At 50.1% G+C, this 61315-nt stretch overlaps 1 protein-coding gene across 1 annotated transcript; it reads left to right on the top strand.

Moving 5' to 3' along the window:
• Nucleotides 1-4006: 4006 nt before the first annotated feature.
• LOC114669230 (transcriptional activator MN1-like) lies at nucleotides 4007-23815 on the top strand. Its single transcript, XM_028825427.2, has 2 exons — nucleotides 4007-9342; nucleotides 22928-23815. The coding sequence occupies exons 1-2, from the start codon at nucleotides 5790-5792 to the stop codon at nucleotides 23107-23109; spliced, it is 3735 nt and encodes a 1244-aa protein (XP_028681260.2). The 5' UTR covers nucleotides 4007-5789; the 3' UTR covers nucleotides 23110-23815.
• Nucleotides 23816-61315: the final 37500 nt, after the last annotated feature.

The raw sequence follows: 61315 nt of genomic DNA, 5'->3' as shown, positions 1-61315 counted from the left end.
GATGGATGGCTGCTTTATGTTTAATTAGGCAATCAAGAAATGATGAAGGCCTATCAAAGGCTGCACTGTCACTTGGTGGACTGGTGGCTTCTCACCATTTCGAGAAAACCTCTGCCACTCTGAAGGCTGATCAACAGCCTAACATGCAAATGGAATGTGGCAAGCCGGGATGATAAAAAAGGACACCGTTATCATCATAAATCCTCATAGTAATGCAGCCGTGCCCCTCATGCTGATTAAACTGCTTTGTCGTGAATGGCCTACATGCAAGGGTGCCTCCCCAGCACTCAACGCCTTTGTGTTCTTCACGGCGCCTCTTCTGCTCCAGTGATTCCCCCATTATTATAAAATGATGGAGCATGAAGCGGCTCGAGTGAAGGGGATTTGTGTTCAACGGCAGGCTCAAGTGACCATCGAGCGAGGTCCGCCCATGCCCAGTGGTCAGTCATGTATTATATATACAGTGTAAATATATTTATATAATACTCCCAAGCACATATCATATCATTGTATGCTGCGTATGCTTTCATTGATTTTTGAATTGTATTGTTAGCTGTTGTGAGGAGACATGTAAGTAGGTCTGAGGACAACTGGTGAGAAAAATGACTTGGAAAAGCACCCTGATGGGCCTCATGGACAGATGGGGTCCAAGATGGTGACAGAAAATGTGGCCCAGTCAGCCTGCCCCACTTACTTTAAGAGTTTGGCATGAAGGTTCAAAGTGTAGCACACGTTGAGGTGCGGCCTGCTGTCTGTGTGGAGCGCTACTTGCCCTACTGGTGTCTTGGATATCTCCTTCAATATGAAGACTGTCATCGAGTCACATTTCACTCCAGTGCTGGATAACACACTTGTGTAACACTCGTGTCAAGAGCGCCGTGCTCTTGGGCTGTCAGCTTATTCACATTTGGTTTTACACAGATGACAGACATGAAAGGCACTATATAATGATATATACCCCATTTAACAGGTGAAAGTCGAGGCGAGCACAATGGCGTCGCGTGCACAGCAGCCGAGGTCCGTCTTGGTGGACGGTAATCTGTCAGGTGACACCTACTTCTGATCACCGTTGTCTTTATATGTCATCTGATTTGAAGGGGTGAGGTTAGCGGTCATCATAGGGGGGCACCAGCAGTTTGATCTTCCATGGTGGGCAGCGTAAAGTGACTTAGTGGCCATCTCTGTTTCTGCTTCCCCAACAAGGCACTCACCAGGCCCTTCTGTCTGACATCAGATATTTGAATTTTGATGCATTCCTCATCATGTGGCCATGTTGCATGCTGGTGCATTTCATTACATGCGACAATATGAATACTGCTATAGGGGTCACAGGGTCCTTATAGTTCAGATACCCAGAGTTAAGAGAGGCTGCTGCACCCCCTCATTTATGGACTTTTGTAAAACTAGCAGCGGGGAGGTTAGGATTGCCTCAGTAGAGGGTGCAGTTGACACAAACACTGGCTGTGTGTACAAAGGACCTGAAGGGTCACACTGCTGCCCACCTTGGGCACTCCTTTCACTGACTCTGGCATGAAGTCAGTTCATTCAGTATATATTCCCTTATAAAGAGCTTCACCATACACTGGTGTCTGTGCCATTCCACTTGGGTTCACCTTAGTGTTTTGGAATACAATAAGCAGCTCCAGCCCTGAGACCCCCAAAAGAGGTCACATGACCTTAGCTGAACTGTCAGATGGGTGGGGACTCTTGGGTCAAAAGGGCACCAGATCAGAACAGTCAGCGAGTGAATAGCCAGAAGGGCAGGAGTGGCCAAGCGTGAAGTGGACAGGCTGATTGGGGAACTGGACGAGCTGTCCGCCTCAATGACTTTCTTGGAAAAAGTAGGAGCTGAGGCTGGGGAAGGAGCAGCCATGGAATTTCCTCCAGCAGTGGGCTGGGGTCAAATTGTGGGAGTGAAAGATGAACCAGCTTTGGTATCACCAGGAGAAAGTCCTGTCAGCTGGCTGTGCGGTGCTGTTGTTGAGTTGATCTGCCGCTGGAAAAGACTTTGCTTGGGCCTCATTCACTTTAAAAGGCACTATATGGTTTAAATAGTGCATACTTAGATTGAAGAGAACTAATGGTTATGTGTGTACTGGGCAACAAGGGGAGCACCACCAACATTCTGTATGTCATGTCGGCTATGGATCAGCTGTGGATAAGGTTTTCTTCAAGGACATCTCTGTATTTGGCTGCATTCATCCTTCCATCAGTCCTGACCAGTCTCCCTGTCCCCATAGCGTGATGCTGCCACTACCAGACTTCACCATTGGGATGGTATTAGGTGGGTGATGAGCCGTGCCCAGTCTTTGCCAGGCATAGTGCTTGGAGTTCGGCCAAAGAGTTTAATTTTGGCCTCATCAGACCAGAGAATCTTCTTTGTAGGCTCTCAGAGTCCTTAAATTAAAGTTTGGGAAACTCAAGTGGGCTGCCCTATGTCTTCTACTCAAGAGTGACTTCTGTCCAGCCACTCAACCATAGACACCTGATTGATGCAATGCTGCTGAGATGGTCGTCCTTCCAACAGGTTCACCTATCTTAATGGAGGACTTCTGAATCTCTATTATAATGACCATTAGTTTCTTGGTCGCCTCTCCGCCCAAGGCCCTTCTTGCTCAGTTATTCACTTTGGCCAGATGGTCAACTCTAGGAAGAGTCCTGGTGGTTCCAAACTTCTTCGGTGTCATAGTTCTTGGCTCCTGGGGACACTCAAAGCTTTAGAAATGGTTTGATCCTTTTGCTCTGATCTCTGCCTCACCACGGTTTGATTGTTTGATTTTGGTCCTGATGTGAATTGTGAGACCTTCTAAACACAGCTAACCCTAAGCCTACCCCTAATCCTATACCCCATCAGCATACTTCATTTATGATTGGCCTTTGACATCCTCTCGAGACTCCCTGTTATCTTCGGGGGTCTGGTTGCACAGGCCCAGCAGGTGTTGATCCGGCACGGACGCGTCTGACGATGTGGGCGCCAGCTTGGAGTCACCTTCGCCTGCCATCGTTCGTCTCTCTCGCGTTCCCAGCCGCCTCGCGCTTGCTGATTGCGCCTTTAGTGTATTTTAGGCTCGGATAAAAAAAAAACGCAATTGCTTAAATGTGTTTAGACTGCCGCAAGTATAGTTAACAATTGGTTTTCTCAAGAGATCAATTACGTTCTGCAGATTGTGCTTTTGCCACACCGTGAAAGAAAAGCTGTTAAAAGGCGACTGTGAGCTTTTGTGCGTGGCCCCTAGGTGGCACTGTGTCCGTTTGGTAAAATCTCGAAGCCCGTCTGCCGGCCGTCAGAAGCGCAAGTTCCTCCGACAACCGGCACCACAAGCGGAAGGGGGGCCCGGGAGTGACAAGAGAGACGCCAGTTGACTCCCACGTCCCTAAACGGACAGCCAGTGGACGATGCGAGATGGACACGGACGGATGGACCGGACGTGATATAGACACTGATGGACTGCGGCACCTGAGTCAGGCGCATTCTGACAGGAGCAGAATTCAGCAATCCGTCAAAGAAAGTCGGCCCGTAAGCCTGTCACTTTACTAAGTAATAATTTCCATCTCCAATCCCATTTCTTTTCTGCTTCTGAAATCTCTGAGCCATCAGCAAGGAGGATAGTTCACTTGAAAACTAATTACATAAAATCAATATTTAATCACAGCCCGGCATCCTGATCCTGGAGGACAAAAAAAAATCCTTTTAAAAAAGAAGTCAGAGCGCTGCAATATACAAATGACCGATTTCTTGCCAGTGTTCACGTGCTCTGTGTGCCAGTGGCTGCGCGGGTGCCCCCGTGCCTCCCACCCTTGCCCATTTTCAGTAACCCACCCGTCGGCTTTTTTTTCCTAAGTAACATTCAAGTGGATGGTCGTCCACGGCGAAGTCCACCTACGCGCACGGGCACCTGGTGAAGTTTTGCGCCGCCGAACTTGCGAGAAATGCATCCTTGACGGAGCCGAGTTCAAGCGTAGGTCAATTGGTAAAATCTAAGAAGGGGATCAATAGCTGGACTTCTTGCAGCTTTAAAGCACGTTACTTGGATTATTCTTCAAGTATATTATTTTTCCCGATCGCACATACAAAGAACCAATCAGACTATATCATTTCAAAGACTCGTCTCTTTTACGCCTAATTGCAGGATAGATTTCATCCCCAGCGGAGATCAGAAAGGTCTAAACATTTTAACTAAGATTATTGGAATAAATATTTCATAAAGACGAGAGCACATATTAAATTACACCTATTGATTTAGGAAGCAGGGCGCAGTTGCACTTCATAATTGGTGCGTTAAGGAGGCGCTGGCTGAGCGGGTTTCACGCGGAAACGAGGCGGAGATAACGGGGGCTTCTTTTTGTGCCCCGTCCTCATGGTTTTCTAGTTCTTGGGGTGACCACTCACGTGCTTTGGGCCACTCACGCGGCGATGGATTCCCGGCCGGCAGGCGGCGCCCTCGTCACAGTCGCGCTCGCTTTTGCGCGAGAGCGATCGATCAGTCGGGCAGGCGACACCCAAAGAGACCCCCTCGCAGAGTAAACACAATTATGTAAATTAGGCCATTAGAGGAAAAAAAGAGAGGCGCTAATCTATTTTCAAAAGCGAGCCGGTCTGGCGCTGTAAGGAAGTCAAGTGTGAAAGCAAGCAGGGATTAGCGCAGTTTGGCATCCCGGGAAGAGCAAGCCGTCATTTGGTTTATCTAAGTGGGCATGTTTATTTTGGATAATCCTAATGCGAAGATCTTGAATGAATTCAGCGCGAACATGAGCGGTCAAACGTGGTCACTGGCCAAGAAGAGCTCTTCTCGGCGACAGTGGCGCGCGCGATCGAGCCACCTTAAGAGCTGGTCCCGCCTCCGGAGGCGAATGCATATCTCTGATTGGTGAGAATCTAATGGCTGAAATTGATTGCCGAAATGCAAAACTTGTTGCTGATCTCAGAGAGAGAGAGAGAGAGAGCGCGAGTGAGCGAGGCCCCCCGAGCTCACACACTCCATTCCTCCTCAGAAAGAGTCAAGAGGGGGAAAGAGCAAACGGAAGAGAAGCGCGGAATACGAGAGTGCTGCCTGAACGCGTGATGTGAGCCAGTGTCGCTCCGGAATGGCCATCTAAGTCGTCTGTCCCTCCGCTGGCGTTTCACAGGGGCTTTTCTGTTTCTTTTGTTCTATTTTCTTTTCTTTTTTGGTGGTGATTACTGGATCAACAGAAGCAGAGCCGATACCATAGACTACAGCATAGCATTGCACGCATGAGCTGGACGATGGACACCTCGAGCACCGCGTTCACATAAGAGCAGAAGCGCTGATCTCACCGCTCATTCGGAATACTAAAGTTGATTTTTTGACCTTCTGGGCATTTGGGCATCCAGCAGGCACAAGGGAAGCTACTCGGGACAATTTTGCAGAGAGCGCGTGACAGCACGGAGCCCCTCAACTTTACCGAGCTCGGCTCCGCATCGGACCGCGGCGACTCCTTCACTTTCCATATGGGAATTTAAAACTGGCCTCGGATATCTGAGCTCCTCGATCTGCAGCTTTGTGCTTTTTTTTTTTTTGCTTTTTTTTTCCTTGTGGCATTCTCTGGGATTTGCACCTCTTACGGACCCTCAACTCATCCCCATCGGACGAACCCTTTACCCCGGGCTGGCAACTTTTAAATCCGGCGCCGCACTATGTGAGCGGCATGGTGAGTCGGCTACAAGAGTTTTGCGTGTGGGATTTTTAAGGGCGCATTTCGGGACACACGGACAGGACAGGACAGAACGAGTGCCGGCGGCTGTCATGCGGTGTTGATGGTGGCCGAGGATGTTTGGGCTGGAGCAGTTTGAGCCTCAGATCGGCAGCCGGAACGTCGCACAGGGGGAACGCAGCTTTAGCCAGCCAGGACTGAACATGAGCGCTCACTACAAGAGCCCGGCTTTCCACCCCGCCGGCCCTTCCGTGGCAGCCGTGGAGGCGGGCATGGGCGGCCTGAACGAGCCCCCGATGTTGGGACTCGGCATGAACCTCAACGGAGATCAGTACTCCTTTCACGCCCGGGGCCACTCGGACATGCACACTGGTGGACTACAGCAGCCCCCGCCGCCGCAGCAGCAGCCGCCGCCAATGCACGGCTTCTTCAACGGTCAGCAGCCTCACCACGGGCATCAGCACGGCCACCACCCGCATGCCCACCAGCACCACCCGCACTTCGGCGGCTCCTTCAACGGCGCCGATTCCGGGGGCACGTCCTGCCTGCACGGGGGTCGCCTGATGGGCTACAATAACGGAGGCCTGGGGCCCCAGCAGAACTTTGCAGAAGGCTTTGAGCCCATGGCTGACAACCCAGGGGCTGGTGAAGGCTTTGGGCAGCCTAGGCCTAACAACATGTCCGAGTTCCAGCATCACAACCCCCAAGCCAGCGGGCACAGTGTGCCGGCTCCGTGCCTCCCACTGGACCAGTCGCCAAACCGGGCCGCCTCCTTCCACGGGCTTCCTTCTAATTCGTCCTCGGAGGCCCATGGCCTGGAACAGAGGAGGATGCCAGCCCAAGCTGGCGTGGACTCGTTGGAATACAGTTACCCTGCTGACAACCCCTCTGGGCATTTTGACATGCCCGTGTTTTCCCCGTCAGATTCGGATACCCAGCTCCCTCACTATGGTGCCGGCAGGCAGGTGCCTAGCAACTTTTCTGGCAGCCCGGTTATGCCAAGGGCCCCGGGCATGGCAGGCATCTCTAAAGTCCACACTCCGCAGCACGGCATGTTCTTCGAACGGTATGGAAACGGCAGAAAGATGTCTGTCGGCATGGAGCCCGGCGTCAACAGTAGGCACCCATTAATGCAGCAGCAGCAGCCACCGCCGCCGCCGCCGCCTCAGCAGGCCAGCCTCCTTGCCAGACAAAACTCCTGCCCGCCGGCCATCCCCAGACAGCCCCAAGTGGAGCCCGCTGCTGCCAACCCAAACCTGCAGGAGAACGGGGTGATCATGCCAGGTCAGCACAATCAGTTTGAGTACCCCATTCACAGACTGGAGAACAGAAGCATGCACCCCTACAGTGACCCCATGTTCAATATGCAGCAGCAACAGCAGCAGCCGCCACCGCCGTCCCCTCAGCAGCCCCCCAACCAGAGACTGCAACACTTTGATGGCCCTTATTTGAATATGGCCAAGAGGCCGCGCTTTGACTTTCCAAGCAACCACAATGCTGACAATTGTTCTACCTGGAATAACATGCACAACCCGGCGGGCATGGAAAATCACTTGTCTCCGTCTGCATACTCGGGGCTTCCAGGAGAGTTCACCCCCCCTGTGCCGGAGAGTTTCTCACAAGGTCCCCCTCTGCAGCACACCGGCTCCGAGCAGCAGTCTTTGCAGCAACGCCAAAACGCGGCCATGATGATTAAACAAATGGCTTCAAGGAATCAACAGCAAAGAATGAGGCAGCCCAGTCTCCAGCAGCTGGGTCACCATGGCGATGTCACTCAAAGCAGCATGGTGCACGGAGGCCAAGTGGGCAGCCTGCCTCAGCCAAACTTCGACAGGGAAGGCGGGGGAAGGATGGCCGCTTTTGACTCCCAGAACCCTCACATGCCCCCAGAGAACACCTGGTTCCCAGGCCCACACCCTCCGGGGGAGATGCTGCCACGCCGGATGGGCAGCTCTGGCGTGCCGGGGGAGGCGAGCCCGCACGAGATGGGCATACAGCAGAATGGCTCCAATATGCTCTTCCGCTCTGCCGTGAACGGGATGGGCATGCAGGAGCCGATGAGGATGCCGGGGGACGGACACGTTCAAGGCCTGCACTCTCCGGGCATGCACTCGCAGTTTGGGCCCAACATGGGTGGCCTTTCGCAGATGCAGTCTCCGGGGACGGGGGTAGGACTGCCAGGTGCGGCCTCGGACCGCAGGCCGTCCGACTTCCCCGCACCGCCCGCGGGCTTCTCCTTCGGAGGGGCGAACCGGCCGGCGGCAGCACCCCACAGCAACCCGTCCGGGGTGAGCGCCTCTCCGGGCAACTACCCTCCGCAGTCGGACTTTCAGCCAGGGCAGCGCCCCTCTGTCAGCAAGCTGGGCGCCCTCTCACTGGGCTCCTTCAGCAAGACCACCGCCAAGGACAATGTGTTTGGGCAAAGTTGCCTGGCCGCCCTTTCCACCGCTTGCCAAAATATGATTGCCAGCCTAGGAGCCCCAAACCTCAACGTTACGTTCAACAAGAAAAGCCAAAATGAGGGCAAGCGAAAACTGAGTCAGACGGAGCCGGACGGGAGCAGTGCCAGTGCACCAGGGGGTGCTAATGGTGGCGCAGGGCCCGAGTATTTCCAGCCCAGCGCGCCCCCAAACAGCCAGATGGCAGGTACTGGTAGCGGCGCTAAGCCAGCCGGTCCGGGTGGTCCAAGTCAGCCTGCCCCCGGGGAAGCCAACCTCTCCCCAAACTACACTATGGATGCTGCTACGGGGAATGATGGGAAGCCCCCCACGGGGAGCGGGCGAGGCAGGGGGCGGAGAAAAAGGGACAGCGGCCATGTGAGCCCCGGAATTTTTTTTGACAAATTTTCTGCGGATAGTGGGAACCCGGGAGTGAGTCCCGGTCAGCAGGGCCCATCGGCGAGCGTGGGGGAACGGGGCCGGAGCACCCCCCACGACAAGCCCCTGACATCCCCCTCGTGGGGCAAAGGAAGCGACCTGTTGATGGGTGACCAGCAGGACCTCATGTCCTCTTTGGACAGTGGCATCCAGAGCGTGACGAAATCGGACACGAGCTCGCCTCATGTGGACTTCCCGGATGACGTGAGCACCCATTATGGAAACGAGGACGAGGTGTCTTCAAGTTCGGACAATGTCACGTCTAAGCCGAGCAGGAGCCCCCTGGTCACCGGCTCCCCAAAGATGCAGAGGGGGGACCACGGACTAATCGGCGGACAAAAACCCATGGGGCTTGGCATGCTCAATAACTCTACCTCTACGGCGGACAGCTATGGCCTCAGCAGCACTGGGGCCGGCCATCCGGGCACACCGGGCATGGAGCAAGTCCGTACCCCATCAAGCACATCAACACAGGACGAGATTCACCCGCTGGAGATCCTCCAAGCACAGATTCAACTTCAGAGGCAGCAATTTAGCATATCGGAGGACCAGCCGCTCGCCATGAAAAACAAGAAGGCCGAATGTCCTGCTCAGAATGGCGACAACGAGCTGGGCAACTGTGGCACGGATGGCGGCAAAAATGCCATGAGCACCATCGACCTCGACTCTCTGATGGCAGAGCAACACGCTACCTGGTATATACCCAACGATAAGGCACTGATGGAAGGCCAAGAGGAGGAGAAGGCCATGGCACCATGGGAAAAGACCAAGCCTCCGAATAACAGCAAAGAAGGTAACTCGGGTGGGCATTACATGGGCATAGTAAGCAGGGCTAGTGACACTATGGACACAGGCCAAAGGAGCCAGCTTAAAGGTGCTGTCAGGGCACGCTTGAGCAGTCCCTCTGGGTGCAGTGTCACCTTCTCCAGAAAGGTGACAGGGAGCTAATGGAGCAATCAGAGGGGCATGAAGGCCTTGCAGGCTGCCTTTGGCAAGAGTGGCGTTAGATGCCATCTGTATGGCACCCTGTATGTCCCCAGGTGCCATGTGCTTCTTTCAGAAGTTCAATGAGAATGGCTGTGCACATGAGAGAAGTGGGGGAGTGAACACCATAATTGGTATGTGGGTACCTGTAAGAGTTTTTGAGTGTGTGATGGGGTGTGCTAGACTGTATGGACAAGTGGAAAGGACAGTGTGTGTGTGTGTGTGTTTCGTGTCATGTGCCAGAGAGAGTGAGTCCAAAGATTTACAGAAGCACAACAATGGTGGGCTGACTGCACATCTGCCTTTGGCTGTTCATAGTACACTTAATATACAGACACATACAGAATACACGAGCGTGCTGGAGGTTCACACCTGTGCCCATACGTGTGGGTTTGTCTCTCATTGTTTATGGCGCTTGGAAAGGTAAACTGAACTCTGTGGTTTACTGTACATTGAGAATGATATCTGATTCATATACAGTGTACAGATGGGGGTGCGCATAGACTTGATAGATGGGTGCGCATCTTTATAATACAGAAAAGGTGTGTGTATTATATAATATAGATATATGTATATACTGTAATATATATATATATATATATAATATGTATATATATGTGTACTGTACATATGTATGTAGATATTTCTAGATAATGATAAATATGAGTGAAATAAAATGTATGTGTGAATATATATACAGTATATATATATATAATATATATATATATATAACATATATAGTGTATATATATATATATAATGTATATGTAATGTAGATTTTTAGATAGATAAGTATGTCTGTGTGTGAATATTCCATATGTAATAATATGAAGTACACATGTTAAACTGCGTGTGTGTATATATACATATATATATATATATATATATATATATATATATATATATATATATATATATATATATACTGTATGTATGTATGTGTATATATATATATATATATAATATTTTTTTATTTTTTTTTTATATTAAATATTTCTGCAGCTCTGTCAAGAGGTCAGAGGCGACCATTTATATGCAGCATGTTTTCTGTGTGTGTATGCATGCAGTGGACACGACACAGGAATAAGCATATTTGCAGTGTATGATAACTGTACATATACAATGTGTAACGCTGGTGTTTGTGTAATTGTTGTAGTCATATTTCACATCTCTACGTGTATTTGCTTTCTTCAGTCCGCCCCCTGTACAGTGCCGCTCTGCAGATCGCGCTCCGATCCCTCCTTGTATGCCAGTCTAATATTCGCTCTTTGTGTTTCTCCCCTTCCCTCCGATGCACTCCTCTATCGGCACATCCTCACTTGCTTATATTTTACCCTAATTTTGCGGGGCTCCTGTGTTTTTCTCGGCTGTTATTTGCCGGCCCCTTCGGCCCGTGCGTGTTCTTTTCCCTGCGATCGCGCACACAGACACGCGGCGGGTCCTCCATTCCCAGTCGGCTGGAACCCCGGCGTCTCTCCGGCGCAGTCGCTCGTGTTTTGCCAAAGTGATTTCTTCAGGTTTTCGTGTTTTTTTCCCCCGATAGTTTGCCAGTGGACGTGTAACTCGATCCAAAACGCCGTTCCGTTTGCTGCAGACAAGAGGGCTGTGTAATCGGCAGGAGGTGATCGGGGGGCTTATCAGAGGGTCCGAGAGGCTAATCATTGTTTAGAGCGCTGGTGGGAAACAAACACGCGGTGAAGTCGGCGGGGAGAGGGAAGTGGGGGCTGAAACATTTTACCATTTTGACTCCTTAACTTCTCTTCCCTTGTGCCCAGTGTCACACAGACCCGTAATGAGTGACAAGGGGTCACAGGCGGCCATGCGCGTTTTTTTAAGTAAAAACTAAGTAAATAGGAGGGGGTCGTAAGGAGGGACACCTAAAACAAGAAGTGTGAGCTGACCAGAGCCGACGGAGCTTCTTCTTTGTCTTTTATTTTACAAAAAAAAAACATTGTTTTTGTTCTTTATTATTATTATTATTCGTACATATATTTGTTTCTACTACCATTATTGTCATTCCTTTTATTGTTCTTATTATAATTGTTACTTTTGTTATCATTATTATTATTATTATTCCCGTAGTTTTTGCTGATTTTACGATTGTTGTTGTTACCATTATTATTATGGCCCATTTTTCAGTTATTATTATTATTATTATTATGGTGAAGGTGGTGTGACGGCTCCCGTTTTGACGTTTTGCGGCCCGTTTCTGTGCTGCTCTTTTCTCTTTGCTTTGTTATTTTGCTGATTTTATTGCTCATTTTTTCTCTTTGCATTGTACTCGCCCTCTTTTATTTAAGTGCTTGCTCTTTTTATGACAGACTTAATTATATTTTCTTTTTTTCCCCGTATTTCTCTCGACTCACAAAGTCCCGTGTATTTCGGGTTTAGACCGCCCGACCGGAGTGCTGGTCGTGTCCACGCCGCCGCCGCAGTATTTCATTTTAGTATTTTTGACATTTTTTATTTAATAATAATACATTTTATATATACAGCGCCTTCATTTTGTTTTCTGGCCAGACCCGGGCGGCCGGCCGGCCATGTTCCACGTGCCCGTTCTTCCGATTATACCATACCCCCAATTCTGTCCGGTCCTGCGGGCCTGGCACGGATCGTGAGATGGCCGAGGGTGAAGTTCATGTCGGGACGGTGCCTGGCGGTCTTCCTCGAACTTGTGTCTCTTAAGCCAAATTCGCAGGGAGTCCCAACAGGACAAGTCGCCCGTCCGTCCGGCCGGCTGGCATTAGTGGTAAACAATCGTGTAAATTACCTGAACATAATGGGATTAAAGTGCTAAGCAGGCTTAGCGAGGACGACTCTTTGGGGCGTTTTGTTCACTGAGGAAATTCCAATACGTGTGTTAGCGCGACGAAGAAGAAGAGGAAGATGAAGAGGAGGACGGGTGGGACCGACAAGCCTGCCAGGCGCGCACCTCTTGCGGTTGCTCTGAGGAGATCGAAGGGTGGGTTTGGGGGGTGCGCGCCTCATTTGCCGTGCACGCTTTGGTGGGCTCCAAAGCCGCCTGTCGGAGCGCCTAGGTAGCCCTTTGTTCTGCTCTGGGCTCGGGGAGGGGGGCGGCGGCGGTGGCCCGAGTGTTTAACATGCAGAGCGGGCCGCGGGGGCGCATCAGTATTCCCGGCGCCTTGTCTGCTGCAAGGACACAAATTGGTTTGTTCGGGCCTTTCTCCATTTTCAAATGGGAGTCGCGCTCGAGCATCTTTCGTGGCCCGCACTGCCCGGGCCGGCCTGCAGCCCCCTGGACGTACACAATCCCGTACGCCCCCTATAGCCCCCCCCCCAGCTCCGGCCGCACACAATCCCGTCCTTATTCTTGCCTCGCAGACGCAGCCGGCCGATCGATAGCTAGTTAGCACAAATCACAGGCGCTGTCAGGCCGGCCTCTAAGTGCTGCCGACAGCGGAGAACGGCAACGGGGGGGGGGGGGGCACATGGGGGCAGGGATGGCTGGAACGGGCGTGGGGTGGTCCGCTTGACAGCCTCCTACACGCAGGTCACCTTATTGGGGTCATCATGCGAACTATAAAGCGCCATGCACCAGCTCGCAAGTAACGGCGCAGACATCGTGACTACAATGACCAAGAGTGGACAGCAGAGTCGGGCACCGAGGGGCTTGAAACCGCGGCCCATCTCGTGTATCTCACTCGCAGTGTACGGGGTGGGCAACGCCTGCAAGGACCTGAAATGGAGGAATGAAGGCACGAAAATGGACAAGTCGGAGTGAGTGAATAACAAACCCCCGGACACCCTTCACATTAAAACACGAGGCGCAGAACAAGGGAATGGAAGTCACACAATCGATATTTGAGACTGGCAGTCGCTGACCTGCCTGCGGCGCTCATGGTCGAGTGGCGAGTACCCAGGTGTGAATCAAAGCAGCCCCCGCGGCTCTTTGCTGCCCCCATTGTTCAAACTGTACAGTAAGGCGTCCCGTCCGGGCGAGAGAATGACGAATATTACGGAAAGGCCGAGCGGATGGGCCTGCACGGGCTCTCCGGATTTAACGGGCACTCGGCGAGGACGCGCAGCATCTCCGGGTGGTCTGTGGCCGCCTGCGACTGGGGGTCCGGGACAAAGCAGGGGGTGCGGGTTTAAGACGAATTAAAAAAAAAAACAACTCAAAGCAGGAGAGGAGCAAACAGGAATAGAGGAATAGCGACCGAGAGAAAGATGGCGTCGGTACGTGCGAGTATATATGTGCGCATACAGAGGGAAACATTACTGTGTGTGGATATATCCTGTAAAACAGAGGAATAGTAATTCTGTACATATATACAGTAATTATACAGAAATAGTAATGTGTGTGTGTGTGTATAGACAAACTGTAAATATATAGATATGTGTACTGACTATATGCATGTGTATTTATATACGTGCATATTTGAAATAAAACATACACAGATGTATAAAGAATTATACTGGTATATGTGTGCCTATGTACACAAAATTTGTTACATGCATATATTAGTTATACACTGAAGCGATATATAAACATATCATGTAAAACATACAGTGTATATACACACACATACATATAGGCAAAGAAATTCTATATATTTATATACACTGTATTTAAGTATACAGTTAAATGTATTTCTAAGTATACATATGCATACTTAGAAATCTAGATTTGTGTGTGTATGTTCTACACATATAATAATGTAATATACCATATGTGTGTGTATATAAATATTACACAATTATTTGTGTACAATGCATATGTCGTGCGTGTATACTTTGTACACATATATACATATTACACTTGTGTGTATATATATATATATATATAAATTATAATAAGTCTATATTTGTATTGTGTGTAGTTTGCATCCTCTATACACACAGGCCCACACCTCCTGATATGCACATATATTTTTATATATATAATTAATTCCATATATCTATGCACACCACTTTAAATCTTTTTCCATATGTGCAGGTTTTGCACCCCCGCTAAGGTTCAGAGTCCCCGTTTATTTCGTTTTATTTCTCTTTCAGTCGACTCTGCGCAGTTCGGTTTTGCTGATGTCCAATCAGCCCGTGTTTGCGTTTCGGTTAGAATTAAAAAAATAATAAAATAAAAGAAGAAGCCGAGCCGAGCCGAGCATCCCCCCCCCCCCCCCCCCCCCCCCCCCCCCGTCTCTCAGACGATCCCGCCGTGCCTTCCTCCGGCCTTGCAAGCCGCCACTGGCCCCGCAGTCCCTCGCCGCGAATTCCGCGCATTGCTGAGGCCCGCGAGTGGCGCTGAAATGTAAACACCTGCATGCCACGCTTCACTTCCCGGGGGTTTGGGGTTGCTGGGGGAGGGGGCAGTGCCCGCGGCCGGAAGGCGCGGCTCTAACGGTGCCAGGTGCGCGGCACGCAGGCAGAGCGGAAGAAGGGAGCGGGGGCCACGGCGCACCTCCACACGCACCTGAGGAGAGCAGACGGCCGCCTCGGGCAGCACAGGTCACTGCTGTGGCTACGGCTCTGGGTGCGCAGGTGCGCCATCGCGGTGACGGAATGAAACTCAACACCTCCCAGGTGTCGGCGCGCTCTTTTTGTTTTCGTTTTTTTCTTTCTTTAGTTTTTGCAGGTACAGGATGTGACTTCCGATGAGTAACGTTTTATTTATGGAATGCATCCTGATTGCACGTCTACTTGTCAAATCGTCAACCTGAAAGACAACCTGTCAGCAAAGACAAGCAAAGGAGCGCGCACACACACACACACACACACCTGACGGGGCTGTTTTATAGCGCCTTCTACTCGAGTGGCACGAGACTCACGAGACCTCGTCGGGAAATACGCCTGAGTCGTCCATGTCGGGGTCTCCTCCGCCCTGTTACACCTCCTGTCGCTTCATGGAGCAGCCCATTTTATTTTATTTTATTTGACTTTGCCTTGTTTTATCTTGCTTTACTCTATTTAATTAAATTTTATCCACTGACGCGGGTTTTTGTCAAAATTGCGAATCAAATAAATGACCGCTAAAGCGACCTCCTTCTACCTGCCGCTTCTCGTCACGTCCCTTCCCAAATTTTCAGCCTCGGCCGTCCTCTGCTATCTCCTTTTCCCCTCTCAGGTCGAGCGCAGCTTCGTGTCCAAAACCGGCTCACTTTCAACGTCTGGCATGGCAAGGACACCAAAAAAGGAGAGGAGCGCGATTTGAATGGAAAAATGGGGGATTCAGCCTCGGCGAGACCCTCCAGCGATCGGCCGGCTGTGTTTGCCTGCCGTCCGGTGAAAGTCAACTAAAGCGGAGCGCCGAGAGGACAGGGCGCTAAAACTGACACCGTGCGGGACTTTAAAGTCGCCTTAGCTCATTTATAACGCTAGTAATGACACAATAAAATACGGAGCGGAATAAGTGATGATAGTAACGAATAATAACGGAAAACAAACTGGACTGGAAGAAATCATAATAATAATAATAATAATAATAATAATACCATTGACATTCTCATACCCACTTAATCCAAGGCAGGGTCGTCGGTGTGTTGTCGCGCTTGTCCTCCTACTTGCCTGCAGTGCAGTGCCGCCCAGTCCAGGGCTTATACTTTTAGCTGGACCAGTGCTGCCAACTGGGCTCCGGCATCCCCCGTGTTTTATATTAAAAATCAAAATAGACAACAATAATACTGGTAATAATCACGATGCTCCCGCCATTAATATTATTACTTCAGTAGCAGCGCTATTGCGGCTAAGAAGAACAACGAGGAGAACAACCGTAATAATCCTCCCAATCACACTAGTCTACTAAAGTAGCACCAGTAACAATAATATTAATAATAACAACGAGAAGATAAGAAAACTACAAATCCTATTACACCACCAATAATATTAATCATCATCATAATCATCATACCGACTACAGTTTGAAATTGACTGAGAGGCTTTGCTTTTTTACTTGCTGTTCTTAGTGGTAATAATAACAAAAGGTGTTGTTATTAATAATAATAATAATTAATAATGCTACCATGTACAGCCATGATGTCAACAGATGTTTATTATTATTATTATGACTGCTACTTTAAACTGTAGCATTATTTTTATTATTAAGAACATTCTGAAAACAACCCAATCCAGTTCAGAAGCTCAGTTCTGTTATTTTTATGATTATATGTAATATTAGTACACTGGGGTGATGATGATGATGGTGGTGGTGATGATTCTAGCAGCCTGCTCTTCTACAATTGTAACTGCACTCCTCACCCAATCCATTTCAGACTTCCAGTACCATTATTATTATTATTATTTATTTAATCATTAATAGTATTAGAATGAATTGTATTAGTAGTACTGGGATTATTATTATTATTATTATTGTTATTGTGCTCTTCTTCAATTCTAACTGCCCCTCACATGAGTATCTGCAATTCAGACTCCCGTGATATTATTCAGATTTTTATTTTATTATTATGATGATGATGATGATTACTATGACAGGAACATTTTATTCTGCTCCTACACCGCCATTGCCTTTATTTTTGGTGTGATGATGATGATGATGATGATTCTTCTGATTTCTTCACCCCTCTGTAAGCTCCGATCCCCCACCCCACCGTCTTTCATGCCCGTCTTTCAGCTCCTTCTCCATGTCCTAAGCCCTGTTTTTCCTCTTTGTGTGCCCTGGTGCCGAGCAGTGATGGTATCTCTGGTGGGCCACTGCCCTGCTTCACGTGTCACCTCCGATGATGGACACTGTCCCTTCTGTCCCCTGATGCACGTCCTGCGTGTCAATTTCCTTCCTTTAAACAATGCAGAGTATGTAAGATGGCGCTGGCTTTGTTAAGTCGTCATTGCTGATGGCCTGCCATGTTGAATTCTCGATGTCCTCCGTGCTCGCTTGTCGTCTTCTGTGGGGGCTGTGATGACCGCAGGCTGGTCCGGCTTTATTCTGTGCCAGATGCGTGTCCCTCTGCTTTTCATGATCCCCATTTAGGGCTCGGCTGAGCCAAAGTGCAGGTGGGTGCTGTGGGCCAGTTGGATTAAATGTGGCCTTGGCATCTCAGGCTTGGCTGGCGTTGTCCCTGTCTGTGTGGATTTTGGATGTCCTCCCCATCTCCTGGACCCTAAAGCTATGACGCCGAATGTGTGCCCTGCAGTGGACTGGCATCTCATCCAGGGGGTTGTTGTTTCCCACTCTGGATTGGAGTGCCCCTTCATGCTGCAGAGGTGAGGACTGGTGGTTTGTTTTGGATGGCTTGACGCTCCTGTGATCCTGACAGGTGGCAGTGCCCACTGGCATGTATCAGGTCATTGGTGTGCCTTCCTCTGTTTTTTTTGTTTATTTTTTTTTTGCCAGTGTCAAAAGCCAAATAATTGAAACTAAATTTGTAATTTAATCAAATTTGAATGAGGACCCCAATCCCTGCGTGTCCCCACCTGCCGCGGTCCTGCCCGCTGCTGCCCGTGCTTCATGTTGTCACTTCAGCCAGTTAATTTGTCCTGTCAGCTTTGTTCACACCTACAAACAAACACGCGGCACACCGGTGGGCAGACTGGCCGCCTTAGGCACCCTCCACACTCCCCCAACGGTGACCCATGACTGTCCACCCACCTGTCACACCCTCTCCGTGTCCCTCCTTTGGAGGTCCTCAGTGTTGGCTTCTGGGACCTGAGGATGCTCTCCAGCGCCCCTCGTGGTCCATCAAATGGTCATGTTATGTGGGCAGACATTTGGGAGACGGCGGGCAGGAGGAGACAGAAAGGAGCCAGAATAAGTGTCGCCACGCAGTCGACGGGACTGTGCAGAGCCAGCGGGCACTTGGGGGTCAGCGCTGACCTGTGACGTGACCCTCGGACAGCAAATGACTGTACTGACCGTTAGAAAGGCACTATATAAAGTAAAAGTGAACTACACGCTGGAGTGTTTAAAGGAAAAAAAATGAAGGTGGCAGAACGGCAAGAGGGGAGCCACGGTGTGTGCCCAGTAGGAGTCAGGCCAAGCCCACTGGTGTAGAGATGTAACTGGCGAGAGTGGCGCAGTGGGTGACCCACCTCCTGAGGTGATTGTGTGCTTTGATGACCTGTCGTGAGGTGACGCCCACTGCGACTGTCCTGAACTTTTTGACCCCTCGTCATTTGGAGGTGGATGAGCCCCCCCCCCCCCATTGTGCACTCCCTGTGAAGTGAGTGAGGTGGGCAATGATAGACCCCTGTGAGTTTGCTGCTGGGACTCTGAACTGCTCAGGCTGGTTAGGAACACGATGGCTGGCAGTGGCTGGACCCATGACAAAGTGCCATCTTTGACATTCACTGGCAGCTGCTGCTGCTCCTGATGCTGGCACTCCACCTGGCTGGCCCACCCTTAGTTTAGGTCCGAGGGGCTAAGCCACATAAAGGTGTGCAAACAGGTCAGAGTTAGAAATATCGAAAGCCAAACTGGTCAGGAAATAAGAGTAATGGGTATGAATAATGATCCTGTACTGGTGCAGCAGGCTGGCACCACTTTGTCGAAACGCTGGTAACTTCGAGGGGGGCTCACGTGGCGGGTGGGCAGCTCCTCTTTTTGATTTTCACCTCCACCTGGTCTTTACTTTTATTCATTTTGGGTGGTGTTGCAGCTTTGGCCATGGGCACTGATTTCAGCTGCCGCTGCCCCCGCCCAGCCCCCCACCTCCCCACCATGGTCACTGCGGGTTGCCAACGCTCAGCTCGTCCGCTTCCAGCTGTCAAGGAGTTGCCAGGAATGACAGGCGAGTCGCCGGAGCGTTGCAGTGCTGCTTATGAAAGCCCTGAGGAGACCCCCAGAGAGGCCGAGGTGCGCCTGCGCGATGGGGGCTGGGGGGGGTTTAGAGGCGCCGTCCAGGAACTGACATGTGACGCGTCTGACAAAGGCGCTACATGGGCTTAGACGGTACACATCAGTGCTGAATGGGGTCCAGTGGGTTCAAAGATTTGGCATCTGCTGCTAGTGGGGGTGCCAGCCTGGTCACCACACCTGTCGATGGAGAGTTCAGCTTCACCACGTTAAGGCACTATATACTGACTTGTGCCAGGGCACCAAGCGGGTCATTTTGTTTGTGCCACAAATGCGTGACCTGAATGAGGCCGATGCCCATTTATGCCATATGTCGGATGGAGTCGGGCGCTCTATGCCCTGTAGGCCATCCTGCAGAGTGCTGATGATTGAAATGGTTCATGTTGTCTCCTTTGTCATGGCCTGGCACTGTCTTTGCCAGGCTGCTTGGCAGGAGCGTCCAGGACGCCCATGCACCTGATCACTGTGAAGAGTTAACGAGTTGAGATTAAAACGCCTCGTTATGTCATCCCCAGGAGCGATGGCTGCACATGATTACGATTTATTAGGGCGGCCGTAAATCACGTTAAGCATTTTAATGTGTAAACGACGGCGCGCTTATGTTTAACATTCGCCGTGTCTGCCTTGGCGAGGAGCGCTGCGAAGCTGACACCTCACCCTCATGAGGCGCCTGTGGAGGGGGTGCCCACCTTGGCCATTCTGCGCCAACTCTCCAGACCTGGGAGAACAGGAGCATCGTGTTCTCCACTTTTTCACTGGTGACCTTCCATTGGTGCCATGGAATGCCACTCTGCTTCTTTGTGATGCTCTCACGATGCCCGAGGGTCTCCCCTTCATAGACTGAGGGCTATTGAGTGGGCCGCCTGACGGTGCTTTTGGGCCTCTCACCATAGATGTCTTGGCACACACAGAGTTGTGGACATTGGTGTGGGTGTCTCTAATGCCATCTACTATCTGCTTGGGGTGGGTGGCACTGGTGTCAGACTTCTGGGTCCCCAGATGCTGTGTGTAGTGTACCAGACTGCTGGGTGTCCCTGAAATTTGCCTTGGTGGCTGCGATTGCTGGGCTTAAGGGGAGCAGTAAGATCACCTGGCCTGGGCACTATGTTTGATATGTGCCATTTAATGCCCATTGGTTCTCTGGCACCATTTGTTTTTATTCTGAATAAGTTGGGACCCATTTCAAAAGCACAAAGGGGAAGGTGACATTTGATACGGGGACAGCCTTTGGAAGGTCTCCTGCACACCCTCATGGCATGCATGGCGCCTTGGGTAGAAAATGTCCAGAAATGGGGGCAGCCACGGTGAACTGGTGACACCAGGGGCACCTGACTTGTTTGATGGCCGCCAGCTATGTCAGTCCATTTAGAGCCCGGGCCCCTCGGAGCAGATGTCACTGTCTGAGACGACTGACAGTCGGGGGGCCGCACGCCACCCTCCCTCCCATTGGCCGCTGTTTCTTTCCTTCCTTTTTCCTGTGAGATCTTCCAGTTTCAGAGAAATGAATCTGGAGAGGCAGTGACTGCAAGTTGAGGCCAGCGGGGATGACGTCTGCCAAAGAATGGCACTGTGTGGTGACACGGGCATGGCACTGCGTGGTGTGGTGACACGGGCACGGCACTGAGTGTGTGTGTGGTTAGCGTATTCTTTTATCATTCTGTGTGCTGTCATTCATTTACTGACGTGTCAAGTTGTTAAATCAGACGGGCAGGTGGGCACAGGCCAGGCAGACGGACAGACAGACACAGAGCCGAGCTCAGGGACTGTAAAAGAGGCGGATTAATTAGATAAAGGAAAATAAATCAATAAATCAGAGCAGAGCAATGTCACTGTGTGTGTGACAGTGTGTGTGTGTAAGTGACTAAAGAGGAGCACACGTAGGACCCTGGCCGTGTGACCCGCTGTTGTAATATGTGTGTGTGTGTCACCTGGAGTGATAAATGTGTGTGTCTATATATCCAGCATGTCGGCATGTGACACCCGGACTGCTGCATGCATTTCTGCGTACACACGTTCACGTCGGATGTCCATACGTGTGCTGCTAGGCGTGTATGTCACCGATGACATATAATGCAGTGTGTGTGTGCGCGTCCGTGTCCACGTTTGTATGATAAGTAAGCTTCAGGGGTGGCCAGTCATAGCATCATACACACACATGGACGGCTGAGGCCAGCGCCAGGGACATCTCCAGACCCGCTAGACAGACACACACGCATCGGGGCCCCCGTTGACTGGCGTTTCTGAATGTCTGCACTGAGTGCCCGTCACGTCTCCTTGATGCCATTTGTCTTGTCTTTAGTGATTCTGTGAATTGACTTGCGGAGGAGAGCAGGGTGCCCAGGAGACGATTTGCCGTTCTGTTGCGTTAGCCCCCATGGCGTCCAGGCGAGTGCTCACTGACTTGTCGTCCCACCACCCAAAGATGTGCAGGTCAGGTTGACTGGCATCCCATTCAGGGGGGTCCAGACTGCTTGTTTGGAGTTGGGGAGCTCCGCCCCAGCCCTCCTTTGGCCTCTTTGAGCTCCACCCCCTAGCCACACCCTCTCCCATCACCTCTCTACAGCATGATTAAGCAACAATGTAGCAATGCCTTCTGGGAAAATGCAGGCAAAAGGAAGGATGATGGGTGGAGCCAAAACACTGAGGGGGGGGTTAGGGGCGGTGCTTCCACCAGGTGATAACACATAGTGGACAGGCTGAGGAATGAAAAGATCAGCCTTGAAGGGGGTGGCCATGCCCCCCAGGTTCTTGTCTGTCTCAGTGCCATGCACCTGCCAAGAAGCCACTTAAAGGGCATTAGGGGCGAGTTGGCACCACACTTCTACAGAAGTACAGCTGCTAGATGGGTCAGCGTCCAGCCCAGTCTACTGCAGTCACTCAGGGGCCTGGAGTGCTGCTAAACCCTAAAGTGGTCCATTGGAATATTCTAGAACACTCCTGGGGTCTCGGCCATGCAAGGCTCCCACACGAGTTACGTCATCCAATCGAGATGCCCACTCCCGATGTCCCTGGCTTCTCTTTTTAAGGCCAGACCTCGTGGACAGGTGCCAAACAAATGCAAGGACCTCGTCTTTCTCCACGTCGTCCATGTCAGCCTCAGAGCTTGGCGATGTTGCCACTGGCCCCTTGGACTGTCAGCTGATGCCATAAACCTAAAACGTCACCTGAGGTCCGCAACATAAAATGTGGCAGATTGTCAATGCTATCAGGTGATAGTCGGCGTCAGCGTTGGCCACCACTACTTTGGGCACGTGAGGGCAGAAGTCAGAGACTTGGCACTTGTCCCGTCATCTCACCCTACACCTGCAGTTCCACTGGCACACAAAGTACTGTGTTGAGGTCAAACATCAGCCATAGTGGAGTCCCGCGGTCACCAGACGGTGGCTGGCAGAGAGCTGTGTGCACCACATGACACATGAACACCAAGCCGTGCCACCCAGGTTGTACATGATGCATTTGGGAATGGGGCACTGGTGGGCGCCGGGCAGACTTGGCATGCTGGGTTTGTTTGTAGGGCTGGGCTGGTCGGTCGGAGGTCGAGTGGCCCCTCCAGGTGGACTCGTCCTGTGCAGCTCCCCATTTTCTAACCTCCTCTCTTTGTCTTCTTCTTCTTCTTCCTCTCATTTCACAGTCCCAGAGCACCAGAACAAAACGCCCGCCGCTGGCCAGAACGGCAGCCACCTGCAGTGCCTCTCGGTCCACTGTACGGACGACATCGGCGAGGCCAAGGCCAGGACGCCAGTGCCAACGTGGAGGTCGCTGCACTCGGACATCTCCAACCGGTTTGGGACCTTTGTGGCCGCGCTCACCTGATTGAATGAATCTCGTCTTTAAAAAAAAAAGGAAAAAAAAAGACGGCGAATGGAAAAGAGAGACGAGCGAGTGACAAGGGACGGGGGGCCGGCCGGCTCTGGCGTGGCGTGGCGTCTGGACCGGCCACCTCCACGGCCTTTTGTCATGTTCTTCTCTGATTTTACTTGGGCGGCGTGCGTCACCAGTGTTGGGGCTCCCCCTTACCGCCCGCCTCATCTGACGGACACGTGGCGCCTTCCTCCTGCTCATCGTGGAAGGAGCAGACCGCGCCACTCGACGTCGTCACCGAAGCCCCTTTTCTGTCTTTTGTCTTTGTGGGCCTTGTCTCATCGCATCGAGGAGGGTGGCGGGGGGTCCACGAGAGCTCAGGCCGGCGCCCTCCCCGCCCCCCAACGCTGGTGCCCACTACTGTCTCACCGACTCTTTTCTAAGAAGCGACAAACGACGATCTCGGTATTGCACATGTAAGATAAGAGAAACTTTGCTGTGTGTTAGGCAATCTTGTACTCTTTGAAGCCCCTTTTGTTGAACTTGCTTTGAAATGACGGGATGGAAGGCCGAGGGGGACGTCTGGCTGACCGCCATTCTTTTTTGTTTTCTTTTTTAAATAATCTGTAAAGTGCAGTCTTCTGTATTCATGCATATTGTATATATCTGTATATGTTTTATTGAGCAACTAAATAACAATAAATATGATGTCAATGGTGCCTGCCGCCCGCGTGGCTCACTGCCCCTAATGTAGCGCCTTGCAGGGGCCATCTGGGCTGAAGCTGGGCTCCTCTTAGGGTCAGATTTAGCACAACACCCCAGCTGGTCCCTGTTCCACAACGACGTGGCATTGAGTTTTGAGGTCCGACCGCCCACCGCACTGTTTGGGCACTCGTGTCTCTGCTGCTCTGTGCAAAGAAGATCTTTGTAACGTTTGGTGTGACGTTTACTCCTGAGCAGCCTCCATGTGTCCTCGTCTTCTCGTGGAAGAACGGCTCTGATTGCCTTCATCATTTCAAACATTTTGGTCAGATCAGCTCTTCAGACCTTCGTCGTCCTCCTCGTCCTTCTCATCTGGACTTCCTCTAGTGCTGCTCTGTCTGTTTTAAACATGGAGGCCAAAAGAGCGGACGGTGACGCCTCTGCAGTGCAGGGGTTAAGGTCTGACCTCCCAGGACTCGGGACTCCAGCGTCATTACCTCTTGGTCTCCGTCCAGTCCTTCAGGCCTTCCTCCTCGCTCGCTCTCCGTGGTCCTGAAGGAGCCCCCTCACTGGCCCTTCTCTGGTGCTGCTATGTCTTTAATGGAGCACCAAGCTGCACATGGCACGCCAGATGAGACCCCCCTGGACTTGTCATGCGTATGTTGGGGGCCACTGCACAGCCCAGCATCTCCATTTTGTTCAGCTCCTTCAGTCTTTCCTCCTCCTCCTCCTCCTCCTCCTCCTCCTCCATGGTGCTGAATCCTCCAAGCTGCTCTGCCCAGGACTCTCTCTGGTGCTGCGGTGTCTTTTTGGTAATCTGGAGAGCAAAGCCACCCTTCAGGTGGGGCCTCCTTTGACGTGAGCTCCACCCATCAGGGTGCCTGCTGTACCCCATACTCTTACTGACCCACTTCAATCATGCCACACGTGCACACACACCCAAAAACACGCACAGACATGTCATTCCATCTTCATAGACCCCTTCACGATCAGGGGCACTGCCAAGGACTAATACCTCACCTGCCCCATCCTCTTCACATTCCAGTGGGCAGTAAGTCGGGCACCAGCCCATCACCCTCTCCCACTTTTCGGCTCCTTTTCTCCTCCCACTTTGCTGTCCATTGGCATTGCCCAGTATTTCGGCCCAGTAGATCCAGGATTCTCCAGCAGTTTTTGAGCTGGCAGTTGGGGTCTTCATGATGGCCCATTCTGAGTTGGTTTAGGATTTCTTCGCCCACCAGTCCCAGTGCTCTTGTGCAAAGTTCTGCCTTTCATATTCATTTGTCTGTTTGGCCAAGTGTGCGCCACCCAAGCAATTGCTCAGTGAGTGGTAGACGTATCCTCAACGTAATTCCACACTGCCCAGTGCCCACTGCAGTGCCCCTGAAGATGAATTGTGTGGGCAGAGAAAATATGTGATGGGTTAATGGGTGTGGCCTAACCAGTACTGCCGCCTCTGTGCTGGTGACCGCTCCGATGCCACACCTGCCCGGCTGGTGACTCCTAGACTGAGCCAGAGTCATTGTGCCCTGGTGGCACTGTGTCTGCTCGTTTTGTCTCTCCAGCTACTGGAGCTGTCTCAGGTTGGTGAACGTGGCACTGAGCCTCTCATGCCAGCAGAGCCATCTAATAAAGTGACAAACAAACGTCATCTGTTTTCAATTTCCGACACAATCTGATTTTTATAGCGTCTTTCATTGTGAGCTCAGCACAGAATTAACGGAGTAGTGGCGCTGCCCAAACACTGCAATGGCTTTGGCATGCATGTGACCAACATGGCCAAGGTGGGCCTGCAGACGATGGAGGGGAAACAACTGGAAATGGGCAGTATCACCCTGTACAGGCATTCGTAGGGTTTGGGCAGCAGCGGGTAAGGGGATGGGCATCACCTACTGAGGCTTGGGCAGGAACCCGAGGGCAGTGCCCACTTGTGAAGGAGGCACTACTGATGGGGCTGGTGCTTGTTAGCATTGGCACAGAGTGCCAAATGGGGCTGATGTTGGGGCACATGCAGATCAGCCAGTGCCCTGGACCCTGGCTCTGCTCCAGACAGCACAAGGGGTCAAGGAGAACAAAGGTGGAGGTGCCAGTCAATCTAGTCGACCTTGCGAATGGCCGTGCCAGTCTCTGGAGTTCAGTTCTGTTGTCTTTGTGCTGCTGGGGTGCCCTGGCACATTACATTGATGCCCCACGTGCCAAGGCTGGAGCACTGATTAAACTCACAGGCCTCTGCCCGCTCCTTGGGCCGCATTTGTAGCTCTGCACGGCAATGAATTCAGTACAACGGGAAGCTGTCAGCTCACACGGCAATTAGTGCCAGTATCCTGCCCACACACTGGCAGCCTGGCTGTGGGCTTCACTCCGGCAGGACGCTAATAAACTCGACTCGCCGAGCTTCTATAAATAATAGAGCGTCAGAGCTCCTCGGTGGCTTTGTCAATAACTCAGCCAACGACACGCGCCCGCCGATGAAGCTCCTCGCGGCGCCCGGCTGCTGCTTGGTTACTCGGACAACGGGCCTGGGGGCATGAAGCCGGGTCCATCCTCGGCAAACTCGCTGGCGACCAGCGATGGTGGGCACGCTCCACAAAAACTCGGTGGCACACTGAGGCTTTAGAAGAACAAAATCAGGACCCCTGGGCAACTGTCACATTAGAGTTTGGGCCAGCGGAGGAGAACAGGCGCCTGCCAGGCCCTTCATGGCATGTTGATGCCTTTCACCTCAGCTGGCTGGGGCCACGATGGATGACATCATCAACGGTGAGTGAGCACAATGTGACCAACAGCAGAAAGTGCCACATGGCATCAGGATGGGTTGTGTGTTGGCCACCAGAGTGTAGCACGGGGCCCTCTACCACCCAGAGCGGTGCCAGCAAAGTGGAGGGGATTGGGACACAGTTCAGCATGTGGGCGCCACAGCCCGACCTGGAATCAGAACTCTGATACTGCAGTGGATCTGGCGGGTTCAATGAATGGTGGCTCTGAGTCGGGGACGGCACCTCCGCTCATCGGGCTGTGACAGAGCTGTCACCATCTGGGTTTAGACTTACAAAAGCAGCTCCATGCTGTTCTTCATCCCCGAGAAGGTCAGCATAGGACAGGAGCCATCTCTGCAATGGACACTGGGCCACAGGGGCCATACAGACGCATCCACTTGGGCCTCCTGCCTTCAGTAAATCCAACCTTCTACTATGCCCAAAGCGTATAGTGCCAGTCTTTGAAACCCCCTTGCCACCCACATGGGTTAACTTAGGCAGCAAGAACTCTGCCTTCTAGCAGTGCCAATCACTTGGGCACCATGATGAGTGTCCCCAAAGGTCCTCTGACATAGTGGTGCCTGGGTAAGATGGAGAATGCCAATGAATCTCAGGGATGAATGTCCTGCCCATCAGTGCCCATTGCAACTCTTAGCTGGCACCCAGTTATTGACCCCACATATAGAAGTCATGCAGTGATGTCCCCATATAGCTCCTTTCACATAATCAGTGCCAGACCACCTTTATGGCACCCTTTGTCATCTACAGCTACCGATGGCTTCAGTGTGTATAGCGCCTTTCCTTACAACATTCAGGTCAGCTGATCGCTTCCCTGTGGTGAGGCCCTCCAGTTGGCACGACCGTGGGAGCCTGTGGACGCCACTTAGTGGGCATGTGCATGCCAACCTCGCAGCTCCCCAAGCTCAGACAGACAAAGAGGCTTTGACATGGATGGAGGTCCCGAAGACCACCTCCCCCACCCCCGCCACGCCCCCCCACGGCCCGCTGGAGCAGGTGTTCTGCCTATTCAGAAAGGCGGCCATTGTCTCACGTAGGAAATGCCTTCTCCGCCGCGCTCTTTAAGACCCCGCTAGCTTCCCATTCAGCCTGGCGGGCGGCGGGGGGGCCGGGCTGGGAGGGGCCGCTCTGAAAAGAACCCCCAGGCGCTGGCTGCTCCGGCTGGACACTGGCCCAGGTGCTGAGGCCGGGATGGGCTGGCAGGGGGGCAGCCCCGGGCCCATTCACATTCACAGGCAGAGCATTGTGGGATTAAGCCCCAGGGGCTGGGGGTGGAGGGGGGGGGGCTGGGGGGCCTCCTTTGTAAAACAAAACAAAACAAGAAAAAATGTGTCTCAGCTGGCGCAGCCAAATAGGAAATCAGTAGCGGGGTAAAGAGAATGTGCCGCTCCGGCTGGAACGAGTGCCAAGTGGCTACCCGGTGCCAACAGGGACCCAGCAGAGCAGGCGCCAAGAGACGCCGGGAGGGGAAAATGTGGCCCAGGTGACTGGCGGCCACTCTGTGGAGCACAGAGCGTGGGAAAGGCGCTATATGCATAAAAGCGATGGTTGTCTTCTTAAGTGACCAGATGTACCCCGCTGGAGCATATCAGAGGGGTCTACTTCTCGAAACTGATGGGGGGGGGGGGCACAGTCCAGCACTGGGGCTACCAGTCAGATGCTAGTGAGCCCCGAGCTTGTGCAGGAAGGGTGCCAGCCTCCATACTGAAAAAGGAGAATGTAGGCAGAATACGGAAAACGTGGCACGGTGAGGTAGACCCCGTCGTCAGCATGTCCAGTGGTGTGACGATGACCAGTGCCAGCGTGAATGAAATGTTAGGAGAAGCTGAGCACGGGCATGGGCACCTCTGTTTAGCGTCAGGTGCCTGCCAGCGGTGGGATACTTACATTGTGCTTAGGGCGGCTGATTTCACACCCTGGCCTGAGCGCTGTCCTCTTGGCGTCTTTGTTGGTGTCTGTGTCTGGGCACTCCACGTCCCGAGGCTGCACGTTTGGTTTATTTGTAGCTCTAAATTCGCCCAGCGTGCGTGACCGTGCCCACGGTGGACTGGCTCTTTGACGTCCCTTCGATGGATACATGGGGTGGCAGAAGAACACTGTGACGTTGGTATGGCGCTGCCCGCCTCACAACCACTCTCTGGAATTTAGCCTGTGACCTCTGAGTTCTAGCCACCCCCCCAACCCCCCGATGGTGCATTGTGGTCCGCATGAAACGAGGGCCCCTCAAGTCAGGCAGAGCTGCCCAGAACAACAACGGGGTTGGGCTGGTAGGTGGGCAAGGGTCTGCCGTCTGTCTCTGTGTCAGCCTGGGCACGGGTGTGGGAAGAGGGGGCTCACTCCCGAGTATCCCACCTGAACACGTGCGCCCGCACACACCCTCCAAATTCCCAGCTGTCTGCCGTTCGGACATTCAGAAGCTCAGCTGTTTCTTTATATAGCGCCTTTCGGCAGCGCTGCAAATTGAGATGACTATAGCGTGCCTCCTGAGACTGTCCCAGAATTCTGCAGCCTTTCCATGGCCACGCCCATCACGCTCGTGCCGCCCACTCAGGGTTCCAGATGCGTCACTCGCTGATTTTGACCAGTCGCTGGCCAGTTGACCTCGCTTCGCGTTGCCGTGCGCGCGTCCTCGCCTCCTCTCGAGCCCAGCTCTGTTCACGGCGTGCCCGACGTGCGCGAGCCCGGCACGGGAGGCGCGAGAGCGGCTTAATGATTCAGAACAGATTTGTGTCGCCGCATTAAGCGGCACGGCTGGCTTTAATGTCTTATTGTGACACGAGAGGAGCGCCGCTGGGCGCTCTGGGCAGTCGGGCCCCGCGTGATTAGACAAGCTACATTAGGATAAGCCGCTGAACCGGCCGGGCCGCCTCGCCACACCAAGCCCCCCCCAACCCTAACCCTACGATCACCGCGGCACTTCCGATCCCGCGTCAGTTTGTGTGAGCAAAGCCGGCGTGCGGTCCTATTACAAAAGACACTCTACAGAAAGGGCGCTATATTGGACCAGTCGTAAGAGGGGTCTGTTGCATGGACCTCTGGAGGACTCCGGTGCCCCACGGAGTCTACAGACTAAGAGGGCATCGGCCAGGCAAAGGCTGACAAAGATGCCAATGCAGCAGTCGGCTGAGAATCGGAACTGAAGGGAACGTGTGAAGAAGCCTTTGGCACGACTCCCTGCTGACATGAAGGCATCTGTTAGCTGCTGCGAAAGGTGCTATAAAGCCTAACAGCTGACTTGGCACAGCTGGTACAGCAACAGAGGATGGCAGTGTGTGGGCACTGGCACCACCCATCATCAAATGTTCTTCAACCTTCTTCATCCTCTACAAAACTGGGAGTCCACCCCAGCTGCATTAGATACCAAGCAGGAGTCACCCAAATGCCCGGGCCTGGGCTTTGAACTCACGACTCGGGAAAAGTAGGACATCAGCTTGAACCACCGGGCCACCCTGTAAGGGCTTCACTAGAATAAATGTTAAGGTGGCGATGGAGTGTGTGTGTCCATATCAGCCCGTGTGTGAGAGGCGCTATACAGCTCAATGCTGATAGGGGCATTGAGGGGGCACTCATAGATGGGACATGGCGTCCACGTGAAAGACCCTTTTGAGGGCAATGCTTGATTTGATACTGAGGTTAGGCAGTCGCCACATATGTGCCCCCCATTCTGCCCAGTTTGTGCCTTTGCTACCCCAGCCCTCGGACTTCCTTACAGGAATCTCAGCCGAGGGGCTGTCACTTAGAGCGCGTTAACAATTCATCAGCTGACGTCCCCCTGCGCCCCGCTGGTCAATACTCCTTGTCCGCTACCTGTGTTCACTGCTTGGCCTGTTGTGTTTTATCGATCGTTGCCTTTCAGATGTCCCAGCCAAGCGGGTCCCCAGCACTTGCATGTCGACCAACAGAGACGTGTGACAAGCAGGCCGCTCTCGCTAAGTGGCAGCCTGGCATTGCCGGCCAGTCCTCACTCACATGACGAGGAGAAGCCCGAGGTGCCCTGCCTGAGCCACAGAATACACCTGGAATCACCTGGCACCATTGGGTTGGCTCAAGTTATGCCAATCATTTGATCTCCCAGGAAATTCACAAAAGGCACGAAAGGCGCCATATAACGATGCTGAAATGAGCGGGGAGAGTGAGGATTACCCACAGCCAGCGCCGCCCAGCAATGGTGCCTCTGCCTAGGAGGCCCCGAGTGCCAAGGCGAGCCGCCCGATCGCTTTAACGGGGCGGGCAATGAGGGGCCAGCCTGAGTTTGCATTTCATGCCCAAATCCTGGGAAGAAAGAGCAGGCAATTGGTGTGCAAATGGCCCCCTTAGAGCGGTGTGAGCGGCCCACCCCTCTCCTTAGGCCCGTCGGAGATGTCAGCGAGGGCCCTGCCTAATGCTCTTTGAAAGTTTCATGGGTCACGGCAGACAATGGCCACTTTGATAGCTGCCTCTTCAAATGGAAATGCGCAAACAGAAGCCGAGCGGGCTGTTGTGGTGGCCGTGGGGGGGCCTCAGTTAATCCCGTTAAAGGGGGTGGCGACTCAGGACCTTCACACATCGGTCTGTGTGGTGACAGCTGGCTCTTTGCATGCAGGAGGTGACAGTCACTTTGAAGGAAGTGTCGGGTGTATAGCGCCTTTCATAGTGTCCTAGCAGCTAATGATGGCAGAAAAGCCTGAGGGGCAAACTGAGAACGAGCAGCAGGGAAGGGCATCTTATATAGTGCCCTTTAAGGTGTCCTGCCATACATAAAGAAGGCCTTGGAAATGAGCAGCATGCCCGCTATATCTGGTAGGTTCTGGTGATGCCACTGATGGGGGCCCTGGGAGGGCACAGAATGACTCGACTACATCTTCCTGCCCACACAGAGGTGGTTCTCCTCCTTGCTTGTGGGTTTCTTGGTGCCCTCACCCCAGTACTGGCATCTCTAAGAGGGGTAAACATGAACACCGTGCGTGAGGTGGCAGAACAGCCAGCCAGTCCCTGGTAGTTTCCACTGAAAATGCCCATGGAGTGGAGACCCTTTTGTTTGTCAAGATAACAAATGTGCCCCCAATAGAGCCAAGTGCCAAGGCCAGCTGAGTGGGAGGAAGGCCGTGCCTTGCATTTTCACAACAGTATGGACATTTGTGTGGTCGGGCATCATGGCAGGCCACGTCAGAGTGCCCACTTTGGGGCTCTGGGCAATATGGTGGCCCAAGATGGCCCTCACCTTACAGCTGTAAACTGGAGGGCTGCTCAGTGCTTCACAGCCTCCTGGGATTTTCTGACGGCTGACCGACCCTCTCGGAAGATGGCCATTCCTTCTCCAGTCCACCCAGGCATACCCAGGCTTCCATCCAAATGGCACTTTCTACTTAAACGACCCCCACGTGTGACGTGAACGTTGACCCGTGATGAGGACTGGGGGCCGTTGGCCAGGCGTGGGTTGTTGTCCACCTGTGGGTTTTCTCCCAAGGTTAATGGACCCTTTGCTCTTTCTGTTTGTGTCCGTCGATGCCCTGACCACTTGTGGCACAGAGGCACTCATTTGTTTACTAATAAACTGTGGGATAGTCGTTGTCATGGAGACAGGGGAAAAAGAAAAAGGGGAGAAGCTGAGGCACAAAGTCTGCACTCAGCTAGGCTGCACTAGTGTTCTGCACCCCTTTGAAACAGGAGCCCACGTGGGCTTCCTTTAGGGGGTAAAAATCAAGATGCGGAGTAATGTCCTGTGATCTCCTTTTTTTCAGAGTACTGGCAGCAGATGCTTCCGGACGTTTTGTACCACTGGAGTGTGCTGCATGGCGTCGAGTGAGAAAAGCTCATGCCGGAAGTGCAAACGCGCAACAACAACGATTCATTTTAAAACGGGTGATGATCTGCGAGCCCCATCTGTAAACTGGGCAGTTCAGGTTGCACATGCAGCACCCCCAACAGCCAGGTGTATAGGGGACACTGCAGGGCCAATGGGGCCACCCTTCAGTTGGACACGGGCTGGCAGCACCCTACATTGGCCCAGATAACTAATGACACAGAGTCTGTGATAGACATCTGGACCTCAAACTGCTAATGAAGACAAAGCAAAGGGTTCTAAACATTTTAAGAAGATGAAGTGAAATTCCCGAGTGACGTTTGTGGTTTATTCTGGACAGCATCTGCTGAGGCTGTGCCCACTTGGCACTGATACACAAATGCCAATGCATTCCACAATTGTTCCTTTACTTCCTTCAACTTGGTCTTTGTTCACAAATAAAGATTTTGAGGTTTTCTTTGAACAAGAACAACTTTTCAATTTTAAAAACATATTGGCAGAATTTGACTGACAGGGAGTGGGTTAGTTGGGTGGGTTTGTGTTGCTAAACTGGCATGTGTGAGTTACCGTGCCCTGGATAAGCAGGTGAGGAAGATGGATGAATGGACGACAGAGCGTCATTGTGCGTCTCTGAGAACTTTCCTACATTTATTTATTCGCCTGACGCCCAGACCATCTGAGACAGAACTGCTTCTGTTTCTTTGGTTTGTCCCCTAACCCTAACCCTAACCCTGCCATTGGCAGTAGCAGGATTTGAACCCACAACCTCAGGGTTTAAACCACTTCACCTCACCGCTTGCCCATGTTTTCTCTAATTAAAAGTTGGAGATTTGCATTAACACAGATGAGGCTTGCTCTTGATGTATCTATGAAATTAAACGAGCAGTGCTTTATTACTTAGTGCAGGGGTCCTCAACTCCGGTCCTGGAGGGCACCAGTGGCTGTGGGGTTTCATTCTAGCCCTTTTTAAAATTAGTGACCTGTTTTTGTTGCTAATTAACTCCTTTTCCTTTCATTTTAATGCACGTGTTCTTTAAGATTTGTTCCCCAGGATTTCTTCACTGTTCCTCTGAATTGCTTCATTTCTTACCTCAAATGGCACCCAAATAGAAGTGAAATGTGAAGTGAGGGAGCCAACAGAAGACCAACTAAGTCAGGGCCTCAAATTCCAACCAATTTCACTCCAACCAGCTGCTCAATTAGGCTCCGATTCTTGTCGTTAATTAAACCCGTTCTTTAATTCCACAGCTCGTTGCTGCTCTCATTGTGCAATAACATACATTTCCGAAATTGTTCATTTTCTCTTTTCTATAAGCACTGCTAACATGGTTTGAGGACCTGAGCAGATCAACATTCCTGAGACCTTCACCTTTCTATGTTTTCAGATATTGTATGAAGGACACAATTTTGCTGGTCATGTTTTGGTTCATTTTATATCTCATTATTGTTTGGCTGCTAATTAAGGAAAATGAAACAATTAAGGGGTCTGAGTCTTCAAGAGCAAGTCAATGAAAATTAATTCAAAAGAAGTTAATAGCAGCAAAACCAGGTCACTGATTAAGAAAAGAGTTAGAATGAAAACCTGCAGCCACGGTGGTCCTCCAGGACCGGAGTTGGGGACCCCGACTTAGTGGACACAGAAGCCTTTCAAATGTATGAATCAAAGTGACAAAGCTGAAGTGCTCAGCTCAGGATGCCACCCAGCTTCGAAACCCGCTTATCCCATGCAGGGGCTCAGGGGAGCTCCAATGTGTCCCAGCACGCAACGTTTGACAGTTTACAGCAAATGACACAGGACGGCATGGACTTGGAAAAGATGGCACCAAAGCCACCGCGGAGCGCCAGCTGAGGCGAGTCGCCATTGTCACCGCCGCGGCCCCGCAGCTTTCGGCCAGGTCGGAGGGTTCGGACGCGTGTTTGATTCACTTTTATCACAAAGCAGCAACTGTAACGACACATTACATCGGAGTTCAGAAGCTCCACGGTGACCTCATCAGCGAGTTGCCCAATGAAGCACAGAATGAATGGCGCAGGACGTTAGAACTCAGGGGATACATAAAAACGCAAACATTACATAAAGGCGACACGACAGGGCTGGCGGTGACACGCGGCGGCTTCTCCAGCTCAGCTGAGCGGCCAGCTGCCTGCCGATCGAGTGGCCTACCTGGCACTGCAGGTGACTTTAGAAGTCCGCGTGCGAATGTGGTCACAAAATGACTGAGAAGGCGACAAAGTCCGTCAAGCGTGCAGCGCCAAACATCACCGTTAGTGAGGGCTGCGGCGTCCCCATCCGCGTCAACACGAGCTCGACTCGTTTACAGGTAAGAAGTGGAAGTCACTCAATGAAAATACAGCAAAGTTCAGTTGAAAAGAAACACGTGCGGAAGTGCAGCAACCCGAGCGCCAGGAGGTTTACAAAGAAGAAATAATAAGAATACAAATAATAATACACCCGTGACCCTGTAGTTAGGATATAGCGGGGTGGATAATGGATGGATGGAAGAATAATAATAACACAGCGTCCCGGGCGGCCAACGCAGTGCAATAAAAAACGCGGTAAGAGTCACGTGCGTCAAAAAAATACAGGCGCCATATCCCGGCATGCACTTCAGCTGGTTCGCCGCGTCCCTCGAACTTTCCCGCACAAACGGAGTGGCCTGCGCACGGTAAGTGGCACTTCACTTTAACGTTTACTGGAATGGATTTTTATTTCAAAATGTCTGTGACGGCCGCTTGCCTTTCTCAGCGTTTCATGAGTAGAGACACAGAGACGCGGGCGTTTTGACTGTGGTAGCCGACAAACGCAGCAAGTCGCCGGCCAGCAGTTCGGTCGGAGCTCCGTGGCGCAGCGCACAATTTGTGACATTCGCTTTAACGTTCCCCTAGTTAGCATTTGTATGATGTTGTTGTTGCCATATATATATAATATATATATTTAATGTTAGTTTCAGACTATAGCTAACCGTGGTCCTCTATTCATCATTACGATGTTTTTGACCAGACCGTTTAATTTCACGACTGGTCCGTACCTGATAGAAGTGCCCCACATGAACAAGGCAGGGACCTGCGGTCAGGGGAGGCAAAGACTCACTTGTCATTATGAAAAGTAATAAAAAGTAATAATGATAACAAAAAATAAATGTGTCCACGGGTCTGTGTTATAATTTGTTTTCTGTATGATTCCAATAATGTTGTCATTTTATAGTCAAAATCACTGAATCGGCGCATTTCCTGTTCAAATACACGGGAGAGAGGAGACTCCGCTCATCTCGGACTGCGCTCTCCTTCACACACGGGGTGATGCATGCAAGGCGCTGTCTCTCTGTATGTCGCCAATGTAAGGTTTATTATACACCCTGGCTAATACCTTTAATGAATGTGTGTGACATATTTAGTGTCGCTGATCGGACATAAAACGCAGTGAAAAGGCACAAGGCGAGTGAGGCAGACAGTACCGTGGCGCCCTGAAGGGGGCGCATGTGAGCCCAACGGGTGCCAATAAGTTAGCGACATCAGAAAGTCAAGTGCACTGCAGCGGGCCGTTTAGTTTGATTTTTTTATTCCGACTGATTGCCAAAATAGAAGATTAGATTAAGACTTTTAAAAACTTAAGGAAAATAAGAAGGACTTTTATAAGAAAGTGACGGCGATTTTCGTGGTGTAGGATCAGCGCATGGACTTCCTTTACAAATAAAGGTTAAGACCATAAAGGGTTTTCAATTTTATAAAAAATGGGATCAGACTAAGAAAAAAAAAAATCCAATATTTAAAAACTACATTTTGACCTTAAATGAAGTATTCTTTTGTTTTTCTTGTTATCCTTTTGTTAAACAGGCTGTATTGTATTGTATTGTATTGTATTGTATTGTATTGTATTGATTAAAGCATCAGAATTAAAAAGCTTTTAAAAACAACTAAATATTTCAATTAAGGTCAAAATTGAAATCCGTTTTTGTGGACATGCCTCTATTCTTTCATTTGAGTAGAATGAGTATAAATTGTGGCACTGCAACGGCAAATTTAGAACACGTGGAGGGTGCGCTCTCTCCCCCGCTAGAAACGTAAAGTTCTTTCTCAGTCAAATATCCACCTTACCGATGTGTGTAAAGAATGAGATCTGAAACATAACCAGTAGTCAATGTGCATGCTGGCTGCCAATCAAACAGTGAATAAGCTGCTCTTTTGGGTTCGTATATTTGTAAGTCACCAGCCATGAACGTCACTGGCACAAAGTGAATGACAACCGTTTGGTCAGAGAGATGTCCTCCCATCATGTCAGTGCCGCACGTCGTGGCGAAAAAGAGGGGAACCAAGAAATTGAAGATCCGAGCTGCGAGCGGCCCGAAGGACAGCGGACGGAGACGTGGATGGGTTGGTTCTTAACGAGGGTACTGCAAGCACTTTGGGCAACGTTTTGATTCCGTGTCGTTTCTTTTTGTTCATCGCACTTTTCTAAGAGATGGGATCGGCGTCACATAGGAGTGAATAAAAATGCAGTGTGAATGGACGCTTTTGGTTATATAAATCAAATGTATAGCCGTTAATTATACTCTGTAAAAGCATTAAATAGTGAAGGTAAACAACTGTAAAATGGTAAAGCACTGTTTCACTAACATGTACAGACTGATATATTTTTTACATTGTTAACCGGTAAAAAATATATTTTTTCTGTAAAAAAAAAAAAAAAAAACAGTAAGCAAATCAGCAAAAAATGAGAGAATGCCATCAGAAAGGTCATTATGCCATCCACCAGGCTATTGAAAGGAGATGCCTGTTTGTTGACTGTGTCTGGTTTGCTCCAGTCCACTGGCGCATGGTGACCAGGAATACCTGTTCTCTACCTTTAAACGGTGAGCTGCCTTATGTTCATGGAACTCAAAATCATCCTATGTGTGCGCAGGCTCTATGGAGCTCTTCCTTCAGTGTGACTTTTAACTGATGTGCCCCCGAGGTAAGACCAGTTGGTGTGGTGCCCATATAGAGCAACATGCAATTTGTCAGCACCCGTTTCTGAATTTGCATACAGTTATAATATTTGCATAAGGGAATGCCCCCTTTTAACCATGGTGTTCCTGGTGACCTGCACCCCTTTGCACAGTGGGGACAAAACTTAAACAGAGTCAGTCAACCCCCAAGTGCTGAAGTTTTTTTGAAGTTATGGAAGCTAATTTATGGCAAATCTGTAAAACACCATAGAGCACAAAAGCAAACTTTTCAACAACAGGCCCTAACTTCATTAAGCATTACATTCTTTTCAATTTATGAACTGAAATGGCCTAACATATTTTTGTTTTTTAAAACTGATGCTAATGGCTTACTGGTCTTTTTATCTGACAGCGTTTTTGATGGTTTAATGCTTGGCATATTTTTTACAGTGTGAATTTGAGTTTACAGTAAGACCTTAATTTTGATTGTAATGTACTGCAAACAAACAGTTATTTACTGTATAATATACAGCTTCAAGAAGTTATACAATAGACCTAAAAATATTGTCACCATATTTTTATCTGTAAAATTCTGGCAACCACAGCTGCCAGTTTTTACTGTTAATTGTACATTTTGTTTTTTCCAATGTGAGGCTGTACACGGCAGTTTAACAGCAATGCAGTTGCTCTGAACAACACAGCATTTCATGAAAAGGAATAGCAATCTAAAACAATAAAAATGACAATACATTATATACCCTGATAACAATAAGTAATTTAAAAGCTGCCACCCTACCAAACTGGATCGTAGCTATATATAAAGAAAAAGAAACCCAGCAAACCCAGAGTTGTACTGCTGGGATCCTGCGTTTAACCCTTTTGTTCTTTTTTGTCAGACCCTACAGAAGCGAGTGCCACTGTATTTCAAACTCGCTGACCTCTTTGCTGGAGTCAGAAACTCTTTAAACAAATGGCTTTTAAGAAAGCACACTAAGTGAAACTCTGCTCTGCATGGCCTGTTTGTTGCAATTCTGACAACACTGCTGTGACATTAACATTTGGAGATGTCAATATTATTATCTGCTTACTTTTGTTTAAATACTCTTTATTATCCTAATTTCTGTTGGGATCTCAGGCTGTTTGCCAAATCTTTGTCAATGGTGAAGAGATGAGAAGGAGGACAATGAGAAGAAGCCTTCTCTGTGACACTTGCCAGCGGAGATGCTCACATCCCCTGATGTTTGGTGTCATGTTCTGCTCTGTTTATGGCGTTGGTGGTATCTCACCTCTTGCCAGTCCCACTAATGCTTTATGCCTGGTTGTTCTTTTTGGCAGTGGCCTGTTGTGCCAGTTGCGTGACTGGATCAGCACTTAGATGTTTTCTTTTAGTTTTTCTTAGGATGTAACACTTTGTTATTTACTCACTGACTGATGCTTATGTCTTATGTCACTCGTCTGTCTGTTGCCTTTTAATGTCACGTGACACGACACGCCGGTTTGTCACGGTTTTGTTTAGATTAAACACGTACAAAATAGTGTAGCTTGCTTTTTTTTAAAATGAAATATCTATTTTTGTGGCTGGCTTGGTGAAGCTCTGGTGAGAGGGCCCTTTGGGTCCAGAGTCCAGCTCCCCTCCACCCCCCAGTTGCCTTATGGTGGTGTCATTGAGTTGATGCTCTTGGCTGCAGGCAGTGTTTTTACTGAGCTCAGGTTTAGAAGTGTTCACCTCCATTTCATTTTGAAGATGCTTTGTGCGCAGTAAAGGCCCTGACATCCTACGTCATGTGCTTAAAGTGGCCCAGAGCTGTGGACGGTCACAATTCTTGGTGATTAAAACAAGGAAGAGGACTTCTGGTTTGATCCTTGGACTTGTCACTGGGTGTAGATCCTTACAAAGAGGATGAGTCAAGGAATTGCACCGCTGTTTTGATTTGCTCATATTTACTAATTATCCTGCACTGAAATCATTTTTTCTTCACTTTTGCTTAGCCTTTTCTGTGGATTATTAAATCAAGAAATTATTTGGAATTATTCTCGGCATGATTCATTTTGATTTGAACGTTAACGTTATATTTTGAATTTCCATGTTGTGTTCTGTGATTGTGTTGTTCTGTTACTTGACGATTTGTGACGTTATTGACTCAATAATTTAAAAGCTGCCACCCTACACTTCCGAGATTGGAGATGCTTCTCTAAAGTCTTTTGTGGAGTGTTGGTTAGTGCTGCTGATTTAGGACAGACATTTCCCACTGCGGGCTTTGGTTTGTGTGTTGGCAGAGTCATTTGGTTAGGGTAGACCTCCTGCTTTTCAACCCTCATTAGTTGTTCAGCTTCAGGCTTCACTCCTGCTTCATACTCCATGCTGGTGCATCCTTCTCACGGGAAGGAACCACTAGAATTTTAGAGAAGCACTTAGCTGAGTGTGAGAGGCCATTGTGGTGGCTGCTGACGAAAGGTGCTCTAAATGTGATGATTGGTAACAGTGGTCTTTGAGGACATCTTTATTGCTCATGCCCTTTTGGGGTCTGAACCTCTGCTGCGCAAGTGACACCCACCGATTCAGATTGACTCGGCATTTGCTGCCTTTGACGTGAGTCACTGAGGGCTTCGATTGGTGTAAAGCTGGTGTTATTGGCCTTGAAGAAGTTCGTGCACCGTCCTGTCTTATTCGGAGTTGTACTCCCTGATAGGCCGCCTTTGTGGTCCTAATAGTGGAGTCCAGTTCAGGCCTTAATTCCTGACCTGCAAACAACCTGTCACCGCTCTCTGGTGCCATGAAAAGCAGGAGTGCATTGAAACAGACTATTATATAGTGTCTCTCCTGCCCATCGGTCATTACTTAATATACTTTAGAGTGCATTTCATATTTATTTATTTATTTTATTTATTTATCTGTCTATTACTAGTAGACCTCCTCATATTGTCCCATGTACAGGGAAGAGTACAATTCTTATTTGCAAAGTGTTCAGCATGCAACACGTCAGAACTTCCTAGTACCACGATAAACAAAAGTGGATTAAAATAATAATCATCATCATCCTTTTAATTTAGATAGCTCCTTTCTCAAACCCAAGGATGCTTTATGCAGAATTTAACTGTATTAAATAGAAAGATCAAACGGCTGTGTGCCAGTTGCTGTGCCGCTATGTGCTGCTCTACTCTGTGACGTGTGGCATCTCTGTGAGCAGATTTTAGAGGTCAAGCCAGGTGTTACGCATGACTTGAGCTTCACACTCAATGGTCTCTCAATGGTCATCTGCAACTTCAAGCTTGTATTTGAACGATTGGGCTCCCCTCAGGTCTTGAGTACTTCATTCTGGCCTCTGCCACTTTGACCTCACGTCAGAGTCTGGCGCTCCACAGATTGACACTCATGTAGTGACACGCAGGCTGGGGGTCTGCGGACCTCCTGGGTCGCACAGCTGTGTGTGTTTGTCGTGTTCTTCATTTGCGCTGAGCCACCAGTGATGGCTTCAGAGATCTCCCTCCTTTCAAATGGCCAGCTCGTGGTTCTTGAGTCTTGCTGGCTTCTGTTGGCCATACTCTTGTCATGCAGTTGGGTGGGGTGATGTTTATCATTTCTTTTTTTGTTATTGCATTCTTGAGTATATTTCCGTTATAATCTTGTGTGTTTATTTTGTTTTTCTTAACATTATCATTTATGAACATTATGTTCGTGATGTCATTGCTCCTCCATATTTGCTGTTTTGAATGTTGACGTGTGTGCCGCAGCGTTGTTGTTGACATCATGTGTTTGCAGTACGTGATCACAGTGTGCCCAACACGTGAAAACATCAAAGCCACGCCTTGTGTGTTGTAGCGCCTTTTGATTTGGAGACTTTGGCCTTTCTGAGCTTTTGACGAGGACCTTGGTGATGGCTTGAACTTTAAGTGGCTGACAGCCGAGACTATGCTGGTCTGCTTTTTCTTTCATTATGTTTACAGCTTCATTGTTTTTACTTGTTGTGGTTTTGTAATGTGGGGAATTCACTCTGCCTTTTGTTTTGTATTGAAGCTGTACACTACCTTTAAATGTGGGTTCTTCTTGAGCTGGATGTCAAACCAAGCCCATCTGCTATTGATTGGCCATCTTGACTTGCAGTACTGATGATCCCACGTTTTAGAACTGATAACGTTTAGAAGAAAGTGCCCAATAACATGAATGGTGGGTCAAGTCTGTGTAATAAAAATGACTTGGAAGGCTGTACACTTTATATAAGGTGTTTACATTTTTTTTTCAACTGGTTCATTTGGGGAAGTGTAGAAAAAGACATGCATTTTTATTTTGAGCAGATGTAATTTGTGTATTTGTACTGATTACAAACAGAAGAGTGAAGGTGTGACTTTGGAACGGTCGTTGTGCTGTTTCATTTTAAAAAGTGTAAACCAGGGTGAAAACTTCCAATTCAACACATTAGCTAAAGTCAATGTCAAAGACGCACAAAACGTTCAGAAGCAGACGTCCACGAATTTGAAGTGGATGGGCTTTGATGAAAGGAGATGCGTGAAAGTGAGAGGGGCTGGGGGGGTTTGATCAGTGGCTCAGTACCTCCTTGAGGTCTTGATAGAACTGAGCAAGTGGTCTCCATTTTGTGTGTCTTTAATACATGTAAGAGGCTTTGAGAAATTGTTTTCATGATATGTTTCCTTTCGAGTCATGCTTATCTTAGTTACTGTACTGTTTTGTGATTCACAGTGTGGCCACTTTGTTGGCTTGTGAAGAATTCCAGTTTGTGGCTCTACTGCTACAGCACAGTGGCACGTTGCTTCCTGGAAGTTGTGTCAGATGACATCACTGGCGTGGCGTGTTATAAGGCGTCTATCTAAACCTTTCTTTGACACACATGCGTCTGCTCCAGCCAGTAGATCTCTGCTTTAGACGTCTCACGCAATTTGGTTTTATTTGCCATTTAGTCTTGTCTCTTGTGTTGGTTTGGTTTCACAGCTGCACGGACGCCTTTTAGTGTTTTACTTTAGGTTTGTTTCTGTTATGTTTCAGCCAGCGTCTGATTTCCTGGCTCAAGTATGTTTTTCTTTAATTTGTCATTTCTGCTGGTTTTAAATTATTATTTTCCATGTATTTTTGCCAGTGTTCTATTTAATATGGGTTGTTTTCAGTAGTATTTACTATTAGTGTATTGTGTGTATGTATGTATGATGTGTGTGTGTGTGTGAGAGCCCAAAGAGACGGGTCCACATTGTGATGTCATCATTGTGGCCTATTGATTCTGGCAGAGGTCCAGCAGGGAGTCACCCAGTGCTGAGCTGGAATGATCTTTATTGCAAGCGTTGGTTGGATTTGTGCTTCTGCTCTGCCTTTGGAGTCTGCCCTCGGCTTTAGGACCGCACTTAGATTTGGGTTCCGTATTTAAAAAAAGCTTTTTGACTGTTTTGTTTTTTCTTTTTCCATGCCTTGTCAGTTTTTGTTCTTCCTTTTCTCAATTTATGAAATCATTGAAATTAACAAAAATATTTCCATGATGTGGTCTTAAAGAAAAAGTTGTTTGTTTCTGAGGTTGTTGTACTTAAAATAACTGCGCTGCGTTTGGGGCCGCTGCACGTCAGAAGCCTGCTGTTTGAGCTTATGGACTGGGTGGCCTGGAGTGAAGCTTGTTTCTGAAGCTCTGGTCTAGTGGAGTCCTGTTCTGACTTGTAATATTTTGAGACCTGCTCCCCTTTCTGTCACTTTTATCTTGCAGAATCACACCAGTTGTCCAGACCATGCTCTGTGGTCACATGGCCTAGCATTGTTCCAGTAGATGGCTTCCTTTGTTGTGCCTGAGACACTGCTCTTAATTCCTATGTCCTTTCCTTGTGCCCACTGTGTCCTATATCCAGGCCTTTCTCTGAGCTCTGCTTGTATTTTTTGTGAAAGTAACATGACAGATGACTCCAGCAAATCATCCAGTGCATCAGGTTGGAGAAGTACTGTCTGGAGTAGTGGTTCATAAGAGTTTACTTTCATTTGGATTACATCAATATTTCTGGATTAATGACATTGACTCTTTTGGCTAGGGTAGAAGGTCTCCTTGACTTCATGGTAATCAAAATTAGCCACACTTTTATTGATGTACCCAAAAATCTCCTTAAAAATGTCTTCTGTCTGTTTGCGAGTCAGAGCACCGCCAGCACTGGGGTCACTAGACATGTCCTCCTACGATATTCTCACAAAGTAAACTGTGGGTACCACTTGACTGGCAAATATCGTAGACTTGCTCAATTTAAGTTGTGCAAACAAAACGTGTCCAGAAGAACAAAAATATAACACAGCAGGGTAGAAACTTTCATGTCCTCAAATTTAATGTGGCAGTGCACATCATCACTGTCCACAGTCCCACATTTCAAAAAGAATCAATCTTCTGAGCAGCAGAGAAAGACGACCAGTCATCCTTCACATCTCGAACTCTGAATCTTCCTGAACTTGTTGTGGGTGTTGCTTTTCTCAGGCCTCCTGGCCCTCTTTTTACACCATGTTCTGCTTTCTCTTTTCTGTTTCTTCATCTCCTGGTTTTCATGTTGCTTGTTTTTGCCCTTTGCACCAGCCATTTTACCCTGATCCCTGACAGGCCCCCCCCCCCCCCCCCCCCCCCCCGCCCCCCCCCCCCCCCCCCCCCCCCCCCCCCCAAAGGCCCAATGATCACTGCAGAACCAAGATGGCTGCTGAAATTGTTTGATGTCTGACTGTCCAGGAGTCTTCATTTCCTCTTTACTGTCTTTGCTGTGAAGATTGGTTTACGGTTTCACATTGGGTGGCCCTATGAAAGGTGTCATATGATAATCGTAAAGCGATTGTGGAGACTGGCAGGTCACAACAGGATGCTCTCCCTCTCTCTGGTGGAGTTTCACCAACGTCAGTCGATTGGCTAATGTGTAGCAGGCTGCCCACCTGGGCGGCCTTAGACCGGGCTTGATAATTCACAGATTTCAACCTGTGATGAAGGTTAGCTACTGAAACAAAGCACATGAGTGTTGTGCAGGCGCCGCTCGAAAGTGCCTGTTGACTGGCGTGGCTGCAAGGGCATGCTATGTATGGCTTTGTATTACAGTTTCTTTCTAAACATTATCATTTTATTATTTATTCTTTCCCTAGGGGTTGAAAGGTGCAGAAAGTCTTTTCACTTTCATTGTAATTTTCATTTGTTTGTAAAGTTTTGGAAAACCATCTTGAGTTTTCACTCGATGCCACCATTTTAAGCTTCAGTTGTTAAAACCAGGTAAGCGGGCATCACACCTCTCTTTCCTTCCATGTTTGTGGATGATCACCCTGAAGAAATCTCTTGCTTGAACATTTGCGTTGTATCTTGGATACCAAATTTTGGCTTAGACATCCCAGCTCAAAATTCTGCAGTCGAGAATCTTCTTTAATTGCTGGCGCTGCTTTGCTCCAATAGGGGGCACACTCATTAGGAACACACACACTTTTAAATTTGGCAGCATGTCGTGAGTGAGGGTCTTGGGGCATAGCGAAGAGGCCATGACGCCACCTCATTACCGAGGTGATGGCTGCAGGACACTTCTCATAAGGAAGCCCGTTAAGCGACGCGGTGGGCTCGGGCTTGGCCGCCCCGGTGGGAGCCCAGCGCTCTTAATAAAATAAGTTAGCTTCTTAAAGAGCTCCTCAAGGCGGCCATAAATGGGCTTTTCAACGTAACTGCCATCATTAGCTCCTCGGCTCCCCGTGCTATTTATCATTTTCTTGAAATCTCACTCGGTCTGTGACACCGGTGCTGCGCTCAAACAACGACACGCAGGCTCCGATGATTTTTCTCCGAGGACAGCTAAGCTGTATATATCTCGCCAGGAAAGTTCATTAATATATTGAATGAAATGTCAGGAGAATGAAAACAAATGGCGAGGCAAACCCCAGAAGAAAAACTCTGCCCACCATAAATATTGGAAATCTTATTTGGCTTCTGCCACGGCTCTTTCACATTAAAAATAATAATCATTAATTTGCCGGGTGAGTTTCAAGTATCGATTTATTCCTTTGATTGGTGAGGGCGACCATGGGATGCCACAAGGGTGGGCCATGATAGGTCAGGGGCTCAGCGAAGAGCAGTGACAGGATCTGATTGGGAATGTGATGGCGTGTCCTAGGTGGCCACTCCTCTAAGGGCCATGTGCCACTATAAGGGGGAGCCTTCCAGCTTATGGAGTTGCTCACAGGTGGTCTTGGCACATTGATGAAAACTTCATTTAAGACCTCTTAACTGTGCAGACCCCACTTGGGAGATCTTTAGCTGACCCCCTTGCGCCATTATATTGATAAGAGTCGTTTTTTGTATATCTCATACATTGTATTTCAAACCAATGCCAGTACAATTAAGTATATTCAAAAATGTTCGAGTAGTGACAGAATAATTGTAATAATTAGAGAAACGTTAAAAAATGTAAAAAGCATTAGCCATTTACCCTACAAGTGATGGCACTGGCCAAGTGAGCACTGTCTGAAGACGTGGTGTATGCCAGCTGTGCTGCTCGTGTGGTGGACCCATAGTGCCAGGGTAGTCTCGGGATGGCTCACCCACTTCCTCAGCATTGTGTGTTCAAATGGATTAGTGGAATGCTTGCGCCGGGCTTTTGTGAATAAATGAGCTTTCAGGAGTCATTCCTCTTCATACATTCACATCCATTTATTTTGAGGGGGCATTATTTTGCCAGATTCAGCAGCTGCTCTCCCTCCATCTATAGAATAGCCCCATAACGTATATCTCCTGGTGCCTGCTGTGTTTGCACGCCAAGGATACCTCCTCAAGTAAACTTTGCACCCCAGGGTGCTCCTGCCACACTGGGTTGGCTGGCGAGGCCCCCCTTTGATAAAATAACCGCAACAGCTCCTGTGTGAAACCTTTCACTGTGTTATGGCACCTGCCTGGCACCATGGGAGTGATATCTGGACAGGTCAGCCAGCGAGACATGAAATCTCAGCTGGTGCTCCTGTCACTGTGTTTCTCCTTGAACAGAAGGCTCTTCTTGAAACACAGCTTTGGATATTTGGGTGGCATTGCCATGTGGCAGACTGGCACTGTGCCAGAATGTCAGGGCTTGGGGGAAACTAGCGGCCTACTCTATGCAGTTTTGCACTGGCGCCACATGTGGTACACATTAGCAAGGCTCACTGTGTCATTGTGAAAGAATCCCTATGTGCGCTGGGCGGCATGTGCAGGGCGCTTCTCACGGAAGCCCAGCTCCAAAGCGAGATCTTGGCGGGTGGGCGGACCCAGGCGCTCATGCAGCCTGCCCTTTGCATCGATAGATTTTAGATGATGTGCTGGAAGTGATCAATGGGGCACTGCCACTAGCAGGAAGCTGAGTCGATTGGTGGAGCGCCGCACTAAGCTAATATTGGCGAATGGATTTCCGTTAGTCTGCTGCCCTGCAGACGATCGCCAGCAGAGCTTCAAAAGCAACTCTCACCGAAGAGATTAAGGGGCTTAAGGCTGGGGTGGGGGGCACCGATTCAGGCTGCATTCAGCCACACATACCCTCCAGGCAAATGGCACACTAACGTCCCGTCGGGCAGATAGCTGAAGGCCTGTACTTTTGTAGCGCCTTACCTGCAGGCTGATTATGCCACTCTGTGGGAGACTGTGGAGCTGAGGTCAGGCACCTGACTTTCACCCTGCCCAGCACTCCAGTGGTCTCGAATGCTTGCCACATGCACAGAATGGGTAACTGAAAGCTTCAGGTCTGTGGACGACCGTATTTGTTGTCTTCATGTCTGCACTGACATTTTGTAGCGCAGGGCCTCTTTGTCATCATGGACTGACCCACCTCTCGTCACCCTGCATTGGCCACTGAAGTCGGGACTGATGCCTAGGTGAGCCATTGACCTTGATGGTGCATTGCAGGGCCTTAGCTAAGTGGTCTCCTGTTCCTTGGATCTCATTCCTTTGCTCCAGGAGCTGCTTGTCGGAGTAAAGCAGATGAGAGGCCCAGATTTCAGCTTTGAGGCAGAATGGGTTTGTCGGGTGGACACAGGAGGGGGCACATCAGAGCTAAACCGGACAGGAAGCCGGGGCAGCGTTGCCAGCTGACGGGTTTCATGGTCTCATCTTCAGGATTCGCTTCCACCCCCTTGATTTGGAGATGGGCCCCGTCTCGCTTGAACTGGTGACCCTGCATCCTCCCGGGACGGCACGCTCGGGCCCTGCTCGGCCTGATGAATGTTTTCCTAATGACATCCTGCCTGTGTCTGTATTTGCACTTGGTTTCAATTTAGATTCAAGGAAGGCCAGGCTGCAGGGCGCTGTAGACCAAGGGGGAGGTGGAGGTGAGCGCCATGCTGAAGGGGGAAGCAAAAGCATTCAAACGCCAGCCTTGAAGGCCCTCCTGAGATGGGCACTGCAGGGGTCCAGTTTCGAATGGTAGCCTTTGTAGAATGGACATCCTTTTCCAAATATGGCAGTGTCACCCAACTCCAAGTGTCATGGTGTGCTGTGCCTACCTCTGGACCAATGGTGGCCCCTAGTGACTTGTGACACTTTCCAATGCCCACCCCTTTACACCTTCCTGATATGAGAATAGCCAGGTGTCAACAGGTGGGGCGCTGTGCCTCCCGCTGCCAATCCCGCTCCCAACAGCTCCATTTTCTGTCTGCAACGTCCTTTTCCGTGCCCACCTCAACTATCAGCCTTTTTGATGTGTCCCACGGTCACCAACAGGAGGGACTGCACTGATTAGCAGTGGTCGCACTTTGGAGAACACTACAGAGTGGTGTGGGACATCGAGAACGCAGGGGGGTTGCTTCTGATTGGTTGCCTTACCCCCGTGACCTCTCTGCCCCCAAAGTGGAGGACACCACTCGTGAAGCTCTGTGTGGTGCTGCCCATTATCGAGGAGGAGTGTGGATTGTGAGTCACAAAGGGGCTGAGGGCCAGCTGGCTGTCATGCTGAACCCCTCAGCCACTCATCCGTCTGGCGTGTGCCCCTCACTTAGTGGACGTGACCTGTCACACAGTCTCCACTGTTCTGTCCTTGTCACACCCTTCTTGGATGACCACCTGCTTCTAATGCTGCTTTTCTGTACTGGTACATCATTGCTTTATATAGCGCCTTGTGGAACTGACATGCTGCTGTGGCTGATGCACAGTGCACATGCAGTGTACCCTGCTGTCTCCCAGTAGTCACCTCGCACCCTGGCATGCCTGGCACCCCTCTGATCGCTCTGCATTCCATCCAGATTAAAAACAACTATGAAAACAATGGTGGCAGAACGGGTCAAATTCTTAGCCTCGTCATTGGGAAGCGCGGAGGATTTCTCGGCGGGCGTTCAGGGCGCCCGTCGGAGGTCACGGCTCTGCTAATCTCTTTCAGATGTTTCGTCTGCAGACCCCGCAGCGTGCTGACAGTTCGAGCGGTGCTGGGTGAGCTGCCGTGTTCCGCTGAGAGGCTCCTGCCGACATCAAACTGCCCCTGAGCCACGGGTGATAACGGGTCTGCTGTCGCTCGAATTCAGTCTGCCCATCCACCCACCTAGCTCAGTGTCATCTCTTGGGGCCTCAGACCAGCCCAGTGTGCTGCCATCTTGTCAGCTATTAGTGACAGGTCCCTGAGTGTCCCTGACCTGGTGCCACTTTAGGCTGTGGTTGGGTAGCGTATGTAAATGAGAGGCTGACACCTTATGAAGCTGCAGTGCCCCCTGAATTTGTCATTCAGGGTCAGGAGAGCCCCCAGTGTTAGTCACCTGCCATGGCCTCGATGCCTACTCTTTATTATCTTTTCTCATATGAGTCATTTAGGCCTTTGTGGTCAGCTGTGGCCCATGCTGCCCCATCCGTCAAGCCGTCTTGCGACGATGCCACGACAGCGCCAGCTCCACAGCGCCCAGCACTCCCCACTTGCCGCTAATCTCTATTATTAGCTCCGTTCAGCTGCTCAAATCTGCCTGGACCATGCAATCAAATATTTTATCACATATTCATTGACTCCATCTTTTTAATATCAAAAGTGCCGGCTTGAGAAACATTCTAATGAAGTTTATTCCCGAGGAGTGACTGCGCCGGCATATTGTGTTCTGACTAGTTAATGATTACCTGCCTCTCAAACTGGTGGGGAAAATTGGTGAAATGACAGCACCGAGGGGGCCGCGTGCTCGTGCAGTGGCGCCTGCATCTCCGGGCAGTCGTCAGCAACAAATCTCCGCTCTTCAGGCCACAGGTTCAAATCCGTCAGAGTGTGTACGTTTGGGGGCGATATGATGGGGTGTGGCCTCTGAATGCTCAGTGCCCAAGTGCCAGTCTAGTGAACAGGGTCGAGTACAACGTGGCAGAGAGCAGAAATGTCTGCTATGCTTTATTTAGTGTAGCACTAGTCTCATATAGCGCCTTTTCCAGAGCAAACTGAACCTTACAAGTTCACTTCAGTTGTTTAATAAAGAGAGCAATGACAGGTCAAGTGCAGTCAGTCACTCGGGGTCACGAGGGAAGTCAACTTGACCTGTCACCTTGGTCAGAAGACGCTCTGTGCAGTGTAAGGAAGGAGCGCTTAAGTGAGGAGACCTGCGCAGGGTCACGTCATCTTTAGCTCTTTGAATAGAGGGGACTCAGTGGGTCACCCATTTGTGATTTTATAGCTCCTTTCAATTGTGAACCCATGTTTTTTATATGTCTATGGCTGCTGTTTCTTCAGTTAGAAGCGGGGTGACTCACTTGAGGTCTTCTGGTAACTCACCTTGATATTTGTATATAGTGCCTTCCCATAGTGTAGTTTAAGTCCAGTCTTCCCTGCAGTTGTTTTTACCCGGTGACTGCCTTGTGATCTGTCGTCTTGTGATTTTTATATAGTGCCTTGCGTAGAACCCACAAAGGGCGTCACTGGAGGAAGGTGAACCAGTGAACTTGTGATTTGCAGTCTCATACCTTAACCAGCAGGGGGCCTCACTTCCAATTTACGCTGACAGAACCTCTGCCTGGTAGTGATGCCAATGGCTGATGAGGGTGACAAGCAGCTGGCACACACCAGACTCTGTTGAAGCTGACTGTCACTGTCACTGTATTTGTTGGGGACATGGCACTAAAGAAGACAAGATGGCAGCAGGGCAGGACAGGGTGTTCAGCAGTCAGTACCAGGACTGAGGGGGCACTTCTTTGATGTTGTGACCATATTGCCCACCTCTGGGCTGACTAACATCTGCTCTGTCACTGTCGTAATTTGCCCAGGGGCAGCTGCTTGTGTCTGGCTAGAGTTCTCGCTGCCTCCTGGCTGGGCTATCATGAGGAAGGACACTAATGCCCGGACACCAGGCCTGTAATCGAGGTGCTGTGCTCATTAAAGTTAACAATGGCTCTGCCCTCTGCCTCATGTAACGTAATCCGTCTAATTGCCCGTATTGTGTTTCTGCCTTCTGCTCACGTCAATGTGGAAAAGCAAGTCCTCATTAGGATGAATACAGGGCATCAACGTGCCATGAATGCCTCGGTTTGGCACAGGGGTGCATCCGTTAATGTTCTTGTTCGCTTTCTGGCCCTTGTCTGTCACAACCCCAGTAGTGCTGCCCTGGTGTGCCATGGCCGACAGCCTTAAGGAAAGTTGATGGCATTTGCAGGCAGACCACCCCACACAGGCTCAGGTCTTTCATAAGGCTCTGTCTTTCATAGGTAGTGCCACAAGCTGCTGGTGCCCCTTAATGCCATGTCTTATTGTGATTTTAATGAATTACACTTTGCTGATGTAGGCACTGGTACTCTAAGTCAAAGGTCAGTGCTCGCTGTTTAAGGTGGTATTCCACCAGACTGCTCATCCTGACGCGTACCCACTGGCAGGGCCTTTTGTGCAGAACTCAATTGGCCATTGTGACGAGGTCCCCGATATTGATGTGGGCAGGACCCACTTTGAGTGGCGCCCTGAAGAAATGCGAGTGCCAGAAGCTTAATCCAGTGACCTTGGAGGGCACTTGAGCCAATGCAGTTCCGGCCAGCAGCTCCGAGATCGCCTTTTCCTGTGCATGTCCCTCATTAGCCGCTGTGCTCCACGGTGCAACCGGATCCCCGTCGCAGGTTTCAATTGCGCGCCAGTCACTCGAGAGGCCAATCTGCCTTTCTCCTTCATCTTTAATTCATCCGTCTATTCCGTAGCGCCGCACACGAAGGATTGGATGACAGCTACACAGGCGAGGAGGAGGAGGGGATGGAAATGAGACGGAGGTGAAGCTGCCAAGCACAAGGTCTCCACAGCGCCCCCTGCCACCCTCGCCATTCTGTCTACACACAACTAGGAGGGGTGAGGTGGATGACCAGATAGGCTTCGTCTTATCTGTTGAGACTGTGCCAGCCCCCATCCGTTTCTGCTTTTCATTCTCAACCCCCTTCATGGCTCTGTAAAAAGCGCTATATGGGTAGTGTGCTCTTCTCAACGAGGAGACACGAGTTCACCCCTGAAGGCTGCCCACTCCCCCCTTGGCGTTTTAACTTAGCGGTACGAATGTCAGCAGGATAAAACACAGAGACAAGTGACCTTTACGGCCTTCGGATTTATTTATTGTGAATGCTGAGCCACTGGAGCCACACGGGCACTCAGACACAGAGTATGCCGGGCATTTCGTTTCACTGCCTTGAGACACGTCGGCCTGCTGCCACTGGACAGTCAGGAGCTCAGGATGGCTGAGCGGGCATGTCCAGATGAGGATGGCACATAAGTGGGTAGTGAAGCCGAGTTGGTGTCATTGGTGCCACTCCTTAACATGCAACAGTCCTCAGAGGCAAGAAGCAGCTGATCAGCTCGGGCCTTTCCTGGTACTGCCACTAGCTAGATGGCAGTGAGAACATCCATGTGGCACACCAGATGATTCTGCTGTGTGTCATCAGAGCCACACGGAACAGAAGAGGAGATTAGATTGGGGTAAATGCAGCGGGTGCCTTGCAGGATTTCTTCCCTTATAGTGTCTGGGCACCAGGCGCCACTGCTAGCTGGCCCCTTCACACCTCTACACAGATGGGCAGCACCATCTGACAACGCGAGAGCCTCAACAACTGTGGCTTGGCCTGCGCTATTCACTGACCTCGGCCCCCTTCCACTTGTCCATGAGGGAATGCCAGCGTGGGAGGGAGTTCAGCAGCCGCCAGAGGTCCCACTGCAGCCTGTGTTATAGAGGGTGGGCTGATACAATTAAGTGTCTGTAACTCTGTACTCCGGCACACATCGGGGGCTGGGGTTTGGCGCCTAGTTCATTGTTTTCCTGCTACTTGGCACTGGGCGCCTCCACCTTGGGGGTCCAATATGCCAGTCGTTCTTCCAAGTGTCGTGTATTTCGAACCCCACACCGTCAGGGCCATTAAACACATGAGTACTGCTGGCTGTTGTGCCTGTCACTGGCTTGTGATGGCCGGCTAGAGTGACGCGCCCTGCACTATTGTGACTCCCAAAGCACTCACCTGGGCTCCCCCCCGCCTGTATTCTGATTGGGTGCCACTCTTTGGGATTCACTCTGCTTGGCACCTTCTACCTCACTTTGTGTTTCCAAGTATCCATCAATCTTAGTGTGTGGGTCCATCTAAGACATGTTACTGCCCCAGCTCATCTGTCCTCTGCCCTAGCTCTGCCCACCCTCGTCAAACAGGCGGTTCCAGCCTCGAGAGGGTTAATCTGTGCAGAAGAGGCAGAGCAGAAGGCATCTGGAAGGGGGAGATGCGCCCTGTCATTCAGCATTTGTGCACGCCAAGAAGAGGGAGTCGGTGTCTGACACTGAAGCCTCTCCCTCCGTCTCCGGCATTAATCTAAATGCCAAAAAGCAGACCCTTCGGAATGCGGAGTCACGGCTGATGTGGCCGCTTGCAATTCAATCTGGCACGTGAAGACCCCCAGGTAGTGCAAGGCGGGGGGTGGTGTGCTGGAGAGGAGGTAGCTGAGGTGCTCGCCAGTAAGGGGTGCTGTGTGTCACACCTGGGCTGGGCAGCGATGCCATCAATGCGCCCCCCCCCGCCTGCACGCCTCTCTTGACCTTTCTCTTCCATCTCTGATTTCTGCTCTGTCTCTTGTGCCCACTCTGATATTTCGGCCTGCCAGCCTTGATTTGAATGCCTTCTGGGCAACCGCTTTAAATGCATCGATCAGAAAAGGCAACTGCCTAGTCAGCGAAGAGAAAAGACGAAACATGAATATTTGTAAAATAACACAATTAGAGAGTGACAGCCGGCCGCTGCCCAGCCAGGCCTGTGGGACTCGCCTGGCGTCCCTTTGTTCCCACGTCTTGAAAGAACAAATGGAAGACGTCGATAAAGGAGTGCAGGCGGGCAGCCGAGGGCCCTGAAGTCGCCATGTTCTGTTACGCTTGACCCCCCCACACAGTCTTTACCCTTAGGTGCACTACCAGGGAGCAGCACAACCGATGCCCTCAGTTCTGTGCGCTCTGCTGCTGTGAGGGTGGCATTGGGTGGTACTGGTGAGCCAGCCTGATGTATGGTCATGGCAACGATTGCCTTGACAACTACATGAACTTGTCACTTTTTAAGTAGACTTGGGTGCTGGCAGCAATATAGCAAGTGGCACTGCCACCTTGTAAAACTCGGTCCCCAGTTTGCCCTCTGGGAGTTTATTGTCTTCATTAGGCTGTTCTCCTCTACCCTCAAAGAACACTGGACTGATGGCACGTGCGAGTGTGCCATCCTGTCCTGTGATTATGTTGGTCTTAAGCAGTGAAATCGTGAGGTGAGTGGAGTTTTTATAATGCATCACCCATTACAGTGCCAGTCTAGTCCAAGTATTGCTTTAGCCATTTGTAGTATGTTTACTCTGTGCCCACTAACTATTCTGGCAGATCGGAGACTACTACTTCTCTGTGCCACTTTGGCTCATCCTGAGCCTGAGAAAAATCCAAAGAAAGTTTGACTTCAGACTGGCACCACTTACTGTGTACCCGGTGTTGCCAGATGCAGCTAAGCTCCTGTCCATAAATAGATAGATTGCTAAATAAAGTGACAAGGTGAGCACCCCTTATAGGCCCCTATGACGTCTGCTATACGTGGTGGTACCTTAAACGGACGGCGGGTCACTTCACTTGTGCCCAGTAGCAGGACGTGACTAATTTGAGTTGAATACAGAATTTGAAATCAGGCCCCACTAAAAACTCACTAGGCTGGGGCTATGGAACATTTAAGAGGGCACAGTGGGAGTGGCATTCGTGAGTGTGCCAGTCCAGCAGGCCATCTGGTCCACCACTGGCTGCCCTTCCCGTGGAGTAATTTGGACAGTCCTGCATATCCTGGCATGTGGCACACATCAGACAAAAGACCATGTTGTTGACACATTTGATGAAGGTCACCTTATAAAAGCATGAATATGAATGTGCGAGGGACACGCCAGTGCAGTGCCACGCTGGATGTGTGTTAGCTGAGTAAATATTTCAGAAGAAAACATGATGGGCATGTATGGGGCCTATGGGAATGAAAAATAGCTGGTAAAGTGTAGTGGGAGAAACCTGCACATATACGGCAGGATCACTTTGCAGGGACTAAATGGTACAAAGTTCACGCTAGTGGGCACAGAGCGGGCACTACCATAAGGTTACTATAAGGGTGGACGAGGCCAAAGAGACCCGTTGATGGATGCTTCAGTTGAGGCACAGAGTGGGCACATAGGCTGGTGTGGGTTCAGATAGGGAAGGCATGGGTGGACACTCTGGTACGGGGTGGGCACACTAATAAGTGTGATGCTGTCGCCCGCCTGGCTTGTAAATATTCTCTTGTTTCTCTAAATGAATTTACAGACAGCGGCACATCGTCGGCTGTTGCTGCAGGCTCTCCATTGGTTGTTGCCTAGCAATGAGCCGTGGAATTGTGTGGAGGCCGAGCGTCGAGGACTGCGTGCCACAACGTTTGTTATTGACACTCCACGCCAATGAATGCTCCCCTCATTAAGGTGACGGATGGGGGGGTCCAGAGGGTGCGACGCTAGAACAGGTGAGCCCACGTGGAGGGTCAGGCGGCCGGCCGCACCTTAAGAGGGAGGCCTCTTTGTTAGTGTGATGTGACTGGTGGCCGCCTGTCATCAGGTGCGTGGCCAGGAGAGCGATGGCCTTTTTTATGGGCCTTAACTCACTCGGCTACGGTAATGCTGAATCACCTCAAATGAGGCCGCGGCCTCAATAAAACGGGACAGTAATAAAGAAAAAATCAATTTGTGTCACTCTGGTGAGGTGGAAGTGTGTAAAACGGTACAACACACAATTACACTCCAATAAAACCAAGATCGTCCTGGTCACTTGACCCCTGTCCGCAAGTGTGCAGGAAGCCAGGGGGAGCCAAACATTTCCTGCGGGTAGGAGGTGGTGGGCTGAATGTTGAATGGCACACGAAGCAGGCCAGCTGCCCGGGGAGCACCAGTGGGCTGAGTGACATCCTAACGGGCTGCACCATTTAGCTGGGCTCACGACTGAGCTGGTGAGAGCCAGCCTGGCCGCTGGTCACACGGGTCCAGTCCTGGTCACAGAGCGCTCATCCACTCTCCCCGCACTTCCTCTCCACTGAAAGTACACAGAAGCCGCTGCTTTATTGGCCTGTTTTAATAGTCACATGAGCCATTTGCTGTTACGAGCGCCCCTTGTTTTACGGCTCACAGTAAGCACAAACCAATTAGCCTGCATTGCGCTTCACATGAAGCCATAAAGCTGAGTTAATAGCAGACCTGAGGACTCTTACAATAACGTTTATGGGCCTGGCACTCAGGGCCGCCACCAGGGACTTGGCAAAGACACCGGCATCTGCAGGCCGCGCACACTCGGCTGTCGGCATCGGCGCATTCGCGTTTGGTGTAACAGCCAGCGGGTTGATCTTGAACCCCCGGGGGCACGGTGCCACACGTTGTGCCTCTCAGTCAGTTGGTCAGACTGCCTGCCCAGATTCAGTTGGTGCTGTCAGTGATAGTTTGGGAGCTTTGTGCTACAATGTGAAGTGCCCGTATTTTGGAAGAGTAGGACGATCCACCTTCAGTCACTTTTGACCAAGGTAGTGCTTATGATTAGGGCTGGCATAAACTCACTTGGGGCCCCCAACATTCTTCTGCATCCTTGTTTGTACCAGGCATCTTAATGGTGAGTAAAGACTTGCATCAAAAGTGCCAAGCATGGAGAATATTGTGGCCCCAAACCAGGGTTCACTTCTGAGCAATGTGGGTGTCGGGCACAGTGAGTGTCTTCTGTGTAGCACCCATGTGTGTGGCCATGACAGCGAGGAAGTGTACTGAAATACTGAAGGGCACGGGAGTGGCAAGGGAGGGTAAAAGGGAGACTACAGGCTGAGGTAGGCACAGACACACAAACATGGGTGGAGACATGTGTGCTCTCAGGACCTCTGTGTGGACACACCAGGCCCCCAGGAGTATTTTCAGAGCCTTGGCCTAGTACAGGCCCAGAACGAGGATGACGATGTGTGTGCCCACAATGCCAGTACCAGGTGATGTAATGAAGTGGATATTTGCAGGCGGGTCTCATGATGTTTTATGCAACACTCATGTTCTCAATGTGGCGGCAGTTTGGCGTCACATGCAGGCACTGCGGCGCTGGCTGAGAGCGGCCTTTGTTGTGAATTGGTCACAGTGCTTATTTATAGCTCCTTGCTGACTGGCCTACTGGTGCGGAGTGCCCCAGAGCTGCATGATAAAGCTGAGGCAGATGGCCCACTGGCAGCCCTGTCCACCCTTATACATGTGGACTGCTCATGCTGTGGTGATAGTTCAGGGCCTCAGGTGCCATCGTGTGCGGGGCACTTGTCACTAAACTGAGAAAACAGCACTGGATGGACAATCTTGGCTAGCAGAGGTCACTCTGCCATTTTGGTGGCCCTTAGCCTTGGCACCATCTCCATGTCTCAAGTGTCAAAGTGTTTGTAGGACTGGCCACCCCATAGGAGACAATAAAAAAAGCAGACAGCAAACTGAAGGACGAAGATGACAGTTTAAGAGAGTTAGCCATCCTGGTGAAGGGGCACACGGCTCAGCCAGCAAAGTAAGGCTTGACCCAGTAAGTGACTGACACATGTGGGCTGTGACCTTGGTCAGGCACAAAATGGCCCACCATGATGCCTTCTACGGCATCCAGCTGCTCTCTCTTCTGCGCTGATGTGGCTGGACACAACGACCAGTAGGAGAGCATGAGCCAGCTTTGCAGACCCTCACGTACTTGTTGCTGACTGGCCACAGGCTCCAGAGTTCATTCAAATCCTGGCACTTCCTGGCCATTCATCTGTATGCAGGTGGAGGTGAGGGCTTCCTGTAGCCTGGTACAGAGGTTCTCAAAGCCTTATTGCTTTATGCCAGTAGTGGTGCCATGGCTGTCATGACGTGCTTCCCTGCTAGTAAGAGACCAGCAGGCTCTCAGAGTGTTCAAACGTAGGCAGCGGACACGTTCGGCATCTCCATGTGCGGATGACTCACAGTGGCAGGCTCTTCCCTGAGTTCGGGGTTCCAGTGCGCCGCTGTGCTTCAAGTACAAAGGACCTTTCTGTTGGAAATAATAGAAATGAAATGAGTTATTAAAGACTAACCCTGAGTGATGTGCTGCAGAGTTGGCACAGATGGCAGAGTGCACAAGGATGGGGACAAGATGAGGGCGTGCCTGTAGAGAGACACATCTAGCCAGGACAACAGACGGGCTCTCAGGGATACGTGGGCAGTGATCTGCTGGGTAGCCAACATGCTACCTGCCAAGTATGAGGTTCTCTTTTATGGTGGTGACCCTGAATGTGTCCACAGCAGGCAAACATTGTTATCATAGATAGATAGATAGATAGATAGATACTTTATTAATCCCAATGGGAAATTCACATTCTTCAGCAGCAGCATACTGATACAATAAATAATATTAAATTAAAGAATGATAATAATGCAGGTGAAAAACAGACAATAACTATGTATAATGTTGAATGTTAATGTTTACCCCTCTGGGTGGAATTAAAGACTCGCATAGTTTGGGGGAGAAACGATCTCCTCAATCTGTTAGTGGAGCAGGACAGTGACAGCAGTCTGTCGCTGAAGCTGCTCTTCTGTCTGGAGATGATCCTGTTCAGTGGATTCTCCATAATTGATAGGAGCCTGCTGAGCGCCCTTCGCTCTGCCACAGATGTTAAACTGTCCAGCTCCATGCCAACAATAGAGCTTGCCTTCCTCACCAGTTTGTCCAGATGTGAGGCGTCTTTCCTCTTAATGCTGCCTCCCCAGCACACCACCGCGTAGAAGAGGGCGCTCGCCACAACTGTCTGATAGAACATCTGCAGCATCTTATTGCAGATGTTGAAGGACGCCAGCCTTCTAAGGTAGTATAACCGGCTCTGTCCTTTCTTACACAGCGCATCAGTATTGGCAGTCCAGTCTAATTTATCATCCAGCTGCACTCCCAGATATTTATAGGTCTGTATATATATATATATATATATATATATATATATCATATATATATCATATATATATATATCATATATATATCATATATATATATATATATCATATATATATATATATATCATCAAGGTCCCTTTCAGAAAGAGACCTCTGCGGACCGTCCAGCTGTCATCCGCATGTTCGCAGTCCATTCTGTGTACAGCAGCCACCATCCCAGGGTGCCTTTCAGCAGCAGTACTCTTTGCTATGATCCTTGATCACCGTTCGGTGCTGTGACTTGTGGGGATGCTATATAGCGCCTCTCCATATCTAGAGCCTGTCGTACCCTTTACATGCCAGTGGTGAATTGCTGTGATGTGAAACATGGGCTGGAGGAGCGGTGAGGCTGCACAAGGACCTTTACTGCTCCTGTGCCCAAACGCTCACACCTCACTTGTACTCGAGGGGGTTCTTTACCTAGGTAGTGCCCAGAATGCACAAGGAGCTGGGCAGTGCCAGCTCTGCCAGCCAACTGTATGAGTCAGTATTTCTGTTCAGACTGAGTGTTTATATAGCATCTCCCACTGGTGGCTTGAGCATTGGCAGGTGGTGGAAGTGAATGTCTTACATTTTGCTTGGTATGTAGTGCCCTTCTCTCCTGGGCTGCTTTGCGCTTATCTGCTATTGTTTTATTTTTTACAGTACTCCAGGCTGTGGAAGCTCGTGGACGTGGTAGTTTGTTCAGGCACTTGGAGCCACTGTTCCTTCTGCATATGGTGCCCACTGTGCTTGGAATGTGGTATCCTGGCACAGCCCCTGAGGTAACGAGGTGGGATCGGCACATCCTGTGCTCAAGTGCTGCCTTCTGGGAAGCTGCTGTCCTCCTGCAATCAGTCCACCCCGGAGTACACACATTGGTGAGTTCCTATTGTTATTGTCTAATTAGATAATTAAAGAGGGTGCCTCACTGTCCACTCAAGGTGGTCCACATTTAGCAGCCAGTAGCAGCTGGTAATTAACGTAACGGCTGCTGGCGCAAGGAGTCCAATCAGTGGTTTCTTCTTACAGACATCCATTTCCTGTGCCCCCTGAGAGCTGCAGGGTGCCACTGCCCTTTAGCTCCATGGCTGGTGGGTGGAGTTCATTTGAGGAGAGAGTGGTTTGGGTTGAATCCGTGTCCGTTTATATAGCACCTTTCATACCCGATGTTTGTGCTTTACCCTCCAGTTATGTACATTTTCAGATAGCGGAGTGGCTGAGCCTTTATATAGTGCCTTTCAATAGTGAAGGCCGTTATAGCCTGCCCAGTTTATTAACTCACTCTGAATCATACAATAAACCAATTTTTGAGAGCTGACCACAAATCTTGTGATTTCTGTATTGCGCCTTTGCATTGTGCGTTTCTCCTTCTCCAGGCACATCACATGTGTTGTCTTAACTGAGCACTTGTGGCATCACGGGTACGTTACTGGCATGGTACAGCACCTTTCAGAGGCAGTAGTGTGCCAGTGTAAACCCAGGTAGGGTATGTGGCCTCACCAGGCTATTAATTGGGATGAAATAATGCGCCTTTTATAGTATTCTGTAATTGTACGGTGTGAGAACTGGCATAGCATAGTGTGGTGACAGTAGTAGTATGGCTGGCACCTTTGCACATTGAAAGCTCTCACAAGGCACTTCACAGTTGATAAGCCTGTGCAGGGTGGCCGGGTAGCCTCGGTCACCAGAAATGTGACTCCTCATGCTGATGTTGGGCCATGCAGGCCTTGATTTCCTGTCCCCCAGTGTTGCCTCGTCGCGTCTCGTTTATCGAGGACTGTACATTGGTGTCATTTGATTTGTGTGTTCATACAGGTAATGATGTTTGCTTGAATCGTTTCTGTTCTCACATCATGGTTTTCAGTTGGTGCGAGTGCGCCGAGTCTGCACTTGGTGAGGGGCGCTATACAAAAGCACATTCCATAGGTAACTACAATTGGGGACATTCTGGTTGCACTGTGGCTATCCTTCCTGCCTTACAGATCCACTGTCCTGGGTTCTCTGCCTGGAGTTGGCATGTTCTTCCTGGCCAAGTGTGTGCAGATGTGTGTGAGTGGGACCTGTGAGGGACTGTCACCCTGGTGTGTGCCCAGCAGGCTATGGGACATAACTAAAAGTGCTGCCTGTCAAACGTAGTGACTTGCTCAGGGTCACACAAGGAGTTGGTGCTGGGGTGTGAACATGTCACTCTGTATAGCAACTTTTACAGCTAGCACAGTCCCAAGGGGTTCTACTGGTCCTGGTGTCCTTGCTCTTTATTTTCTAGTGCTTTAGTCATTAGGGTCTGTCATGTGTGAGCCCGTCTTACATGTGTAACATCTCGGCTGCTAGCGGGTGACACTGTCTTCTTAGCAGCCCACTCTGACCCTCGGCCATTTCCGCTCACCCCATGTATCTAGTGTCTCGCCGCCCCGGCTCTTCTTTGCTTTTGTGCCGCCAGTCCTCCCTTCACAAATTACACTTGTGCCATTTTTCTCTGCCTCGCCAACACAATCTGGATATTCCGAGCGCCCGTCTTGCTCCCTGCCAGTTAACTAGGGGCTCTTATCTTAAATGAAATTATATGAAAATAAATAATGCTGTCTGTGATTTTCATTAAAATAAGTACTTTAAGGGTCCCCGATGGAATGCCTGGGAAATGTTATGCGATTTGGAGCACTCCGGTCCGAATACCAATCAGGCAGCCGTGC

This window comes from Erpetoichthys calabaricus, chromosome 18 (genome assembly GCF_900747795.2).
Source record: "Erpetoichthys calabaricus chromosome 18, fErpCal1.3, whole genome shotgun sequence".
In the NCBI taxonomy this organism is placed as follows: domain Eukaryota; kingdom Metazoa; phylum Chordata; class Cladistia; order Polypteriformes; family Polypteridae; genus Erpetoichthys; species Erpetoichthys calabaricus.
This window is presented reverse-complemented; position numbering and strand designations above follow the sequence as displayed.

Coding starts and splice junctions, on each gene's coding strand:
- LOC114669230 (XM_028825427.2), top strand. CDS start 5,790: ATGTTTGGGCTGGAGCAGTTTGAGCCTCAGATCGGCAGCCGGAACGTC. Junction 9,343..22,927: donor TCCGAATAACAGCAAAGAAG/GTAACTCGGGTG, acceptor CTCATTTCACAG/TCCCAGAGCACCAGAACAAA.